Source organism: Rhipicephalus sanguineus, chromosome 10 (genome assembly GCF_013339695.2).
Source record: "Rhipicephalus sanguineus isolate Rsan-2018 chromosome 10, BIME_Rsan_1.4, whole genome shotgun sequence".
Taxonomy (NCBI): domain Eukaryota; kingdom Metazoa; phylum Arthropoda; class Arachnida; order Ixodida; family Ixodidae; genus Rhipicephalus; species Rhipicephalus sanguineus.
In genome coordinates this window covers 125565308-125637396 of record NC_051185.1, presented here as the reverse complement: position 1 = coordinate 125637396, position 72089 = coordinate 125565308, and the positions used below count along the sequence as shown (strand labels likewise).

General features: G+C 48.3%; 1 protein-coding gene across 1 annotated transcript; it reads right to left on the bottom strand.

The window, feature by feature from the left end:
* Positions 1-35931: 35931 nt before the first annotated feature.
* LOC119406726 (uncharacterized) lies at positions 35932-62469 on the bottom strand. The gene is made up of 3 exons (XM_037673458.2): positions 62355-62469; positions 49118-49399; positions 35932-36168 (listed from the first exon to the last, which is right to left on the bottom strand). Exons 1-3 carry the CDS (start codon positions 62433-62435, stop codon positions 35977-35979), a joined length of 555 nt encoding a protein of 184 aa, XP_037529386.2. The 5' UTR covers positions 62436-62469; the 3' UTR covers positions 35932-35976.
* Between the last annotated feature and the right edge of the window lie 9620 nt (positions 62470-72089).

Below are 72089 nucleotides of genomic sequence, written 5' to 3'. Positions count from 1 at the left end.
AACCCTCTAGATCTGCTGGTATTAGTTGGAACAGTGCACCGCTCGGGCACCTTGTGCATTTGCATCGAATACGGAACACTGGGCCGCACTGTTCGTCAGCACTCACGCTTGTCAAGCGCGCCCCGCAAGCATGAATGGGGTGAGGAGAACTTTCTGTGTTCGCCTGTGCGCAGGCATGCAATGTCTTCCTTGTCGCAAAGGTTATTTACGTGTGTCAGGTACTAAACTGCTCGTGAGATAAAGATCAGGCTGTGCATATAGACTATTCGCCACTTTCGTGTGGTGGTTTCAATGGGAACCAACGCGCACGGGTAATTTGTTTCTCCCTTCGGTATCTGCTGGGATAATGCATTTCTTTGTACACTAAAGTACGCCTCGCTTCGTAGTAGGCGCGTTGCTTGTAAATGTACTGTTCTTGTTCTCAGGCAAGCCATTTTAAAAATACTGCTTTATTGTTAATTTCAAAGCTCTGACTTACTAATGTTTGAAGTTTGAAAAACAGCGCGTAGACGAAAACGTGCTCTATTTTCGGAAAAAGACGTAATTTCATTCCCATTCCATTCCGTGCGAAAGACACTTAATTCCATTCCTATTCCATTCCTCTAAGCGTTGTGCCCATTCCATTCCGGGATCGAGAAAATTTGGAATGATTCCGGACAGGGGCGTAGCCAGAAATTTTTTTCGGGGGGGGGGGGTTCAACCATACTTTATGTATGTTCGTGTGTGCGTTTGTATGTGTACGTGTATATATACGCAAGCAAAACTGAAAAATTTCGGGGGGTGTTTGAACCCCCCCAACCCCCCCTTGGCTACGCCCCTGATTCCGGAGTCATTCCAATTCTGATGGGCCAACTCCGCAACACTGGTGGGAAGGATTAAACCACACACTCTTTGCGTTATTCGCACAGTGTGATGACTGGTTGCACTTTTACTCTTCTTCCATGCTATATTACATATGTTAACACGATTCCTTGCGCGACATGACGCCCGTATAGAGTATTCTTGCGAAAGAGCTACAAGCGCCAGCGTAGCACTGTGGTGGAAGAACGGACTGCCACGCAGAGGGCGCGGGTTAAAATCCCATTCTTTCCTAGAAATTTGTTTCTCATTTCATTTTATTGCGATAGCAATTATATGGACAGTCTCGGCTGGAATTTGCCGTCGCCGTCGCCGCCATGTACTGTATATGTATATATATATATATATAAAAGCCCCAAAGAAAAATAATTCAGAAAAATGCTTCCGCAGCGCGGAATCGAACCAGGGACCTCTTGCTCCGCAGCGAGTGGCGCTAACCACTGCGCCACGAAACGCAGATCCTCCACGTAGCTAACGGCGAGCGTTATATACACACCGTTTTACCGCTGGACGGACTCAGAGACGGCCGGCGCTTACAAGCGTTTCTTCATTACCAGCGAGATGGCGCTAGGAGCGCGACGGCCGCATTTAAATGTCGTCGGCGGGCTCGCTCGCTTCTTATATTTGCGCAGGGAGAACCTTGCCCTTCCGCTGTCTGCTCGCGCGGTTTTCTCGTGGTGAGAGGAAGAGGCAACGTTTTTAGATGGAAGAGGGATGTTTCAACCTTTCACCGTGATGTCCGCGCTCATGTTACGAAGCGTACGAAAGTCACTCGAGCTCAAGAGACGCCGCTAAACGAACAAACAGAAGATGAGCGCGAACTATCAAGTGTCACAGCTCGACACTTGAAGCACGCTAGTTTCCTTCGCTGCTCCGGCCGCCTTTGCAACAGGAGCGCTGTTCAAACTGAGAGTATCCATTGGCGAGCCTCACTTCATATAGCATTAGTTTCTTGCTATCGCATTCATTGCTTCGCCCTTGAGGCGAAACTGTGACTTTTTTTTTCTTATATCATGCGATAGCGGTCACGGGCACCGGCGGCGGCGGACAACTATGGCGCCAAAATCAGCTGTTGTGATCTCATAACAGCTTTCGCTGTAACAAACTTCAGCGCCGATAATCTCCATTTTGGCCTGCGTGACAGGCGCGCAAAAGTCCACTTGCGTTAATATAAACATCTCTGGTTGCTACTGTTTTCGTTTTTCGCACAATTTCAACATATCTTTGCTTTGGAATGCCTGCCTGAGGTACGCGCTAATACTGTAGCCTGAGATATGCTAACTGCCAGGGGCGTAGCCAGAAATTTTTTTCGGGGGGGGGGGGGGGTTCAACCATACATTATGGATGTTCGTGCGTGCGTTTGTATGTGTGCGTGTATATATACACAAGCAAAACTGAGAAATTTCGGGGGGGGTTTGAACCCCCCCAACCCCCCCCCCCCCCTTGGCTACGCCCCTGCTAACTGCTCACGTTGCATGAGCTCAGTTGCTCCGGATTGCGAAGTTTTCTCTCGAACGGAAAAACTATTGAAAAAATTTCGGTTTCACTCCGGAACGAAATTGTAGATAACGTTTCGGTTACGTTTTCGTTCCGGTCAAAAATATAGTTTTTTTTTTTTTTCGTTTTAGGTTATCGTTCCGTTCCGACACACTGAATATATACGTGGAAACCTTCCCTGCTAATAAACAGCTTTGAGTAGCGCTTGTCTTCCTCGTCTTTCTTGTTTTCGTCATTTAATTCCTTGCGCTAACATGTCTCAGCCAGTTATTGTGGAAGGAGCTTTTCGCTGAGCCTCCGTCGGCGTATTGACGCCCAGACCCAGGCGCGGTCGCCGGGCTGGTATTCTACGAAGCGTCGTCGAGGATTGTTACGGCGGCTGTCGGGCGTGTGCTTACTGTTGATGCGCAGGCGGGCGACCTGTCGAGCTTGAGGGACAGTAGGATTGGGCGTGTTGGCACAACATAGTAAAGAGTGCTCAACAGCGCAAACGACAGCAGCGGATAGAAGAGAGTAAATAGAGCGCTGAACTGCCAACAATTTATTTCTTGCGAAAGTCTTCGCTTTTATACTGTTCCGCCGGTCATGCCTGAAAGACAATGATATTGCACAAGTACATCACATCGCCAAGCCAAGGAACAACTTTTCTTTATCGGTGAGCGCTACGGAAGGGGTGCCAACACAATAATCTTTTAATGAAAAATTCTTTTCTGCCTCGATGATTTCGCGTGTGGTGCGATCCCTGCATTTTCAACAATGGTGCAATCTGAAAACTTTGGCCTTGCCCCACACGTGCTGCAATGAGCATACAGTCACCCTTGTTTATACCGATCCACATTGTACAGATGTTCCCTCAGCCTCTCATTTAAACAACGACCTGTTTGGCCGACGTAGTATCTTCCACATGACAACGGTAGCTGATACACTTGATTACAAATGCAATCTCTAAATTTATTTGCGTGTTTGGTAGTGCACCCGAGGGTGGGTCTGGACGCTGGAACGGACAGTTTGCACAGGCAACTCAGTTTTTGAGGGGCCGTAAAGACCACGTTCACATTCATTCGCCGCGCCACTTTCTTAAGACTGTGCGCTATCTTGTGCATATACGGAACAACGACGAAATGTTGTCTGGCTGTGACAGGTTGGACTACGTTAGCGTTCTCTTTGCACCGAAGCTCACGCAGCAGGCCTTCGGCCACTGAAACTTGCACATGGTCGGGGTAACCAGCCGACGTCATTCTTGAAGATTGCTCAACAAAGCGTTCAGTTCTCTTGTGGACACAGGATTTTTTCGAAGCATTCATGAAACATAATTTTGCGATACCCCGCTTAACTAGTTTTGAATGCGCGGAGTGAAATGGCAAGACGGGCTTATTTCCACGCGGGCGATACATCCAACAAGAGCGGCCATTATTTAATAGCTTAACGTCAAGGAACCTGATTTCACGATTCTGAGAAAGTTCATGGCTAAGCTCAAAATGTTTGAAACCAGTTCGCATCAGATCTAAAACAGCAAGAGTCTTGTAGGCTGTAACATCGCTGTCCATAACAATTATTTAAAAAGTCATCCACGTATCTGAAAACGTGCGTGTACCTAAATGCGCATTCTCCCGATTGAGACCCATCGCTAGCGCGCCATCACTGATGTAGCTCTATAGGATGGGCAACGAAAGTTGTAGTGACGTCACACCAGATCTGCTGTAGTGACGTGAGTGACCTCCGGAACTCCGCCACCTCTGCAACGTACGTACCGGCAAAGCATCGGTTGCTGCATCACTCGCCGAGTTTCGACCGCTTCCTGGCTAAGTGCGTCACAGCCTTGTGGGTCAGGTGACCAAGCCCCGTACACTGCCACGTCACTGTCCAAGCTCGGCGCCCAGAAACCGAAATCGATGTTGTTCACATAAAAAGGCGATAATAAATAATTTAGCGAGAATACATGAATCTTAGTGCGTGTATCATGCTTTCTGGAGCTATAGGAAACGCTTACAGCATAGAAAGCGCAAGCCAGCAATTTGGTGGCACCACCTCTTTAAAGAGCTTCGCTCTAATCGTCCGACTTTTGATGCGCGCTTCCGTCCGTATTCAACAGCACCTAGATTCATGTGTTGCTGTAATACTCTCTATTGTTGGACTGACGGGTCACAGGTCTGTGTCTCGGACGCTGGGAGCGACCTCGTGCGGCTGCTCAACATCGATGCCTCCGTGCGGGACGAGGCCAGCGCCAGTCCTGCATACAGTGGCACACGCAGCAGCGATCGGCTCGTGCTCAGCGGAGTGCTGCTCACTTATGCTCCCACCCAGGCACCGGACGAGCTGGACGATAAGCAGGTGCCCACGGCACCCGACCAGGACGTCTTCTCCTACATTGCTAGCCGCTTTAGCGAAAAGCAACCGGCACTTGGCAAGGCTGAGTGCGCCACGGCTGGCAATGATTCTGCGAGCAGCCAAATATTGTTCAACAAGAAGGTATTTAAATAGCCTGCTGCTATTGTTTTCTCCAGCTGCTATGTAGTCAGGTACAGAATGTGAGAAGAGCCTGCACCGCTAATGTATCGCAGGTTGCAGTCAGGTACAGTACTAACGTAAGCAATATGAGCGGGAACACGCGAGTGCTTTGCAAATAGCCTCAAACCCAAATTCGACCGGTACCCGAATAGCGCTGTGAGAATGAAGTGGTAAAGGTGACGCTTTTCCGTGAACTATGACCATTCGCACTAGGCTTCTAATTTTACGACACACGGAACTTATGATACAGACAACAGTGTGACATTGTAGGTGAGTCTGTTGTAGAGCGCAGGGGAGAGCCGTACTGTTTCAATTGCGAAGCATTTCTTAGCGAACCAAAGGCTCTTTCTGTCTAGTTATCGATCCATCCAGCCGCCTAAGGTGTTGTCGTGGTCGGCTCCTTAAATTGGTATATACGAAAATTGGCACAGGAGGGTATGACTGTATGAAGAACGTGACTGACAGGTCATGACATGAATAACATGACATGACTGTCCTATGTGTCATGAAGACCTTTCCCACAGTCACGTGTGGCGCAGACCCGCAAAGCACGGCCCGTGTAATGCGGGTTTGAGTTGAGTTGAATAAACTTTATTTGCCCAACGGTTGATATTGTGCCCGGGGCTAGGCTGACAGGGATCCACCAGTCGAGGAACATCTTTCGAGGTCCTCGGCGACGGCCCTGGCCCGCTGGTTTGTGCCACAGGTTATTATTGTCTCTATCAACCCAGGAACAGCGAGATTTTGAAGACGAGATAACTTGCGGGATAGATTTATGTGGACGCACACGCATCATCTACGAAACGTCAACGAATAATACAGCCTAGAACTGATTTCAAATCAATCTTAAAGTGCGTGTCGCGCCACTACTCGCGAAAGGCGCTTTTGGTTTTCGTGTAAACAACCAACCGCCACCTGCGTCACGAGTTTGTGTTGTCTGCCACGATTGTTGCGGGCGCTCCTCCAGACATGTGTGGCACATACCCGTATACCACAAGCAAGGGTAAGCGGGTATGCGCCACAGGTGATTGACAGTTTATATCTTCCCAGGAACAGCGAGGACAGGAATTGGTAATCTAAATGCGAGAGCGTAAAGAAAAACCGACATCGGCAGCGTTGACTCGACGGATTTAAAGAATAAAAATCCGGATCCCAGCAGGAAACGAACCTAAGCATTCTGCCTGAGAGTCAGGTATTCAACCACAGAGCCACACCACTGCTTGAAAGTGCTTTGGAAAAAGGCCCTATGCAGGCCTAATGTAGGTGCAACGTCAATTGTGGTTCTGGTGCTGGTTATCTAATTTTATAAGAAAGCAGCAAACATTGCATATGTACTCCTATATGATACAGGCGTCATGCCGGGTTAACGTCAGTTGTGGTTACAGTGTTGGCTCCGCTTTTATAGCAGTCTAATGAACATTACATTTGCATCCCTATGATTCAGCAAGCTATATTCAAGCGTTGCTCGACCCCGGAGCAATACCCTAACGAAAATTACGTGTGATATTCACATCATCGCACCGTAAAGTGCCCTTCGTTTCGATAGTACTCACGTCTGTGCTCCCTAAGTTACCCTTTAAACGCCAGTGTAATTGACGTGCCTGGTAAGGCCACGATGTGCGCACAACTACTACGCTTACAAAAACACGTGGATCCCCCTCGTAACGCTTGGATCAAAGCCAAAAAATGCTGCATAGACAATTAGTCGCTGATTGCTTCGCATGAAGCCTATTCTTACAAGGCGTAGGATCTGCCGATTTTTTTTTTCTATTTCAAGCGATAGCGGTTACGCACACCGGCGGCGGCGGACAGGTATGGCGCCAAAATCGGCTGTTGTGATCTCATAACAGCTATCGCTGGAACAACCTTCAGCGCCTACAATGCCCTCCCCACGCTGGCCTGCGTGAGAGGCGCGCAAAAGTCCACTTGCGTTAATATAAACATCTCTGGTTGCCACTGTTTTCTTTGTTCGCAGAATTTCAACATATCTTTGCTTTGGAATTCCTGCCTAAGCTGCGCGCTAATACTGTACCCTGAGATATGCATAAATGCTCGCGTTGCATGACCTCAGTTCTTCTGGATTGTCAAGTTTCCTCGTTAACCGAAAAACGATTAAAAAAATTTCGGTTTGACCCCGGAACGAAATAATAGATAACGTTTTGGTTACGTTTTCCTTCCGGTCAAAAAGATCGTTTTTTTTTTTTCGTTTTTCGTTTTTGGTTTTCGTTCCGTTCCGACACACTGGTGCTGACAACACCAAGGCACGCGATTCACGTGTGAAACTGTGTCGGTTCCCTTGCATGTCGCACGACAAATAAAGGCGGCAAGCCTGGATAGCTGACAGCGCTGTCTCGCCTTCTATTTTGGCTGTCTGAGTTCATCGCTTTCGTTTGTTTCGACTACCTTAATCAGTACGTAACGCGTTGCATGCACGCAGCGACTACAGTAATGATTACTCTCTGTCTTCTCGCATTGTGAAAGTCCAGTTACGGTTGTAGGTGAAGCAACTTTGTGTTTTGATTCCCCGTGTTCTTGAGACCTACCCGTCGTTGTTGAACGTTCACTCTCGCGTTATACCGTTAGCGTTGCGCGGTTGGTTGAATTCAACTGAACTCGGCACATTGTCAGATGTTCGGCGCCTGCAATTCACGCGTCGGGAAGGCTGCTTTATCATGGCGGAACGGACGTCTGTGCATTTTCAGCAAGCTTTTACATCGTTCTGTAGGTTTGCTTTGTTTTTGTCACTTTATTAAGGTGATATATATTTAAACCACTAAATATAATTGGCATTTAATACATGCGTTGCAATTAGCAACCTTGAAGCAACCACCTTCTGACTTTGCGCGATTTCCTAGCCACGTCCGTGCAGCAGGTTTTATACGCCTGTCAAGTCGATATCCTCATAAAAAGAGAGTGCAAGCATGGCGCGAGAGCCGAAAAAACGAGGCGAGCAGTTCATCCTGCATCACAGTGGTTAAAGCTCAGCTAGCTGCCTCGCGTCTTAATCGGCGGGTGATTCTCCAGCGGCACGGAGGACTTGACTCTAACCTTCTCAGGAAACAGCGCCATGCCCGTTTAAAAGAATTTCTTTTTTTCGTACGCCGCAAACGTTTGTTCACGAAAGTACACGGCTGCTACCGTAAGCATGCCAAATGAAAACAACATTCATATGATTCGTAGTCCACACCGCAAAACATCGATAACGTCTACAGCTTCATTTCGGAGTGCATGTGGATCATTATTCTTCTTTAACATGACAGAATGACACTTACCTCGAATTAAGGCGAGGTCAAACAGCGCTAAACACGGGACGGAGAAGAGGAACGACAGACACAAGCGCTGATCTCCTTCTTCTCCGTCCCGTGTTTAGCGCTGTTTGCCCTCGCCTTAATCATGTACCAACCAGCCCAGTTAAGCACACTCCTGCACTTACCTTGAAGTATACGTCCTATAAGATGTAATCGCGACTTGGGGAAATGCATTTCGCTTTGAGTCGGGCGTCGTTGTCGTCGATCGTGTGCTCTTCACCGTAAACGTGATTGACGAGCCTTTCTCCTTTTATCAAGGTCTCTTTTCGAAAGTTCCAGTCAAGCTTGAGATCCTTTTGAAGCCGCACTGCAAGCGGTGCATTGTGAGGCGCCGCAAGTGCACAGCGAGAGCTCTGCACGTGCACGGAAGCGAGCGGCAGCGCATTAGAGAGAAGGAAAAACGCGCATTGTTTGCACCCAGTTTGTATTTTTATGCCAGAGACGGCGCTGCCTGTCAAGATCGGCAGCGCCACTAGCGATGCTTGGTTAGTGCCGAAAGGAAAGCCTAAGTGCAAACGCCCTCTCTATCTTTGCATCTACCTCGAATTTTCGCTCACGACCAAGGCTGCTTTTTCGATCAGAATCAGTGATGCCGACACCGGAATTTCTGCGAAAAGAGCTCTTCGACGCTGCCGCGTACAGCGTCGAATGACTGAACCAATGCGAAAATTATTATCACGAGCAGGCCACGTCGTATGTGACTCAATCACGTCTGTTATGATGACGCACATATTTTTATTGCAGGACTAGGGTACCAAGCAAGGCAGAAGTTCTGGTGGAGGCGTGAAGCGATGAGAAAACTGAATACAATGTTTCGGCAAGTTGACTTGGCTTCGTCAGGGAAGCAGCTAGCATTGCCTTGACGAAGAAAAGGCCACTTGTCAAATCGTTGGCTCCAGCGAAATTCCCTGTTAAACGATTTCTCAGAGCACTGAGTCCATAACATGTATTTCAGTGACAGCATTAGATGTAAAGGCCCACAAAGTTTCAAACTGGCTACATGAATTTGCATGAACACGTAGAGCCTATAATTGCTTCACATCGTTTGAGCTACATGACAAAAGTAAAAGATGAACAAACTGTGTAGCCGAACAAACGCGTATTCAAGCCTTTCATTAAACGCATTTTGCCGGCACCAGGTAGGCTGTCGTCATGACGAATTAGTCTTGTGACACTGCGCTTATGTCAGTCAAGTCAGGCTTGTAGAGAACAGGGTTTACTCATGTACTCATGCAAAATGAATACCTGCTCAAATAATAGACCCACATACTTGTGCTCACCAGTTGTCACTAGGAAACCTGAAAAACCTTCGCGGAACTGGAAATACCTTCGTTAACACACCACAGAGCCGTGCAGAACATGTGATGCCCTGATTTAGCCATCTTCGTGTAATGAATGGTTGACCTGCTCGACGTGGCCTAGTGCGGCTTCCGTTCGCTGCACGCCACATCAAATGTCTTATCTTTCCAGTATTCACACTTCGCACGCTACCCGAGCGAGATAAACGAGCGCGATCCAACTTGTGATATTGCTGAGCAAGTGGCAAGGGTGAGCGGAGGCAATTCCTGCGAACACAAAGAAGTCAACCACTTCCCGCGCTTCGCAGGATTTAAAATTCACAAAATGAGAAAGAAAAAAAAGACAAATAAACAAAGAAGAGTTCTTTACAGTTCAATCAAATTTATTTATTCGTAAAAACTCGTGAAATACAATAAATGCGAACATCCACGTCAACACCATTTCGTTCAACCAGATCTCAGGATGCCCGGCAACCACTACGAGCGCGCACGTTCCTTGAAACCGAAACTGGCGCTCAGTTTCCCGGGCCTGGTTATATGCCCTGCCGATCATAGTTTCCTACAATACTTACTAGAGGGAACTCTGGCGCTAGTGTCTATGGGAGCTGCAATGCATCGCGCATCAGCCAGCATGGTAATCATGGGTAGTACACGGATTTGTCTAAACTTCGTTTTTTCGGCTCCGTTTGGCTCCGCGTCGCCTGCATCCGCTTTGTCGCAAAACGAACTTCAGCAAAAATCAGCGTTTCACTTCACCACTTTAACTTCTTTAGGCTCACCGATTCAAATCTGGTCACGAAGTTCACAACGATCCATTCTTTTATTCGAAAGAAAACCAAAACATAGCAATAAACGAAGCCGCAAGTGCGTTCGAAGCCCACAAGCACGAAGACTAGGCAAATCCGTGTACTACCCTTCATTCCCATGGTGGCTGAACGATCGCAGCGCCAGAGTTCCCTCTAGGTCATTTTAGGAAACTCTATGCTGCCGATAACGTCACCGAACCAGGCTGGTTGACGATTGCACGAACCAGAATGACGTCATCATAGGTGATGGCTCGTAGAACACCAGCTGACGAGGTGATGAACAGGCCAGGACTATCTTCAGCGAAGTTGATAGGGCCGTCTATGCCACCAAGAGCCCGAGTTGTCCACGCGCCGAAACTCAGTTGAAGAAGGGTAGTTCATGCCATTGTTATCCAGGTGAAGAAAATCGGACGCACATCTGCTGCACATCTCAAATGAGTTGTATTTTTACGGATCCAAACAATTTCAGAATGGAGCGAACCGGGTCATAATGACAAGGGCGGTTACTTCTCAGCTGATACACTTTATTCTCTGCTATATTTATGTGTCCTTGTATTTCATGAATAATGATTTCGGCAATACCAAATAAAAGTGGCAATGCTATGAGATCACCACTTTCATCATGTCTTAATGGGTCTATATAGTAGGGGTGCGCGAATGTTGGAAAATTTCAAATTAAGAATCGAATAGCGTTCTATTCGATTGGGTACTCGAATCGAATAGGGTATATTAGAAAAACCGAACACTTTTCGAATATTTTTCGAATAATAGCACCGATGCATAGATGTCAACGTAACGAAATGTTCCTTTCAGGCGTTACGTTCCAAACAGGCAGATAGGCGTAACGTTTCTTGTTTTAATCGTAGGATTGCCAAGATGCATGCAGTTCAAGGTTTTCCAAGACTGTCGATACGAAATTGATCACCAGATAAAGATGTTTTTGCTTAAAACTGAAATGTCGCCGAAGCGACAGAGACATCAATGCACTATCTTCATCATGACCTTCATGATGATGTTAAGGCATGACTATTGTTGAATATTTATATATAAGTATTTACTTAAAATCTGTTGATAAAATGCCGCTTTGAATACTGTAGTCACTGCTTTATTATAACCTCCAGTTACAAAATATTGCTAAGGCTCTAGTTGCTGCCGTATACATGCTTGCCTCAGTTTACATAGTTATGGTATTTCATTGTTATCGGTTCAAAGTAATCGTGATGTTCCTTTGCTACAGCTTGGGAATATTCGTTTCAAATAAAAGGTTGTGGAATCCTCGGGCTGTTTCTAAAATGATTACATTACCATTCTAGGGCTGCTTTGAAAATGATTGCCTCACTATTCAGAGACTATTCGAATAGTATTCAATTCATACCCGTATTCGATTCGGTGTCACCGCTATTTGATTTGTATTCGATTCGGTTCTAAAATTCACTATTCGCACACCCCTAGTCTCTAGCGCATTGAACTGATGTCGCGTTTCAGGATCGAACACTGGCGAGTAGGTGCACATTCAGCTTGTGATTTGAGCAGCGCTCATAAAGATGAGATTACGTAGTCATAAGAGCGAGTCACACCGTCCTAATCGTAGATGTAGTAATTCAGCAGTGTAATGCTACATCCGTATGCCGTGATGCGTAGGCAGCTTTCACACGTATTTCTGCAGGTGCAGCCAACCTTGGGCGCGTTAGAAAAGCACGCCTATGCTCATCGCGGCATTCTGCAGTCGTTCCTCGCCATTCCCTGCTGCTCCAACGTTACGAAGATGCGTGCGCTATGGCCAGAAACCAGGAACGCGATAATGGACTTTGTGCTACGGCCCAGTGAAGGCGTTCGCGGATACGTCAAGGTATGCCTGCTGCAACTTAGCGTTTCGTTGAAACATAAATCTTATGTAAAAAAAAGACAGCGCTGCTTGGATCATATATGAGAGATGAAAGTAAATGAAAAAAAAAGAATTCAGCCACTTCCATGCCATGAGAACGATGGGACAGAGAAGCTCTAAGCGCGCGAGTGCGTATATATATATATATATATATATATATATATATTGATGGGGGCGTTCTTGCGACAACTTGGGCGTAACTCAAAGGTGCAGGAGCCGGATGGTGCTGGTGGTACTCGGGCATGACCTCCGCGATTTCCTGCTCAATTGCTCGACGGAGGGGAGGCAGAAGGGTGGTCGACGGCTGTTGAGCGTACCGAGGGCGAGCAAAGTCCAGCAGAGAGAACTGGCGCGCGATTTCCTCGCGCACGAAGGTCTTGAACTCTGCGAGCAACGCGGAGTGGTCGGTTATGGTCGACAAGCCAGCAAGCTCGGTGTCGCGTGATGGAGAGCGACCGGTCACCGAGCGCTGCCGGCGCAGCTCCTCATAGCTTTGGCAGAGCGTTATGACCTCTGCCACTGTGCTGGGGTTCCTGGCGAGCAGCATGGTGAAGGCGTCGTCGTCGATGCCTTTCATGATGTGCCTGATCTTGTCAGAATCGGACATGGTGGCGTCGGCTTTCTTACAGAAATCGAGGACGTCTTCAATGTAACTGGTGAATGATTCACCGGTCTGCTGAGCGCGTTCACGTAAGTGCTGTTCGGCCTGAAGCTTACGAACGGCAGGTCGGCCGAACACGTTGATAATGGCGGTCTTGAAGTCGGATCACGTCGTAAAATCGGATGCGTGGTTGTTGTACCACAGGCCCGCCACACCCGCGACGTAGAAAACCAGGTTAGTCAATTTTCCGGCCTCGTCCCATTTATTGGGGACACTCACGCGCTCGTAAATGGCGAGCCAGTCCTCCACGTCGGTACCATCGGTGCCAGTGAAGACTGGAGGGTCGCGAATACAAGGGACACCAGGACATGTCGGTGCGGGCGGGGTCGTTTGCTGGGAGGCGTCTTGAGAGATGGTAGGCGGCAGGGTATGGGATCGAAGAGCCAGGGGCATCGACTGAGGGCAGAAGTTGTTGTGAAGGCTCAGCACCTCCACCAAATTATAAAGAGGTTTATTAGCGGCGACGATGCTCAACAGCGACAGTAAAGGCGGGGCCGACTCTCAGCGCGAGTTGCGTTCTCTTCGAAAAGAGCCGAAGAGGGTGACCCACTAGAAGGTGTTCGAGAGGACGACCCATTACCAAGTTCGATCGCTTCGCTACAATATATATATATATATATATATATATATATATATATATATATATATTAAATAAGGCGTTTAGGAGTAGCACTGATTTATAAAACAGAGGAACAGTTACGATAAATTACGTGCTAATGGCGGAACCAGCCTAAGCGCCGAGACAACCAAACATCTTCTTCTTTTCCACATGAGTGGTACCCTCTGCCTTTCCGAGTAGCACTCATCTTCTTCACTACATTTTCTTCCCCTCCGGAAAAGAGCCATCCTGGCGACTTAGGGGCAGGAGACGACAGATGGGTCGTAATACGGTTTCAGGCGTTCTATGTGAACAGTCTCACGTCCACGGCGTCGTTGATCAGAGGACTGCGCAAGCGGCTCCACTACGTAATTCACAGGGGATGTTTGTTTGACCACACGGTAAGGGCCGTGATACTTGGAGAGAAGTTTCGTTGACAGACCAGGGCTGGTTGATGGGATCCAAAGCCATACAAGTTGATCAGGGGCATAAGAGGCCGGAGGCGTCGAGCTATCGCGATGGTGTTTCTGGCGTTGCTGGTCAGCAGTAGTGAAGGAGCGGGCAAGCTGGCGACACTCTTCCGCGTATTTAGCAGCTTGTGACACCGTCGTCGACTCAGCCACATCAGGGCGGTAAGGGAGGATGGTGTCTAGCGTGCAGGAGGGCTCGCGTCCGTAAAGGAGGAAGTATGGAGAGAATCCAGTGGTGGTCTGTACTGCAGTATTATGCGCGTACGTCACAAAAGTGAGAACACGGTCCCAGTTGGAGTGGTCAGAAGCGACGTACATTGACAGCATATCCCCTAATGTTCGGTTGAATCGTTCTGTCATGCCGTTTGTTTGAGGGTGGTACGCGGTGGTGGTCCGATGAATGACATGGCATTCCTTTAGAAGTGATTCGACTGCGTCCGACAAAAACACGCGTCCTCGGTCGCTGAGCAGCTCACGCGGTGCACCATGACGTAGAATGATTCGATGCAATAGGAAAGAACCGACGTCACTTGCCGATGCAGATGGCAACGGTGAAGTTTCTGCATACCGCGTAAGGTGATCAATGGCGACGATTATCCAGCGATTTCCAGCAGATGTGATTGGAAGAGGTCCGTAGAGATCTATACCAACACGGTCGAATGGTCTGGCAGGACATGGCAAGGGCTGTAGTGGAGCTGGAGAACGGGAAGCTGGATTCTTCCGGCGCTGGCAAGCAATACAGGAACGGACGTAGCGGCGAACGAAGCGATACATTCCGCGCCAGTAGAAGCGTTGTGATAGGCGGGTGTAAGTTTTTAACACTCCCGCATGCGCGCAATGTGGGTCGGCGTGAAAGGAGGCGCATATGTCCGAGCGGAGATGTGTGGGAATAACCAGGAGCCATCGGCGTCCTTCAGGGAGATAATTTCGTCGGTATAGCAAGCCATCGCGGATAACGAAGTGCTGTATTTGACGGCGCATACCTCTAGGGATGGGTTGCGAGGGAGGCCGACGCAACAAGTTAAGAATTGAAGCAACCCATGGATCCTTCCTTTGCTCCAGAAACATGTCGTTGACACCAAGTGCAGATACGTCGTGTGTAGGCGGAGGCGGCGACTCGTCACTAGATGGTAGGGGTGATCGGGACAGAGCATCTGCGTCGGAATGTCTTCGGCCAGATCGGTAAATGACGTGAATGTCGTACTCCTGGAGCCGAAGTGCCCAACGGGCGAGGCGGCCGGAAGGATCTTTTAAAGAGGAAAGCCAACATAATGCATGGTGGTCTGTAACCACGCTAAATGGGCGCCCGTAAAGATAGGGTCGGAATTTGCCTATTGCCCATATAATGGCCAGACACTCTTTTTCTGTAACGGAATAGTTGGCTTCCGCTTTTGTGAGCGCACGGCTGGCGTAGGAGACGACGTACTCATCAAATCCAGGCTTACGCTGGGCGAGCACAGCACCGAGACCGATGCCGCTAGCGTCCGTGTGGATTTCTGTCGGAGCAAGTGGATCAAAATGTCGCAATATTGGAGGTGATGTAAGAAGGCGACGGAGTGTGGCAAATGCATCATCACACGCCGACGACCATCCCGAAAGATCGCGGTTGCCGCGAAGAAGTTCAGTCAAGGGCGATATGATGGAGGCAAAGTTGCGGATAAAACGACGAAAATAGGAACATAGGCCGAGGAAGCTGCGAAGTTCTTTCATCGTCTTTGGCTTAGGGAACTCTGCAACGGCACGAAGTTTCGTCGGATCCGGACGAACACCATCTCTAGAGACGACATGGCCCAAAATTAGGAGTTGTCGGGCGCCAAAGCAGCACTTCTTTAAATTGAGCTGTAGACCGGCGGAACTGAGGCAAGTCAGCACTGTGTCGAGGCGCTGAAGATGTGTTGAAAAGTCACGGGAAAATATGACAATGTCGTCTAAATAGCACAGGCAGGTTTGCCATTTCAGGCCACGGAGGATGTTGTCGATCATGCGCTCGAAGGTGGCAGGCGCATTGCATAGCCCGAATGGCATGACGTTAAATTCGTATAAACCATCGGGGGTGACGAAAGCCGTTTTTGGGCGATCAGCCTCGGCCATCGGAACCTGCCAATAACCGGAGCGCAGGTCTAGCGACGAGAAGAACTCGGCGCCTTGTAAGCAGTCGAGCGCATCGTCTATGCGAGGTAACGGGTAAACATCTTTGCGTGTGATGTTGTTCAACCGGCGGTAGTCGACGCAAAATCTTATTGAGCCATCTTTTTTCTTTGCTAGAACAACCGGCGAGGCCCATGGGCTGTTAGAGGGCTCAATAACGCCGCGCTTCAGCATGTCGTCAACTTGTTCTGCGATGACACGGCGTTCAGATGCCGACACACGATACGGACGCTGACGTAAAGGTGCGTGAATGCCAGTGTCGATTTGATGACATACAGTGGAAGCACGGCCCAAAGTTGGTTGCTGGTGGTCGAAGCTTGTGCGGAAGCGCTCGAGGAGGGCGATGATGTCGGCGCGCTGCTGGGCCGTAAGGTTGCTGTCGATGCATCGCGTAAGTGCTTCGGTGAACGATGGCTGAGAGGGTAACGTGGAGCAATCAACGGCGTCGATATGAAGCGGATTCGAGTGATCAGGAACGACATGTGCACACAAGGGATCAATGTCATCTGCAAGGCCTAGCCACTCTACGCGCAGTAATTTGGAAGGCGAGGGAAACGGATTAGAGACATAAATTGCACTTGATCCATCGTGAATAGTGAGAACGGCGAAAGGAATCAGGAAGCACTTGCGCCGGACAGCGGTTTCGGAAGGCGTAAAAAGAACAGGTGAGCCAGTAGAGATGTCGCAGGAAAGCGGTACTAGCGCGGATGAGAAAGGGGGTATCGGTGTGTCGGCAGCCACAAAAACTTTTGCAGGTGAAGGTGGCGAGTCGACCGCAGCAGATGCACACAACGGCGAGAACTCGACTTCGGCACGGGCGCAGTCGATGACAGCATGATGAGTGCAGAGAAAGTCCCAGCCCAGTATAATGTCGTGGGAACACGTCGGCAACACAACAAACTCGACAGCATAAATAACGTCTGCAATCGCAACGCGTGCCGTGCACGCAGCGAGAGGGCGAATTCGTTGCTCACTTGCAGTGCTCAAAACGAAGTCGTGAAGAGGAGTCGTTACTTTCTTGAGTCTGCAGCAAAGTTTCTCATTCATTACAGACACTGCGGCGCCAGTGTCAACCAGTGCTAAAACAGGGACACCTTCAACGGAGACAGCAACGACATTAGACGGCGAAAAACAAGGTCTTGTAGAGTTCGAAAGCTGCGCAGTTCTTGCCTCCGGAACTGCGGCTTCTAGTTTTCCTCAGGGACAGAAGGAGGGCGTCGTAGCATAGGGGAAAGGGAACGGCGCCGAGGTGAAGGCGACCGGCGTCTGTTGAAGTTCTGGCGAGTCGAAAATGTGTCCATGGCGGCAGGCGGGCCAGATGGAGCAGTCTGAGGTCTCGGCGGGAAATCGTAACTGTTTGGCCGCACGTCGTCACGTAGGAGAAACTCACGCCGTCGGCAAAACCGTGCTACGTGACCCGCAAAACCACAGGCGTAGCATATGGGGCGGTTGTCTGGAGTGCGCCATGGGTTCTGAAGGCGTGATGGTGTTGGTCGGGAGAACGGACGGGCAGCCTGATGCACAGGTTCAGGCGGTGCGGCAAAGGTGCGCGCGGGAACGTAGGAGTTCGCGACAGGCAAACGTCGGGGTGCGGTCAGTGCTTCAGCATAGGTCAGCGGAGCAGCCACTGGTGGTACATGGGCTGCGGGCAGCACCTCGGATACTTGCTCCTGAACGACACGCTGTATCGATGGCGGCAAAGTAGATGGGGCAGCTTCAAAGGTGTAAGGTACAAGAGACAGCTGGCGCGCGACCTCCTCGCGTACAAACTGCTTGATCTCAAGGAGCAAGGCAGAATGGTCTTCCGCAATGCCAGCCGACGTTAAAGCGGAGATCGTTGCACATGACGCACTGGCGCGACGAGTGGATTCGCGCTGTTTCCAGAGCTCGTCATAGCTCTGACAGAGTTGGATTACGTCAGAGACCGTTTGCGGGTTCTTGGCGACAAGCATCTGAAATGCGTCGTCACTCACACCTTTCAAAATGTGTTTGATCTTCTCGGCTTCCGTCATGGCCGAGTTGACACGCCGGCAAAGGTCGACCACATCTTCGATGTAGCTGGTGTAATTTTCACCATTTTGCTGAGCTCGAGCGCGCAAGCGCTGTTCGGCACGTAGCTTGCGAAGCGCTGGACGGCCGAACAGATCCGCGAACGCCGTTCTGAAGGCCGACCAGGTGGGAAGGTCCCGCTCGTGATTACGGTACCACAGCCTGGCGACGTCGGTTAAATAAAACTGGACGACGGTAAGCTTATGCGCATCGTCCCATTTGTTGTGCTTGCTCACCCGGTCGTACTCGTCAAGCCAATCTTCCACGTCCTTGTCATCGGTACCGCTGAAGGAAGGTGGGTCGCGTTGCCGAATGGGGCCGGAACAGACAACAGGCGGAGTTGTTGAAGCCGAGGCGGCTACCTGCTGATCTTCGTCCGTGGACATGGTAGGAACTGGAGGCAACGTACGGTTTCGAAGTTCCAGGATTATGGAGTACCCCGCACCTCCACCAGTTAAAATAAGGCGTTTAGGAGTAGCACTGATTTATAAAACAGAGGAACAGTTACGATAAATTACGTGCTAATGGCGGAACCAGCCTAAGCGCCGAGACAACCAAACGTCTTCTTCTTTTCCACATGAGTGGTACCCTCTGCCTTTCCGAGTAGCACTCATCTTCTTCACTACAATATATATATATATATATATATATATATATATATATATATATATATATATATATATATATATATATATATATATCTTGCCTGCGGGACGTCCCATCGAAACACGCTGCTGAAAAAGAAACAACCAGGCAGATTTCCGCACGAAACAAAAGCTTGATTCTGGAATTATATGGGGCGGCCTACAGCGGTAAAATTAATATTTTACCGCCTCGAGCAAGAAAAATAGAAATTAAGAAATTAAGGTAAATAAACCCTAACTAATAATGCTTAGTAATGAAAAAATACAGGTGGCATGTACAGACAACTACCACAAAAAATGAGCGATGCTCGCACACTGTCGCGCTAGAAGAGAAAGAAGAACTGTATTGATAAGGGTTTGGGGTAAGGGGTCATGAGCTCGATGGGTGGGGCCCGAAGCCCAGGGCTCCACTGGCTACTGCCGCCTGCCTGACGCGACCCAGGAGCGCAAGCTGTACATCAGGGTCAGAGCTGGCGAACTGCGCCTCCCGTTGCTCGAAAGTATTAGAGAGATTAAAGTGATCTAAAAAGGTATATAAATTTGGCGGTCGGTTTATGCACCACCACGAAATGTGATATAGCGATAGGCTGGGTCACAGTAGAGCTGGTGCACTAGAAGCAGAAGAGGACAAAGATAAAGAAGACAACGTATAGAGCACGTGCTGATTCATGATAGTTTTTATTCGCCACACAGCAAACTATACTTGCTATACTGTACTGTACATGTGTATGCCTTCTCTCTTCTTTTCCATCTTCTTTTTTGTGTACATTGCTTTGTATCTCTGTGTCTCTATCTCTTTTGCTCTCTTTCTTGTTTCTTTCTCTCTCTCTCTGTAGTCGGTCTCCCGCCTCCTATCATTTTCCCTATTTCTCCCCTTTCTTTTTATCTATCTATCTATCTATCTATCTATCTATCTATCTATCTATCTATCTATCTATCTATCTATCTATCTATCTATCTATCTATCTATCTATCTATCTATCTATCTATCTATCTATCTATCTATCTATCTATCTATCTATCTATCTATCTATCTATCTATCTATCTATCTATCTATCTATCTATCTATCTATCTATCTATCTATCTATCTATCTATCTATCTATCTATCTATCTATCTATCTATCTATCTATCTATCTATCTATCTATCTATCTATCTATCTATCTATCTATCTATCTATCTATCTATCTATCTATCTATCTATCTATCTATCTATCTATCTATCTATCTATCTATCTATCTATCTATCTATCTATCTATCTATCTATCTCTACTCGTTCTTCCATCCTCATTTCCCTCCTGCTAACCCTCAAATCTCGCCCTCACTTTGTCCTCTTCTTCAGCAAGACACGCTTCTGAACGGACGTAGCTTTTCGCCCTCTCTCCCATGCGTAGCCTTCAGCACGCTCGCTGGTACGGAATGAGAGAGAAAGAGAGCGCTTAATGCTTGCGACAAATCCTCGTAACTCCGCTCGTACTTGGCGCATTCTAAACAGTTTTGCGGCAGTCGATTCGTGGGGAAATAAATTTCTTTAAAAGCGATTCTAGAATTACTTGAAAAAATGTTGCAGGGCCCCTTTAATGAGCAGCGGCTACGTTGCGTACGCACTACATGCCCCATATGCCCATTTCTTCTTCTTTATTTCGATTAAGATATCCTTAACACCCGTATGTTACCTGAGCCACTCTCCTCACCTCTTCTCCCTTAAGGCTAAATCTATTTTTCTATTCGATGGCTCACTGCATCGTCCTCAGTCTAAGTAGCACCCTCTTTGTAAGCCTCCAGGTTTCTGCTCCGTAGGTGAGTAGGGGTAAGATGGGGCTGTTATATGCCCTTATCTTGAGGGACAGTGGTAAACTGCCATTCTTGATTTGAGAATGTGGTTGTGGGACGTTAAACCCCAGATATTATTATTATTATTATTATTATTATTATTATTATTATTATTATTATTATTATTATTATTATTATTATTATTATTATTATTATTATTATTATTTTTATTTGATTTGAGAATGCCTGCCAAATGTGTTCCGCCCTATCCTTATTCTGCTAGTTACCGAAGCCTCACGGCAAGGCTCCGCGGTCACTACCCGTCCTAAGTAGACGCATTGCTTTACCGCTTCCAGTTCCTTGCTACCCATCGCAAAGCGCTGTTCTCTTCCGACAGTGCTGAACATTAGTTGTCTGCGTATTAATTTTCAGACCTACCTTTCCGATTTCCTTACCCAAATCAGTGACCATGATTTGCAACTCGTCCCGAGTTACTCATCAAGGTACTGTCATCAGCGCGTCGCTAATTATTATGGTACTCTCGATTAACACGTATCCTAAACTGTTCCCCATCTAGGGCCCTGAAAACCTTCTTGAAGCACGTGGTGAACTTCATTGAGGCGATCGTGTATCCAAGCTTTGCATCCTTTCTTGATTAGAATTTTGAAGCGCTCTTTATGGTGGACTATGGTGGCTGTGGAGCTGCTGTAGATTTCTTCCAGTATTTTTATGTATGCTTCGTTGACGCCCTTATTGTGTGGTGCCTGCATGACTGCTGAGATTTCGACCGAATGAAATGCCTTCTCGTAATGTATAAAGGCAATATATAGGGGTGGTTATATTCCGCGCATTTCTAGTGTGAATGTGGTCCATTGTCGAGCGGCCTGTACGAAATCTTGTTTGGTTCTTTGGTAGATTAAATTCTAAGTGGTCTTGTTTGTATGGAATATTAGGTTTGTAAATAGCTTGTCGACAGCGGCAGTAAGTTGATCGACCTGAAATTCTCCAGTAATGGCGTATAGGTAAGTTCATACAACAAATGATAGAAATACTACGAGAACGGATGAAGGAGAAACGTTGTGACTAGAGTGTCACAAATTTACAAAAAAAAAAAACCGTTTTCTCCCATATTGCGGTGCGGCTTCATTTTCACAGTGTAGCGTTCTAAGCAAAGATATGGGTTACGCATATTTGTGTGGCATGTTTTGTTGGTAATTGGCACGGAAAGTTCCTCAAGCAAGAAAAAAATTTCAAACTGAACAACCACAAGGTTGTCTATTTTCCATTTCTTAACCACAAGGTTGTGCGAAGTTTGCCTTTGCCTCGCCTCGCCTCACTGCATATCATTTCAACGCAGGATTACAGCAGATGCCTTTTTGTTAACACTAATGGAATTCGTACAAAGTCGGTCGTCGATTAATATGATCGGCAGTAAAGCCTGTGGGCATTTACACATACGGCATCGACTATTCCAGCGTTATCATTGGTGGTCGGGTTACTTTTAGAACAAACTCCATTGTTCGCGCAGGGCGCACAATCTTCTAGGAAGAATAAACAACAATCGGGAATGTTCCCATGCAATCGGGCGTGGCTTTCGCATGGTAGTGGCTACACATGTGACGGAACCGTTACATAAAATGCAATAAGTACAATGTAGAAAAGCTGTATCTGGTCATTTGGGAATTCACTGTCAGAGGTGTGGTTGCGCCCCAATGTTTCCAAATACCCGTATTCTCGATAGGGCCCGCGGCAGAACCACGCGGGAAATAATTGAAGCCTGCGAAATCGACAAAAGGAAAGAGAAATGTGTGAGTGTGCCTTCTTTGGCTCTGTCAGCTAAAGAAAAAATGTATCTGCAATCTTCGCTTTGACGTTGGCGGGTGCAGATTGTTGTGATTAGTGATGACACGTGCAGGCTTTGTGGTGTAACTTTACATGTTTTTCTCTCGGTTTTATCGATGCACTGTTATTGTATAAAAGGCAAATAATCGCAAATAAAGCCATTAGTTGCAACTTAGCGCTGTGTGTGCGCGTCCCTCTTCTCTGTCCCGGTCGCGGTGCGCTACGCCATACGAATTATGAATCCCAACCAACTAGCCCGGCAACGTGCCTTAGCGTAGAAAAAGGAGTGTGCGTGGCAATATATATATATATATATATATATATATATATATATATATATATATATATATATATATATATATATATATATATATATATATATATATATATATATTTGCTAGATTAGCCAACGTGGATGAATGCCTTTGTATTGGTATGTCCTGTACAGTGCGCTATCTAAACACTACACGAAGGAGGGAGGGGCTGGAATGCATCTAGGCTATCTAGTACGTCACACGAAGTAGGCAGGCTGAGCGCAAGATTTTAAGTTTTGAAGTTTTTTGTATCGACTCGTTGGGTTAGATATGATTGCATGGTAGTATAAATATGTCTTTCCTGAATAAAAATATTTCAGTTGCTAGCAGCGCGTCGTCCTGTGTCCACCTTCTTCCTTGTGTACCGTTTTATCGCGCCCTTCTGTTTATCATGAACTACACGAAGGCATAATTCGTGTTTTCAGCGAGTATTTCGAAAGCACATACATTGATCGCTTACAAGGAAATTTATTCAGCAATTTCTTCTTCAGGGGAGCTATCCAGGATCGCCCGAGTTTGGCCAAACTCGCAATCCATCCGAGCTCTAACGACACCCCCTTTGAACGAGCTAACAGGACGAAAAGGTCAAATCCAGCCCTTAGCGCGCGCTGCGTTCGATTGGTTGCGATGGAACTCAGCGACACGTCAAGGGCGGTCCACAAAGTTTGGTGGTGTCTTCAAACCAGAGGCGCCTTCTTTCATTTGTTTGTCGTTGCACTGAGTGCAAAAGCGCACCCATGCTAGAAAAGTGTCAAACATTTACTAACGATATTTTTTGTAGGCACGCGCTGTTTAAATCCATTTTCAAGGTTTTAATGTCTGCACTAAGTATTCTTTAGAATAATCAGCACCATGGCTTGTGAGATTAGTTCTGACCGAGCGCCTCACAACAACGCGGCCGTAGCTAATCGCCGAGGCCACGTGTACAATCATCATGGTCGACCAGTACATTCTAGGGCGCTGCTCGACCGGCGCGCGCCCTCTTCATCTTATTCATCATGTGCTAGCTCCCGGAGCATGTGCTCCCGGCTGATGAGCTAATTGGCTGGGCGGTACACCTAGGTAATTAAGTCATGACATGCCAAGACCAATTAAGCCAAGTCATGCTAAGAACGAGGTAATTAGGTCACATCTGAATAAGACCATGCTAGTGAAGCCGTGTAAAGCTAAGACTGCTAATTAAGGTCAGAACGCGCTAATTGAAACGAGACCAACTAGGACCTTAGTCACAAAGATCATGCTAATTAGTGTACTTAAGGTTAACAGCTCGAAAATAACACACGGCGGACAGGAAAAAAGATGGATTTTCGCGCTGTTAACCTTTAGTATGCACAACCAACTAGCCCAGTCAGCCCCTTTACTAATTAGTATCGTGCTAATAATTATTGGATTATTTAGCGCCGTACTCATCAAGACCTTGCAAACTACACTCGAGGTAATTATCGCCGTGTTAAGTAAAACATTACCAATCAAGACAACTGTTCAATATCATGTCAATTAGCCATAGCTAACTAGTGCCATCAGAATTGAGGCCGAACTGACGCGGTCTTCGCTCCGAAGCAGAATTAAGGCGCGTTTACACTAGAGCCACACGACACCGATTTCGGTCTGCCGACTGTCGCCGGGAGTGTCTTTTGTCGTGTCGTCGTCCTATTTACACTGCAACGACGCCATCAGTCGGCCGATCGTCCGTGAAAGACGCCGTCTACTACCCCCAAATTTTGGTGAAGTCGGTGTTTTGACCAAAAATAAATAATAAAAGTAGGCGTTTTTCTCAAATAGTCAAGGTTTTCAGCAAGTGCCCCCCCCCCCTCCCCCCCGAAAAAAATTCCTGGCTACGGGCCTGATTGATGCGCTCGCACGCGGCGTTCCCTTGAAAGCCGCCGCAAATGCGGCACATGCATTTGTGACGCCATCCTCGTTGTTGTAGCCGTTTTTATCAACGCTGCTATCGCGATTTCCGCACCGTCTTCGTGTCATGACCGCCGTAGTGGGAGCTCGGAGCAAACTCGTGTGCCTGAGAAGCTCGGGCCATCCTGCATAGCACCCAATGTTCGGGTTTACTTTGAACGTGCTTGTGGGGCCAAGTATCGACCAAGAAGGAAGTGGGAAAGAAGGGCTCAGGCAAGCGTAAAAAAAGAAAGGAAAAGGCAGAATGCGTAGGGTGTCTCCTAGGGTTACAAATGTATCTCTAACGTTGTTTTTGCATGAAATATGCTTTTCGGGAATATAGCTTTGCTTAGGCTTCTGCTGTTCGCATTCTCCATACTGCGCTTGCGTGCAAGCCTCCGTTTCGCATTTGCTCCTACTTTAAACAGTTGGCATCTGGTGTTTCTCTATGTCTATCCTGTTCCCTTTCTTCGATATCCGTGCCTTGTGTTATATATTTCGCAAGGTAAAGCATAACCTTGCTGGCGTTCATACAACAAAAATTTTTTTACGGCGATATTAACTGGATACATACTCTCGCCGGGCTTTGCCGTCGCCGTCATGTTCCACATGATGTCCAAATCGATAACATAGCTCTGCGCGTAGTATGTTATATGTTATATGCGCAAGCAACAGCACGCAAGCGCTGAAGACGAACGCGTATGAAGCACAGGTTAAACGAGCCGGTCATCTCTGTCGCATGAAGGGTGCATGCGATAACACCACGCCGCGTGCGAGGCCTGCAGTCGATGGCTCCTCAAGAAGAGTGCAAACGACCCGGCCGCCTTTCGTCGGGCGATGAAGGTAGATGGGGCTTGGGACGCCAAGGCAAGGGTCGGGGGGGGGGGGGGGCAAGGCCGGGGTGTGGTGTGGTGATGGCTGCGTCGCTCGAGCAGCAACTGTGACTAATTCGCTCATAAGGGCGCGGTGCTGGGCGCTGGCTCACGCGCGCTATCTCGACAAACAGCAGGAGACGGCTCGTAAACTTGCTGTGCTCTCACCGCTTAGTTCATGTTGAGTGAAGAAACTGCACGACAACATCTTCGTTCCTTGGAGCGGCCGTATTCTCTTAAGTTTGATGCATTTTAAGCATGCCATTAAGCAAGTGTTTTGGTGAGTTACGCGAGACCGCACCCAAGAGAGTTAGCTACTAACCTTACTTAGTGCCCCGCCACGGTGGTCTAGTGGTTACGGCGCTCGACTGCTGACCCGAAGGTCGCGGGATCGAATCCCGGTCGCGGCAGCTGCATTTTCGATTTGAGGCGAAAATGTTTGAGGCCCGTGTGCTTAGATTTAGGTGGACGTTAAAGAACCCCAGGTGGTCGAAATTTCCGGAGCCCTCCACTACGGCGTCTCTCATAATCATATCGTGGTTTTGGGACGTTAAACCCCAGATATTATTATTAACCTTACTTAGTATAACATTCTAGTTTGTTGGTGTCGCATTCATTGCTTCGCCCTTGTGGCGAAACTGATTTTTTTTCTCTCCCTCTTTTTCTTGGGTTCCTTCACTCACTTCTTCATAGACACCTCTCAGATACCGTATGGTTTAGGAATAAGTTATAGCATATCATTATGAAACAATATACGCTAGCGACTCCCGTTCTCGGTTCAGATCATTAGGAGGGCGGCCATTCCCCCCTCCCTTTTCCCCTTCGTGCGCACGCCTATGCGTATAAAATCACTCCAGTAAGACACACGCAGAGGGAAAGAAGTTCAGTTGAGATTGACGCGAGCTTTCTAAAATCACTTCAATGAGATGCCTTTGCACAAAAAAGTCTTTCGAGCTCTCCTTCTGCTCTCTCTGCATGTAGGACCGGCTATATCCGCGTAATATTGCTTTAAAAACGCGTGTTTCTCTCTCTTACTTGGATCCTTTCACTGAGCATGCAATACAAGCCGCAAAAATGCAATGCGGGCGAGGTGTGTAAGGGCGCGCCCAGTGGAGCGCCGTGGATTCCAGGCCATGATGACGAAAGAAAACAATCTCGCGCGCAGGACGTTCGTGGCACTCTGGTCAAGCACGCCCTTCTCACTGTCCGCGGCCGACCCGTGGGATTCTGGACGTCGGATCAAGGCGAGTTCTGGCGCATGCTGAGGCCGGGTGACTACATGGTAGTCGCGTCAGCCCCCGGTTACCTTCCAGCTTCGGCTCGCTTCACTGTGGCTGAAGGGCAACGCTGGGCGCCGCCCGTCGTGATTACCCTTCACTTCGCGCCTCGCTCGTTTCCCGTGCTTCAGATCGCAGTCCCCACTATGACATACAGGAGCAAGAATAAGACCAATGACAATCAACGCTTTCCGCCCGAGGGCGCTTCCAAGACCGCTCTGCCGTCCACGTCGACGAAAGTGGCCACGAATAGGCAGCTCTGCCTAATCCTGCTGCTGCTGTTGTACCTCTTTCTGAGCACACCAATCTGCAGCCCGGCCGCAGTGTGTATAGATTCAGTTTTTCCTTGTGGACTCCCGTATCTCGCAAACGTAGATCCCTTGCGAACAAATGCGCCGAGCGTTCAGTGGAAAGCGACCCAGCTAGAAATTAACGAGAACTAATAGCCGTGGCGTCTTTGTAGAATGTGGATGACGTGACGCAGTAATTCGTAGCGACTGGCGGTTTAATTCTGCCACCAAATCAGCGTTCTCTGTATATTGTAGCGCTGGAAATATTGGAAATAAAGTGCTCTTATTGTAAGCTCTATAGGACGTGTTTTTTCCCACAACATGTGCCTATACACGCTCAGGCAGGTGCTGGATAACGAACTGCATAGGGGCGGCACGCTCCTCAGTACTCTATGAAATCCTGTTTAGAGAGAGCCCGACGACAAAAATTGACGAAGCTCGCACTAAGCACTAAGCCGCGCAAGCCTTGAAAGAGCGAAACTGGACGATTATAAAGATGAATCTGGTTGCTTCTAGGTTGTTTCTATGTCTTGGCTATGTGATGAGCGTTGTTTCTAGGATGCTTCTAGGTTGTTGCTGGCGCCAGCTACGTGATGTTAGGTTACTTATACGTTGATTCTCAGCGTTGAGAGGTACAAGAAGCTCGCGCTGAACCAAGCTTTCGCACCTCTCATACAGTCACAGACGCGACGTGGATGGCCACCCAGAGACGAACTCGCGCAGAAACCTAGCGTTTGCACCTCTCATAGATCAACAGGCACGTCGTCGTTGGCGTAGGACTTCCACCGATTCGTGGTCTTTTCGTAGCCGACGTTGCCTTTCCCGTTCCCTAGACTAGGGAACGTGTTGGGCCAACTGTTGCCTTATTTTTTATTGGACCAGTGGCGAGTTGTGGGATTTACGCACTTTCTGTGGCACATACCCGTTTATGATGTGACAATTTTCTGATATGCCGCACAAATTCCTGTGGCACATACCCGTTTGTTGGGCTAACTGTTATCTCCTTCATTTTTAGTGGACCAATGGTGAATAGTGGGATTTACCCACTTTCTACGGCACACGGCAATTTATTTTTCGAGATAGGGTCAGACACATTAGGGCTAGCTTAAACAGCTTTGCTGTTAAATACTGTCCTCAAGCTGCCGCTTTAATTGGGAGCGCTCTCTATAAGCGTCCCAAAGCGGCGACAATAATGACAACCTACAGGCAATGAAAGTATATGGGACTTTATTTATAGTAATTATGATATAAATGTGAAGAAAGTAAAATGAACGAAACGACAACTTGCCGCCGGCAGGGACCGAACCTGCAACCTTCGCGTCCGATACACTACCAATTCGCGATGCCCGTAGACGGTAGCGCCGCACAGCGGATAGACAGAAACGCCACGAGGAGGATTCGCAGACGACGCCGCGCTTTCACGTGGCTAGTGTGGGCCCTGTCAACACCTGCCGTGCAGGCAAAGTGGCTTCTGTTTGCCTTCTTCGCGCTCAGGATTGTCAAGAGTGGCAATATCTAACATAACGGGCGCTAAACTCCAGTGCGCAAATCGGTTTCTCAGCAAAAAGATTCCACTTTCTTCTAGCGAAATGGGCCGATGAAAAATGCAATGGTGACTGGATGCGTGGTAACGTCTAGGCAAGTATGCGCCGCGTCGATACGGCTGATTGTATGCCATTCTACGAATGAGAGGCGAGGCAAACTTTCTAGGAAGAATAATCCAGCACGAACTGGATACAGACAGAAAACACACACTCAAACACTTGCGCGCTACGTTTAAACTTTCCTAATGCAATTGTTCTGCTCTCGGAAAAGCATTAAATTCTATGATTTTCGGAAGTCATGTTGGTCGAGTCAAATTCTGTGGTATTGTTGTTAAGATCAGCCTATATATGTTAGTGTGTGCTAAGCGCTTCATACTTTCTGCCACGCGCCCCACCCCTCAGGCAATGAAAATGTATCTGCCCTAACAAAACTGCAAGAACTTGAAAAAGATCTCTCATACCCTGCACACAGCTTTTTTGTTAGTGAATATTACTAGCGTATAACACAAGGTCTCTCTCGGAGTGGAACTGTGCAGAAGTGACGTACTTTTTTGTAGAATAAATGGTGTGGTAAATGATTTGCGTCACGAGCTGAATGCTCATGATAAACCAAATAAACGCTAACATTATATTCACGTGCTCGAAGAAGTCATTCAAGCTTAAAAACTAACAGAATTCTTTTACCGCATGACAGCTTGAAAGGATTTGTTTTTTGCGAGTGACAAAGCGTCTTGCATGGCATCGACGGTTCGTTTATACCCAGGCCTTTCATTTTTTAAAAATATCTATAACACTTTTCAAGACACCACTTGCGCGAGCTACATGACATTACACGAAATAATACAGCGGCTGTTTAATTGTTCAGGAACGGCGTGACAGCAGCCGACGGTGTGCGTCGTCGCCACATTAATTTATGGGAAAACTGAAGCAGTGCCTTAGGACACGAGCGGGTGAAAGCAGCGGAGAACGCAGAGGCGCTCGATGCTCACAAATCATGCTGACCCAGCTTCTTCGCCTTCAAATTTGTACTCATTTCCCCCTGATTATTTGCATAATCGTAATCCATTTCATTGTGGTTCACGATGTCGCGTAGTGAAAGCGGCATGCTGTAGCACATTTGTCAAAATGTGCTCTACAACACGCGCCCTCCTACTCGCTCGCTTTGCTCCACCGGACCGCCATGTAGGTTTATTTCGCGCGCCACCTATAGGCCGCGGACACTGCGAAATGTGCAACGTCGGCGGTCGTCCTCCCGCACACTTTATCGGGTGTATCTGCGCAATTAAAAGCGGGAGGGTTAGCGCCACTCGTAGCCATGACGGCGAGTTTGAACACCCTTCTTTTTGAGTTACGAGCTGGTAGCTGACAAATAATCCCTCGCATACTACCTGAAGGCATAATTCTGCCAGAACGAGACCCTCACTGCCCCTTTAGTTCACATTTATATAATAATTACTACAAGTAACGTCCCCTATACTTTCCCTGGCGTTACGGCGCATGTGCGGCATGCGCGAGCGAGAAAAGAAAGAAAAAGAAAAGTCACAGATTCGCCACAATGGCGAAGCAATGGATGCGATAGCAACAAATTGGAATGTCACGCGGAGAACGGCAAGCAACTCGAAATTTGTGGCGCGCTGCTCAAGCACAAAGGACGCACGCAAAGAAGACACACAGGTCGAGCGCGAACTAACAACTGTCACAGATCGACACTAGCAGCGTGCTGCTCAAACACAAAACGGCCGCACGAAAAGAAGCTGCACAGGTATACACAGGAGGAGCGCGAACTAACAATCGTCACAGTTGTTGCTTCAACAGGCCCTTACTTTGGCTCTTCTAGCTAGCAGCGCACTCTTTTCTCAAACGTGGCCGCTGCCGCGAGCGAAGTGACCTTCGTGCGGTCTATAGATTCAACGCAAACTTTGAGACGAGCGGGGCGACGACCTTTAAAGCTAAGGTGCCTTGATGCAGGCGTTCCTTCGCACAGGTTGGTGACACCCAATGTCCGCTGCCATATTGATTCAAACAGTGCAGCTATCGCGTTTGTGGTGTTGCCATATTGGTACGAAGGAATGCTGGCATCAAGGCACCCTGTAGTATCTAAGCAAGGGAGTCCGACTCCAGTCGTATCGACGTATGAAACAAAAACTGCTTTATTGACTATGTACATGTCTATATATCAACGAATAAATGCGCCCCATGGGGATGCAAGAACAAAAGCGAAACCTATAGTGTGTACAACATACTCCCCCCTTATTTTTAGTGGCTAGTTGTTAGTCCGTATTAGTAACAAAAAGCCAAGTATGCACTCTACTAATTTACATATTACAGAATATACACAATTTCAGACCGTGAACTAATAATTGGCCTGGCAGTCCTGAAGCCAGGCCGGTGGCCAACGCCTTCGGGTCGGGCGCTCTGGTTGTTGCACTGCTGAGGTTGGCTGCTGCAGTACCCCAGGAGATAGCGACTGCGTATCAGAAGGCGGCTGCAGCACAGGAGGCTGCACTACGCCAGGGGGTAGCGGCTGTGGCCCGGCAGGTTGTAAACCGGCGGACTGTGGCACCGGTACTGGAAACTGCGGCACAGGTAGCTGCGGCTGGTGACACGCACCCCCTTCTGGAACCCTGGAAAGCTTGGAGGCATTCCATGCACGGCTGTCTTCAAGCCTCTAAGACGCAGGTCCCTTCCTTTCCAACACTTTAGTTGGTGAGGAGAAGAAGCAGTCTTCCTTAAAGCGAACGGGTGGTTTCTTGACACGAACAATGTCGTCTGCAGCTATCCCTGGTTCCTTGGCAACTCTCCTCTTGTCGGTGTACAAATTGGTGCTCTGCTGTTGACGCCGGACCCTATGACGTAGTCGCGCCGATTCATTAGCCGGTTCTTCAAAAAAAAAAAGGCTGGTGCTGAGAAGCCAACGACATCCAGCCTAGTTCGAGGCATTCTACCATGCAGCAGAACTGCAGGGGCAACCCCAGTGGTTCCCCGTGGAGTAACCCTGTATGGCCTATGACTGCTTGTCGGAGGGGTCGTCCTTCGAAGGGTGAAACTTGAATAAAGTTTTTGAATGTCCGATTGAGCCGTTCTATTTGTCCATTCGCCTGGGGGTAGTATACCGACGAATGCAGAAGATGGATGGCTCTGTCTTGCAGAAGGGTAACGAATTCACGTGGAGTGAATTGAGGACAGTTGTCGCAAACGATTTCCTCAGATTAGCCTTCTCGGGCAAAAACACTTTTAAAAAAGTCTTTCATTGTGCTCGTGGAGACCTCACTGCAAAAATATACCTTGCTAAAACGGGTGCTTGGGCGAGTTGGTTCATGATTAAGATATAAAAATAAGTATATAAAAATATACCTCCGGTCACTGCGAGTGGTAATCTACAAGCGTCCTAGGAAATGTGCTCTTGGGAGGTGCGTGCTTCAAAGGACCAACAATGTCTAATGCAAGCTTTTGCCATGGTCTTTCAGACCATTCAACAGGTTGCAATGGTGCTGGTGATGACTTGGCAGACTTAATCTGCCTCCAGGCAGATGTGGCAGTCTTTCACTGCCGTTTCCACTTCCTTGTTCATTCGTGGACACCAGAACCGCTCACTAAGTCGCGCCTTAGTGCGCGTGATACCAGGATGTGTCTCGTGTGCCGTGGCCATGATCTGAGCAGTGAGGGTGGACGGAACGACGAGGCGCTCTGCACGCAGCAGAAGATGAGCAACAACAGAAAGTTCCTCTCTAAATAAGGTAGAACGGTTTCACCTCTTCTGGCAAGGACTTGTGTGGCGGCCAGGAGCTCAGCACAAATGACTTGACGGTTTCTAAACAATCATCGTCGAGGACGGCCTGCCTGAGCTCCTCTTTTGTCACACAGGCTGGCTCAACGAACGACACAATTTCTTCCTCCTTTGCATGCTGTGCTTCTGAGGTAGGTGCTAGCAGCAGATAAAGTGCATCTGCTACAGTGTTTGTAGGACATACATGCAGACGCTCATGCATGCAGAAGCAACGTCGGTCGCCGCGAACCCGTGGGATCGCTGGCTTGAGGCTTCTTTCTGTTATGCTATATTTGGTTATACAGGCAGTCTACTCTAAGAAGATATTGTACACAGTTTGCGCTCAGCGAATGACTACCTTTCACGCAAGAAGCCGGTTCAGCGGTCTCCATCGCGGTGACCGCGGGAAGTGGCCGCTCCGTTTTCTGCTAAGAGACAGCGAATGTAAACTATCTCGGGGTATCTGTTTGTCGAAAATTATTTGACAGTAAAGAGCATAGTTCGTTTCGAAAGAGAAATGTGCCGGAGGGCTTGAGCGAGGTGTTTTTTGTAGAGCGCCGACAGCAAAACCTAGGGAAGCGCGCCGGCGGTATCCTGCCTAGCACGCAATCGATGAGCGTCCGATAGAGGGCGACTCCGTAACTCCTCGACCCAAATATAAATGAAAGCCACAAGGAAAAATAAATCACAAGAAAAAAAATCTTCGAAAACAGTCACCGGGAGTCGAACCTGCGACACCTCGCTCCGAAGCGCGCCGGTTTAAACAACTAGGCCACGCGCCACCTATTGTTTAGGACACTAACGGTGCGCTATTTATATCATCACTTAACGCTGGCGGCACGCAGAGCTCGGAGGTGCTTCAGCGTGTGCAGTATCACCCGCGAGATTGCCCGAAGGGCCCGCTTTAAAGCAACGCTCCTACATTTTACTTCAGCTTGAAAACTGCGCTTGAGACGTGCAATAAAAAGGCGGCCCATTTTTGTACCCACTCGCGATGTTGAACGCGGGGTAAACAATGCGTCAAACGCCACCACGCTGCAGGAGACGCGGAGGGGTGACTCCACGCGCCTAAGTTCTCAAAACAAAATATGGCTGACCCCTCTGTCATAGGAATCGGTATAACACGAAAGTGAAACGTGTCTTGACAGTCGTAGTTGTGCGTTTGTTGTGCATTGTTTCAGCGCAAGGGTGAAGGAATGAATGCTATAGCAAAAAATTGTAATGTCACGCGAAGAGCGGCAAGTAGCTCGAAACTCGCAACGCACTGCTCGAACAGAAAGGACGCACGGAAAGACATACACAGGATGAGCGCGAACTAACAACTGTCACAGCTCGACAGTTAAAGCGCGCCACTCACACACAAAGGAGGACGCACGAAAGGAACGCACAAGTATACACAGAATGAGCGCGAACCCATTTGTGTGTGAGCAGCCCGCTCCTTTCGCCAAAGCGGCCGCTGCAGTGAGCGAAGTGACCTTCGTGCTCTCTGTAACTTCAACGCAAACTTGCGTTGAGAGCACAAGACGTAGAAACCACCACCCCCATCACGAGATAAGCGCGCGTGTACGAGTGGCCACGCCGTGTGGAGGTGCGCGTGCGTCGCAACGCGCGGGGCGACGACCCTTAAGGCCCGACCACACGTACGCGTTGCAGCGCGTCAACGCGCGACTTTTTGACGCGGCGCCGCGCCCTCTCCCTATGGAGAGAGAAGGCGCGCGGCTACGCGAAGCTGCGCGCCTTCTCTCCACATAGGGAGAGGGCGCGGCGCCGCGTCAAAAAGTCACGCGTTGACGCGCTGCAACGCGTACGTGTGGTCGGGCCTTTAGAGCGTGCCCTTCGAGCCCTTCGCGCCATCTCGCTAGTGATAACGGAAACACGCTGAAGTGCCACCGATCTCCGAGTACTGCCAACGGTAAGTGGTGTATATAAATAGCTCGCCGTTAGTATGCCGAAGAACATGCCGTCTGTGACAGAGTCGGTTCGCTCCGCGCGCTGCGGAGCGAGGGGTCGTAGGTTCGAGTGTGGGCGACGGAACTTTTTCTTCGTTTTTTCTTTGCCATCCGTTAGTGTATATTTTACAACGTCATATCCGTGACGCAAATACATCGTGGAGCCGTGGTGGACACCGGCATAAAACACTTTCGTGTTAAAAACATCTAAGAGCGTTGGGTTGTAGCGCGCTGCTCAAACAGGAAGAAGAGACAAGTGTGACACTTGTTAGTTCGCGCTGGTCCTGAATATACCTGTGCGTTGTTTGCGAGCGTCCTGCCTACGCTCTCACTGTAGTCAACCGGGGCAAACTTGTGAACTCCGCGACCCTACTTACCTCATCCTCCTTGGCAGCCGAGGCAACTGCTATCGCCCTCGTCATTCGAATAGCAGACCAACAGGGTATCTCTGCCTACGTGGCCTCATACTCGCAGTCAGCTTGTCGCATGTACCGCAAGGGCATATTACCTTGGAGTATGGGTAAATGAGAGCGATAGATATGCGTTGGTACAGGAAAAAGCCTCGGCAGCAAAAGGAAATAGGAATGCTGCAATAATGAAGCACAGAGCGTTGTGGGGATACAATAGGTACGAGGTGCTTCGAGGTCTGTGGAAAGGTTCCGGGGCTTACTTTCGGGAACTCAGTGGTGTGCATGAGGGCAGAGGTGCAATGGGGAAGACGACAAACGAGGCTGTAAAGGGCGATATGGGATGGGCAGGCTTTCAGGCGAGGGAAGCTCAGAGCAAAGTAAGGTTCGAAGAAAGGCTAAGAAATATGAAGTCGAGTAGATGGGCAGAGAAGGCGTTCCGTTATTTGTGTAGGAAGACATATATAGGAGAAAACGAACTAAGAGGCTCACTAGCAAATATACGGCTGGTAATGTAAGCAATATGTCAACAAAGAGCGTTAAGCGGAAAGTCAGAGAGGCGGAGAGGATTTACTGGACGGCAGCTATGGAGAAAAAACTGGCTTTGAGTAACTACCGAAAGGGCAAAAATGAAATAAGGAGGGAGGCATTTTTTTTTTAAAGCGAGATTGGGTTGCCTTAGAACGCGTAGTTATAAAGCGGGATTCAGTAAAGAAGAAGATCAATGCAAATGCTGCGGGGAAGATAAGGAAACGACGGAGCATGTTCTGATTGAATGTGGAGACATCCACCCAGGTGTACATTTGGGCACGAGCCTACAAGAAGCCTTGGGTTTTAGGGACGACAATGGAAAGCTGAACACACCCGCGATTGAAATAAGTAAGAGACGGTAGAATATTGGTGGCAGAAAATTAGAAAGGGCAAAAATAAATATTGGGAAAAAGTAAGGACACTCTGCCGTAAAGGGCAGAGAACTGGGATAGGAATTTACGTCTTTTTTCCCAGTAGTAAGATAAATTTTATCGAAGGAAAGACATTAGGCCAACATAAAAAAAAAAGAAAAAAGGAAAGATTTTTTTGTCGCGCCAGATGGCACACTTGTCACCGCCCCGTTATAAAGGGGACGCTCATAGCATCCATCCACCCATCCATCCATTACGGCGAACATCAAGTATGTTGCACAGGAAACGTCGTAACGAGAAAAAAACCCAACAACATTGAGGTTTAATGGAACCGAATGAATGAGACGACTTGCAAATTTTCATTTACGTAATATTAGGGGCAGGCGATCTAAGAATGCCTGCTATTGCATTTTTATTCTATCTCCTAAACTTTCGGTTGCGATTCTCGTCAAGGACAGCCTTGGCGGCATACAGCCGCGGATAGTTGCTAGTGATGGCACTGCCAGCGGCGCAGAAAGTTGTGTTGTAGATTTCGTAAGCGAGGTCGAAGAAGGCCCATCCAACGCGCCTGTAAACCTTGTCATCGAGGTCCAGTACGAATCGGCGCATCTGAAAGAAATCAGCCGCGTCACTTATATGTCCAAATAATTCGGTTAGAACGAGTGTTGTATGCGCTACCGAAAAAAAGAAGTAACTAAATAAGTTAGTCGTTACGCAAAGAAAAAGGAACGCGTTAACGCCCTGCGTTACCCAAAAAAAACGATAACGCATTACCGTTACCGTCACCGAAAAAAAGTAACGGACGTTACGTCTGCGGTTGCTCCATGCTCAGAAATTTTATTTAGTGCATCTTGGCTGCAGGAACGCAAAGTAACAATTTTATAAAACTCCTATTTATATTTCACATAAGAAGTCTCACCCAAACAATTATTTTTCCTGAAATACTGAGTGAGAGAGAATACTTTACACAAATATGCCGCACCTTTGCAATAGCACAGTGACACAGAATTGCCTGTACAGTTACACGTGATGGCTTGTAACTCTCTGCCACATGGTGAAGCTATTTTTCTCAACAGCAAATTGAACAAAAAATGGTCGATTTCATCATCAACGCTCTCCGAAAAGAAATCCTCTTTGAACTCTCGGCAAACTTGCAGTAATTATGACGACGTGTTTCTACTAATAAAATAAAATGCCAAAGTTTGTACCACTGAGGAGATGCTTAAAAGGCGTAATTCCAAAAAAAAGTATTTGCGCAAGTAAACAATTCTATGTCACTTTAATCTGCATAATTGCCGTAACAAATTGCGAGTGTGTACGTTAAAGTGTGCAAGCTCAGCCTCGCTCGCTCAGGAATTATTAGACATGAACGTAGTCGCAGTTGCAGATGGGACGAAGGAAAGCTAATTGTGAAAACGAAGTTTACAAACAGTACTACAGTACTGCACGAACAATTTTCAAATGTAACTACAATTTGCTGAACGTGAGCAACATCTGCATTTCAAAGCAGTTATCGGACAGCTTGCGTGAGTCCTTAGTGAATACGTCCGCACGTACGCTAAATAGACCCTCGAAGGACGCGCTAGATGGTATTCTTATATTGATTCAGTAAGAGGGGGTGAACGCGCGGAAAGCTTTACTTGGGCCCGCACAGTGCCATGTCATGCGGCACCAAAGGTACCGAGGCAGTTGCGCATCATCAGTTGGTGATGATGTCCAGAAGGCATTTCCGAAGAAGTCATTCTCCCTTGGGCAGGAACTCAGGCTGGTAACTATACCACGAGTCATAATGTCCGTAATTCAATCAAATCTCGGCAGCTCGCTTTTGACGGTTTCGAGAACAGCACTTTGCTTCGTTTCATCAACAATTCACGACAACTTGAACCTCAACAGCGAGGTAGTGGAAACCAGGAGATCCATTTAAAAAATTTTGGCAATTCGCTCCCCATTGCAATTTACCCCGTGCAACGAAGGACCTCGCGCGAGATCGCTTTGTCAATTCCTGGTCAGCCGACAGCATGCAGTCCGCCGCTGCGATAAAATAACGGCGAGGCGTGCTCTGGGACAGTGGCTCCCACGAGACGTAGAAGTTTGTGTAAAACTCCCGGGATAATTAGAATAAAAAGTAACGAGCAACGCGACAACTCACGTTACCGAAAAATGTTAACCTAAGTACGTTACCCGTCACAGCTCCCAAATTGTAACGAGTACGTTACTAAGTTACTTAAAATAGTAACGCGTTATCGGTAACACCGTTACTTGTAACGCGTTACTACCAACACTGGTTAGAACACGCTACGCTAGGATGTCATAGACATCGTACTGGTGCGCTCCAATAACGCCTTCTATATACAGGTGCTTTTCATTCAGCTTCATTATCCTGCGGAAGGTTTTACAATGGGCAGTCAGCGTGGTGTATTAATGATATAATATTCGAGTATGCCTCAACGATGGCACAGGCAGCAACTTGGCGTTACACGTTCGGCAGTGCGCTTGCACCCCTGATTTCAAAGCTATGACCTTTGCAAGGAGAGGTACGAGAAAGCACAAGCGAAACCTGCTGGGAGCTTTCCTGATAAGGAAACAAGGAGACGAATGCGTGAGTGAAAAAATAAATGGCGTTTCTTAGTGCCCAACAAGGGCCGGTACACATGTTAGAGTGATAGGATATTATGTGCTCATGTGCGGAAAGAGTGTGAGGAGCTGGTATGCGATCTGCGCATGTGTCGGTTGCAAAAAGAAAGACACGGTTTATCTAGAGCGGGCTTCAAGGAAAGAACCGTTGAGACCAGTGTCCGTCCGTGTGGTTTCTTCCACTGGTTGCGTTCCTTCCTCTGGTTCCATGTTCCAAACATCAGGAATCAACTGCCTCAGCAGTCTACGTTAGTCAGCTTATGTGCCTTATGAAAACCTGACCTTGAGCGAAGAGCCGTCGTGTCGTACAAAAAGCCCCGTGATTACCCGCGCGCTTCGTGGATCTAGGTGCAGGGAAGTGCTCGGAACGGCCGCAGCACCAATGTACACAAAGTGAAGCCCAAACAGGGTCAATTCGCTTGTGGCGCGGCGATCGGTTGTCTGCAATGTGTCGTCGTTTATGAGTTGCGCGCGGCTCCGCCAAAGTGGTGCAGGGGTAGAATGCCCGCTTCCCACTTAAAAGGCCCGGGTTCAAATCGCAGCTGTAGATGGTGGGTTTTTATTCTTAGTGTCACCTTTTGTAGCTGTATTGGTTTTCCTTTGTTTCTTAATTCTGTTGCTACGTATTGCGACAAAAAGTATGGCGACAAAATATCGTTTCGAGTCTCGTATTCGCAAAAATGTCGAAGGCCATACTTTACATTCTTGCTGAATTCCGGGCGGGGGCGCTGCAAATAATTACGCTCACAGTCAAATTTCTTCTATTTTGCTTCACATTTTGCGTTACTTTTTGTAGCAATACGCAGCAACGGAAGCTAGCTTTAAGAAACAAAGGAAAACCAATACAGCTAGAAAAGGTGACACAAAGAATAAAAACCCACCATCTACTGCTGCGATTCAAACCCGGGCCTTTTTAGTGGGAAGCGGGCACTCTACCCCAGCACCACTTTTGCGGAGCCGTGCGAAACTCTTATACGACGGCACATTGCAGACTACCGATCGCAGAGCCACAAGCGGATTGACCCTGCTTGGGCTTCACTTTTCGAAGCTCGTTCCGAGCACTCCCCTGTTCTGGTACACTCTAATCTAGGCGCGCAACCTGCGCGTTCGTTTAATCGTTGCTGCTTTCGCGTCAGAATATGCATGTTTAAGAGCCACACCGGCCGGCTGTTGATTCGACTAGTCTTAGGCGACCCTGTGAGTTTTATTTTAACAGGAAAGTGTTTTATGCCGGGGTCCACCAAGACTTCAGTGACGTATTTCCGTCGCGAAAATGGCGTCGAAAAAATATACACGATCAGATGGCAAAGAAATATTTCCGTCAACGGGCATCGAACCCAAGACCGCTCGGTCCGCAACAACAGATGCCCGACACCCTAGCCACTGCGCCACGGTCACAGACTCTAGAGACTTTACAATTGCGCCTTTTATATCTACCACTCTCCCGGTCGGTGGGGTGGTGTTGCCCTCTGGGAGCGGTAAAGTAAGGAAATTCGTCATTACTGTGGCCTCCGCGATTAGCACCTGCAACGCGCTACACGTGCGTCCCATTCGGCGCGTTTTTATTAATGTTCAATTTTGTCAATGAATTAACACACCGCGAGGTGGCAACCTTAGCCCTAGCGTCGTAAAAGCGTCGGCTTCGCTCATGTCATCACGCTAATCCAAACCAAAATTAGCTCTGCGACGCGCGCCTGCCTCACCTGGCTGTAACACCGCGTTCCCCGCTGTTGGGTAACAGGTGTCTCAGCTTGCGACTGCTTCTGCGCAGAGCTGATAGACGGAGCGATCAAGGCGACGGTGAGTTAAGGCAAATTTATATACATATATACAGGGGCTTTACATATTCGGCGCTGGGGCCGACAGCTTATTGGGCTCGCACAGCGATGCGACGACGACCCGGGATTTCTTCGTTCTTTCTCTCTCTCTCTCCGCGCAGCTTGGTTCTTTTATAGCCCTGGGCGATCGTTGCATCAGCCAGGAGCTCGAAGCCTCCAATCAGGAACCGCCGTTGGTCGCTGGCTCGAACCGGATCCGCGGATGAGAGGGCTTGCCGCACGTTGCGGGAGAGATTTCCTTCGGTTGCGTCAGACGCAGCGCCGGAGTTGCCGGGGATTGCGTAAGGCTCCCGCCTCGTTGCATCAGCTGGTGTTGACGCTGGTTGCGCCAGACGTTTACCAGCTTGAATGCCTTGTCGAAGCAATGAAGTTTGGGTTGGGAGCCCTGGCATAACACCGCTCACGCGCTCGCCGCGAGAAAAATCGCGGCCGGGATACCGAGGCGGCATGACGCTGTTTGCTAGGGTGCCTTGATGCGCGTTTTGTTGCGCGTTTTGGGCGCACACATCGAGGCACACTACTGTTTGCGTTTCCCTCTAGTCCGGCCGTGGTGTTCAATCATATTTTACATGCCGCGGGATGACGACCAAGTTCTGCGTTCAATATGCGGCGCTCTTCTGGCTAAGACACCTCGTTCTCTGATTACGCTTTCACCGTTAACTACTACAGCTACCACAAGGGATTGTTTAATCATTTAGCATGGACGTTAGTCGTCGGGATGGAGATGTGCCACTAATCATCAAAGTGGGTACATACACGTTAAAAGGTGCATTGTGCAAACTATCTTATATCAATGTACAGTAAACATTCTGTTACTTCTGTAAGGGCACGCTGTACTTTCGTGTTATTCCGATTCCTATAACGGAGGGATCAACCATGTTTTTTCCTATACCCGCAAGAAGAGCTACGGCTTTCATAGCGTTAAAAAACAATGAAATAATAAATAACTGATGAAATGAGCAATTAAAACAGCTCCACTAACTTGAAACCTGGGGAGGTGCGAAGCAGCGCTGTTTCCCGTAGGGACACGCCAACAGCAATGAGATGACGCTGTCCTCTCATTGCTGTTGTAGCAATTCTGTAGCGTCCTCTCATCGCTGTTTGTAGCAATGAGAGGACGCTGTCCTCTCATTGCTACAAACAGCGTCGCAGAGAGCGCCCATCGCAGAAACAGAGCGTTTCCTGAGCCATCGCGTCGTCTTATTGCCACTCGTAGAAACGCATGTGGCGTTGTCTCTCGCGAGCTTTTCCTGAGCGAACGCGCCCTCTTATTTGCCACTGGCTTTACCGCATTACCCTGACGGGCGACGACAGGAGACAGCGTGACGGGCTACGATGACAGGAGACGCCGACAGCCCGAGCGCATACTCTACGAGTCTCCTATGCAGTCGCCTACGACGACTCGAAGGCGAAAGCCATGTTCTTCTCACTCGAGTTGTTTATCCTTTCCCTCACTCAGAAAGCTTTCTGCATTGCGACAAGCCGACTCGTAGCACTGCTTAAGCTTTCTGCACTTCAGCTAGTTTTGCGCTGGCTCCGGGGTTTGACCATGCGATGATTTCGTGAGAACACGTCATCATGGGACGTGACATCATTATGACGTCACATTAAACGACAGAAATGTACCTAGAGTTACTCTGGTTTGATGGCAATGTCGAAAGCAGCCGGGCTCGGCGCATGTCGCGCTGTGGTTTAAAGATGGATAGTCACTCACTCGCCCAAAGTTCCGTTTTATTTGAATAATTAGAGAATAGTGACGTCATCACGCTGTCATCTCTGATTGAGTTTTTTGCATCGTTAGTGTTGACGCTGTGGACGGTCAGTTTTTACGTTCGCCTTAATAAGTATATGCAGGTGCTGGCTTAATAATACCTGGGATTTAACGTCCCAAAACCACGATTTTGATAATGAGAGGCGGCGTCGTGGAGGGCTCCGGAAATTTCGACCATCTGGTGTTCTTAACGTGCATCTAAACCTAAGTACACGGGCCTCAAGCATTTTTGCGTCCATCGAAAATGCGGCCGTCGCGGCCGGGATTCGATCCCGCGACCTGCGGGCCAGCCGTCGAAGATGCTGGCCTACGATCGCCAGGTATTTATGCCTGTTCATCTGTCACAAACTCGAAGAACTTGTTCCGTGTGTGGTAAAGAATATGCGTACAACTTTGTCGGTGCTGCCATCGGCCTGGTGCGACGCTACAGCTAGAGATGCCAAGACCTATGACTGACTCCACAGCCTTTTGGAACTGCTGAAGAGCCTTATTAAATCACCCAGTTGGATTAGTGTAGCTGCTGGGTAATGCTGCATGACTTGTAGAAACTGCTTGGCTATGTGCATGAACTATTTTTGTGCGTGATCACTCCGCTTACTATGCTGCGGTGATACTCGAATGGCCACTTAGATTTCAACGATATGAATGCGTCGTATCAACGATGCAATACCAATGTAAAGAAAGACAATGTTTTCTATGAATGCCTCTTCGAATTTCGTGGTGTTGGCATAAAACCCTTTGGCAAGACGATTATAAAACCGAAATGGAAAATTGTGCCCATCAGGTAAATTGCTCCTTTGAGGAAATCTCGTACCAACCATGCATTTCTCTGTACGCCTTTTAGTGGGCTGCTCAAGATGCTGACGGACGCTACAAAAATGCCGACGCCATCTGAAAACAGAGTTCTGGGGAACGCCGCTGCCTACCAGGAAACTCTGCGCTTACGCATCCCTTAGACCACTCTTACATCAGTTCTGAACCCGTTGGCTCCACTGGTCACCCAACTGCACACAGTGGAATGGTACTAAGTTTTTCAATGCACAAGCACTTATATGCCGACTCAACGAGGAAGCTGTCCGTCCTTCTGCCTCTCACACAAGACAGTCGCCGCTATAGAGAAATCAGTAAATGAAACTCACAGAGTCCCAAGACGACCCCAAGGCAAATGCATCTCCAAATTTTTCTTCTCAGTCAATGTATCTTTCCTGCACCCCCTCCCCATCTACACCTCCCAAAGCTTTAAGCACCTAACTTGTGGCATCTGCGGCTGAGTCCCACTGGCACCGTGGCGGTGGAATGGAAATTAAGTCAAACACTGCACGAGTTTCAGGCTCCGCTACAGGCCACACGAAAGTGCGAGCCACGAAACTCGAATCTGCGACGGCAGCGCGTCTGCAAGAGGCACACAGCAGTCGAAATTCAGCAGACGACAATTTGCAACTGCCGATTTGCACTGGGAATAGGAGCGCAAACGAGGGAAAACCAGACGATTAGAAACACTTGCGAGACGCTGTGCGTCCAGTGTGAGCTCGTCTGTTTTCCAGGCGCTTCCATGAGTTTTGCATGAATTCGACGAAGGTCGTGGTAATTTGCGCATCGCCTTCGCTGTCCGGTGAAATCCCGCAGCAAAAGTAGCCTTGGGCGAGCACTGCCGGACTATGTACAGTTCACGCACGTTTTCTATCCAGTCAAGCCGTGTACTGACGCAGTGTCAGCTGTAAATTACGCCTGCACTGATGGGATGTCGCGGCATCGTCTGACAGCACGCGCTGAACGACGGGATTGTACCGCGCTCCACCGTCAATATGCATGGTGGCACAGTGGCGTACATTCGTGTCGTGGCCGGCCCAGACGGACGTGCGGCACCACACGTGTGGTGCCCAGACGAACTTATTGCACCGCACGAGAGCGCAGAAAACGCCACCAGTGCCGCTAGCCGAAGATGAAATTGGTTTTGCACAGCCTCCAGGATCCGAGGCGTTGTAAGCTTTGTGCACCACACCTGGTATTTGCATTGCCTGCGTGATCGGCCGACCTTTGACGAAACGACGACGTCATATGATGTCGTCATAGTGACTTCACGAATACTGGAGATCAGTGATGTTACGATGACGTCATCGCGAGATGATTTTTCATCACTCGTATGTGGTTGTCTAGCGAGATCACGTGGTGTCGTAAATCCGCCACTAGACTTGAAGTACGCGAGCTTACACTCGATTGGGCAAAGCGAGATCACGTGACCTGAGGGCTCGGGCAATGGCGTTTCAGCGAACGCCTCGCGTCACTTCATTTTCACCCGCAGCATCCGGACTCCTGCAAAGTGGGCGCTCCCTGTTATGACCCCCTTATGCGTCAAGGGGCCTTGCCTTGGTTTATTAAGATTAGTGAAAGGCTTTAATTAATCTAATTATTGAAAGTGTGAGTTGCTTTGGAGGTATTTTTTAAGAGAAGTCATCATCATCGTCATTTTAAATAATACTACGACGATGACGGCACTGGACATAATAAGAGAGCTTCGCTGCATGAAATAAGTCGATCCACACCTCATGTTAAACTTTCGTCTTTACGAAGGCAATGGCAAGAAGGGCCCGCCAAACATCTCCGTGGTCGATGTCGTTGGACGAAAGGATAACAAGTCGTCGTCGGCCTGGGGTATTTCGGTATCTCCCGCGGGGATGAGGAGAAATGCCCCCTAGATCTCTTTGCTAAACATGTAATCGGTCTCTGCAAGGCGTGTGACAACTTGGCCACGACTGATGTCCGTTGAAGTAGAAGAGACCAAGTCCCTTCCCAAAATGAGTCGGTGAGAGCGTGGACACAGTACAGTAAACGATATACGGTAGATGATATCACCGATTACTAAACAGGCAGTACAGAGAGCATAATATCGAATAATGCTCCCTCGAGATTCAGCCAGCGCTCCTCCGTCGTGAGGAGTCGTTACCTTCTTCATACCGGAACACAGATAAACAAAAAAAATGCCTCGCGGGTTGCCACGAAAGCATTGACGCGAACGCCTTAGTCAATCGCATAAAGCACAACGGAAGACCATGCAGCAGGAATTGCAGTCCTGTTTGTCGATGCAGTTTTCTTTTCTCCACAAACTGCATCGCTTATCCTTCTAGACAAAAGTGAACGGGAAGTTAGGCAGGTCGAAGCGCAAGAGCGGTGCAAGGGCGATGCTGAACGATGTGTGGCTAACGGCTGCTCTTTCATGCTTATTTCAGTGCAGGTAGAGATGGAGACAATGACGAGGTGAAGAGCAGCGCGAGACTTGGTTAGAAGTGCCGCTGAAAAACATCGTGTTCATAGGAGTATGCTTGACGCCTAAGGACAATGCGTAGGCTGTTCTGTGATATGGCGTGAACCACCCCACAGAGCAGCCTAAGCATTGTCTCTAGAAGAACCTGTGCCCTGGTTCCTCTCCTGCGATTGACATGGTCACAAAATTTCCTTAAGTGTCTCGTTGCGCGGCGTCTGGAGCGAAATACACTAGCCGAATAAAGTAGTACAAAAACCCACGTGATAAACGTCACTAATGACGCCATGTTGTGTCGCTATTACAACTTACACTAAAAAGCACCACAGGACACAAGGGACCACACGAAGAGAAACGACCCGTACACAGGGCGCTGTGTGCGCGTCGTTTCGCTTCGTCTGGTTCTTTGTGTTCTCTGGCGCGTTTTACTGGAAGTATGAACCCCCAGAAAATCCGTTCTGGCCATAATGAGGTCACGTATTCATGCGACATCATCAGTTGACATCGCCAATTGGTCAAAGGCGGGCCGTTTCCCGGATAGGGTGCGATGCCAAGTGAGGTGCGGAAGGCGTCAGACGGGAAAAGGGCAAGCAGTGCAATCGAGTGAGAGCGTCAGGGTAACTTAATGCGTTTTCCTCCCACTGCGGCTCGTTATGAACCGCAAGAAGCCCAGTCCCTATATAACTATAAATTAATGCTATACCAAGTGTCAAGCAGCCTTCAAGTGTTCGACCGAGTGTAACATGCTGTGGAAGCTTTTTCGAAGCCCACCATTTTGCATACAGATACCGGTGGAAGCGTGTGGAATTGGAAGCTATAGCAGTCAAACTGCGCCGTTGACAGCTGAAGGCGACCACACCGATTTCTGGACTGTCACGCTACGCGGCAAACCGCGATGACGTGATGCCTCTCGCCGCTCCCATTTCCCGCGCGCAACACATCTGTACGTTAATGAGTTTCTGAATCTCTGCAGTGCCGTGTGACGCATCGTCGAGTGAAACTTTACTAGCTGCATAATGCCGTGATGAAACGCGCATGCTATGATGTTGAGTTTTCACCACCGTGTGAAGCACCAATGCTTCTTCATTAGAAGCCTAAGCAGACGGTCCACGAGGGCACCTACATCCGATCTAGCAATTTTGCCATTGTCCAAGACTTTTCACTTTGCCGTCACCGAGGTTAGTCTTCATGATAAAAATGCCGTTCCACTACATCTTGCAACGCTTGACACCGCCGCCGGCTTCAGCAATATACTGTCCTGGAACACCAGTGGCGTAGCCGGGGTGGGCTTGTGTTGTTCAAACCACCCACCCCCCTTTCAGTTTTGCATGTGTGTATAGACACGCACACATAAAACAAACGCACGCACGAACACACATAAGGTATGGTTGAACCCCCGCCCCGATGAACATTTCTGGCTAGACTGCTGTGCAACACCCATTGTGCGTCTTTGAGGTTTCTCGCCGGTGTATGTCTCGGCTGCCAAACCTGTGAAGCTATTGAGTAAGCGTAAACTTGCTGCAAGTAGAAGTGGCCGAAAGAAAAGTGCGAAATTTACTTTGTCATGTAATACTTCGCTATCGCTACCAGTCCTTCGTCTTTCAGGAGTAAATGGGATAGGAGTGAACAGTGTTCGGAGAGATGACACGCAGCCTTGTTAAGAGAATGTGAAAAGTTTACCATGCGCAATAGGTGGCAAAAGTGTGCCTACATTCAGTGAATGATATAACAAATTGGACCTTATGCACCATTAAAAATTCAAGCGTAAACGGGGCCAGGGACAAGAAAGGAAACGAAACCAGCGCCTCCCACCAACTGAGAAGTTTATAACTTTACAGCGCGACAAGAACGAGGAAAGAGGCCAAGGCACACACACGACAGGACACAGCGCTAACTATCAAATGAAACTTTTTATTCAAGAAACGCGTTTATATAGGGAAGGCCAAACTTGCACGCAGTTGATAGTCAGCGCTGTGTTCTGTCGTCCGTGTGCCTTAGCTTTTTTCCGCGTTCATGTCGCGCTGTAACATAATAAACTAGTAACAGCTAGCCCACTGTACTCCTGAAAAGGTTATTAAACCAGAACGAACAAAAGCCCAACCAAGGCACGTGTACCCGCCGCACGCGCGCACCTTTCCTAGGTGCTGACAGAGGCGTATATTAGAGATGTGCACGGGCTCTGGGTAACCCGAAAGCCCGAGCCCGACGCGGGCTCGGGCGGGCCGACGTATTTTCACCTCGGGCCCGGGCCGGGCTCGGGCTAGTTGGAGTTTTATCGGGCAAGGCTCGGGCCCGGCGCAAAGCCCGACTCAAGCCCGAAATATAGAGAATGAGCGGGAATTGTTTTCCAGCACGCATACAGCGCCTTTTCCGCGACGGCCCTTTGCCGCTTTTCCTTTCCATTCGCTACTTTAAACAAAAGGGGAGCATGTAAAGCACTACCTCTGTTGCACTCCGGCAAACAGAGAAGTAACACAACCTGAGCTAGTGACGGCGCCACGCGACTGTTCGCGTTAGATTTAAGGCCAAATCCCTTATGAGTGAAAATGCACGCGACAGCGACGAGCGATCCGACGTAGATCGCCTTCGTGGAAGCTGAAGCTTGCACGGGCAAAAGCACTGCACTTACTTGAAGCCTAAATCGTTGGACTGCTTGCTGTTTTTGCACGACAATTTGTAATCTGTGTAACAGAGACTTTTCGTCGTGTGTCGTTTGATCACCTTTGATATGCTCAATAAAATGCCAAATTACCGAAAAACGATGTTTTGTTTTCGCAGCGAACCTTCAAAAAGCCGGGCCGGGCCGGGCCGGGCCGGGCCCGGGATTGTGTTTTCGTACGTCGGGCCAGGCCGGGCGGGCTCGCAGCCCTTTGCCGTCGGGCTCGGGCGGGCCTTCGACAAAGTCAGCGGGCCCGGGCTGGGCTCGGGCTCGGAAATACGGCCCGTGCACAGCTCTAGCGTATATCACAGCGCATCTTTTCCTAACTGACTAATACATGTTGACCCGCTTATTTGAATATCAAATGCTTCAACAAGTTTCCGCCTGGTACGATCGGGGGGGTTTGAACAGAAGAACCGTATCAGAAAAGCGCGCTTCACAGCCACACTGCTCACGATCCAAATGCGTAAGCTGTCTCCCTTGCTAAGCGCTGGTGTCGTTCCCTTCCTTGTCCCTGTCGCGCTTGAATTTTCAATCACGCATTTGTGCCAATAGCTCGCCTTTCCGTCGTACTTCAATTTGACCGAAGTTCGCAGTAGATTCGACAAGCAATAACGTGCGAAAAAGAAAGGCAGCATTCGAGAGACGTCCTTTTGTATATCAAGAGCCCTTCTAGAAGGTCGCTGGCAGGTACAGTTTGGAGGTCGCTGGTAAAAGGAGCTCACTATTTTTCTTTTTACATTGGTTATGTGGAAGACACTGCAGTCACATTTTAGAACTTTATTTTGTTAATCTGCTGCTTGTGAGATGCCTGGGAACTGCAAAATCAGGCAGTTTCACATTTTTTTAGATGGAACTAAATGAATGCAAAAAAAGTACGCAGTCTCCATCGAGGGAGAAAGATTGATATCTCATAAGTCGTGTTGAAGTAAAAAATAATTGCGGTGGCACTTGCACTAATCCTTTACTCTTAAGGAAAAGTAAATAGTTAGGCAACGCGTCTATTTACTTGACTAACAGACCTTTTCCTACCTTGGCTGCATCTTTCCATTAGCCAGCAGCTAGTAAAGCTTGTAAATACTGCCTTTACTGACCATGAAAGACCTTAATGTTTTTAAATAGGTAACTCGACCCTTTCTATGTTGCCAGGTGTTTCGTAGGTGGCTGTACCTCAGTAGTAACGAAATAAGTTTACGATCAGTGTGCCAATTTTTTTTCTGCGATAGACTCAGAGAAGTGCGGACATTAAAATTTGTGCAAATATTTCCCAATTACTAATATTGCCCAAATATTGCCCAAATGTTAAATAAATGTTCAGTAATTATTTTCTGCTTATCATGCAATCTATTATGCGCGCGACAATTGAGCAATTAAGTCATATTGTGCCACGTGCTCACCTTTTTAGTGACGCTATCTGCCGTCTCGAAACTGAACAGCACAGTTCCATCTAAGGCCACCGCTGTCATGCTGTCAGCATGCTCCTCCACGTCAGGCAACTTCGTGAGGCAGTAACCGTAGAACGGCTGAGGGTGGTTTCCTAAGCAAGACCCTCCAAAATTCACCGGTTTGGTCGCCGCTTTTTTCATGGTGTAGCCCATGAACACGAGCGTCGAGGAGAGCGCCACCTCGAGCTCCTTCTCCTCTTTGAGGACAAACTCCAAGAACTTGAGCATGTGCTCCTGCAGGGAGTAATACGCGCTTCTTGCGTAACAGTGCATCCTGTCGCCCTACTCTTTTAATTCACCACGAATCTGAAACACATATTAGCAAGCGCGCCAGACAAACAGAAGAAAGAGACACACAAACACGACGGGCGCTAGTGTCTGCTCTTCTGTGTTTGTTCTGTTGCGCTTGCTAAGAAGCACAAGTTCTACACCCACCGACTAGCCCAAATTTCTGCGCTGAAGCACAAGGCACAATGTCTCCCATGCTGATTATCTTTTACTGAGGCGAAAGCTTTAGATGTCTTATGAAACCTGGAAAGTCATCATCATCGGCGTCGGCATCGACACGAACTGTGCAAGAATTCACCTGGTCATAGATGGCATCATGATGACGTTATTTGTCACGTCATCGTGAAGTCACTATGCCACCACAAAGCATGGCGCCACATGATGACGTCATCACATAGCATCGTCGCTTGGTCAACGGTAGGCCGACCCCGGAGGAAATGCAACAGTACGTGAGATGCAGAAAGCTTCGCGGCGGTGGGATCAGTGCAATCCACTGAAGAAAATTGTATACAGTTGCACTCATTGTGCTAGCTGTCGGAAGTGCGAAGCAGTGATTCGCCTGCCCTACAGCGACGCTCGCGATCACGGGCCAGTGCGCGCAGGCGTTTGAAACGCGCATCCTGCAAGGAGTTTATGGCGCGAAAGCAGGAAAGTAAACCCTCATTGGTGATGCAGTGGCGCCCTTTCCACCCCTCCTTCTCACCCTCGCTCTCAATTCTGCTTTCCACCGTTTTGCTATACTGTACGCGGCTATGCTATGCCCTACCCCCCTTTCTCCTCTCCCTCTCCCTCACCCTCACTTGCCTGTTCTTCCCCCTTGCTATACTGTGCTACACACGGCCATTCAATGCTCTACCCTTCCCTTTCTTCTTTACCTCCTCTTCACGCTCACTTCCCTTTCCCACTTCTCGGTGCACTGTACTACATATGGGTATGCTATACCCTCCTCTTCTCCTTTCCTTCGTCATAACCCTCACCTCCTTTTTCCAACCTCTTGCTATACTATACTGCACTATACTATACACGGCTATACTAGGTATACCCTCCTCTCCACTTCACCCTCACATCTCTCGTCGAAACTGTCACTTCTCTTTTCCACCCCCTTGCTATAGTGTACTATACACGGCTACGCTAGCTATACACTCCCCTTCTTCACCCTCACGGCTGGTCATATAGGCTCCCTAGATGTATTTATCCTGCCCTGCCCCCCTCTGAAAACTTTGTGCACATAACCTGGTTTCGCACTGCGTCCAGGATCTTGGTTTTGCACTGCCTTGGTTTTGCACTGCCTCCGTGATCAGCCCACTTTTGACCAAGCAGTGATGCGATGACGTAGTAGGCTTATGCCGCTGGAGAGAAGGAACGAGACGGCTGAACCAGAATCGAGGCCAGCAGGGAACACGAGCTGTGGCTTCACGTGGCAATTTGAAGCGCCGTCTTAATTTTCTTCTGTTGAGGTCGCGCGCTCTCCGGTGTTGTTCGCCGCCCAAAGGAGCGCGCTTCAACGGCACTATGTGGCGTTACGTCACATGATGTCACGCCAGAATTTGTGATGTCGTGATGAAGTCACAAATTTTTGTGATCTGTGCCGTCAAGATGACGTCATATGGTGACGTAGTAACTTGATGATTTTTTGCACCAGTCGTAGCTGACGACGCAGGATGCAGACGCCGTCGACGACGCGGGACGCCAACGGTCAAATTTTGTAAGAATGGCAGACTGGGCTTGTAGGTTTAACATATTTGAAGTTTAAGGCGCGGATAAGACACGGACGACGATAAGGGACACACACACGGAGCGCTCCGTGTGTGTGTCCCTTATCTTCGTCCGTGTCTTATTCGCGCCATAAACTTCAAATATGTCAAATTTTGCGTTTAGTGAGGAATATAAGGCTTTCGCCTTGAAACGTAACAACTATTTATTATTGCGATAGCAATTATATGGACAGTCTCGACGGATTTCTGCCGTCGCCGTTGCCGTCATGTCCTTCCGGTATAAAGTTCAAATTCATAAGATGCCCCCGCACATTGTATGTTCTACCGCGGGTAAGAGCGCGCGAGCGGGGCCGACGAACGCGGCCGAATCAGAGATCAAACGAGCCGGCTCATTTCCGTAACTCGGAGGGTGCATGCGATAACATCACGCCACTCGGGAGGCCTGCCGCAGAAGCAGACAGGAAACGCCCCACCCGTCTTTAACGACCATAAAAAGACGCGAGCTGGGGGGGGGGGGGCTGTCGCGCGAGCAGCCACTGTGAACTTTGAATCTAAAAGGACAGACTGGTGGGCTAGTTGGTATTGCATGACTCGGAACAGTAGCGCAAAAATCACACAGACAACAGGGCAAGCCGCGACACAGCGCTAGCTAACAACTCAGCGCTAGCTAACAACTCAGCCTGGAAAGGGCGAAAAATGTTGTCATGGCGATCGAAACCACAAGAAGAGACTCGCACATGCTAGGCGCCCCGTCCGTTCCTACGGATATGGTACAGTCGCAAACTTTGTAGAGCAGCCAACAAGGGAGATGCTTAAGTTCGCCCGGTGCAGTAGCGAACACCAGACGACGCGCTGCCGACACACCACCTGCTTCAAGTGCGGTCAGCAGGGCCACCTCGCAAGGGTTTGCGAGACAGCTGCGTCTAACGGAGGGAATGGGACGGGCTCCCGCTCCGCGCGCAACATGAATGACCTTCCCGAAACAGAGCCGGGACAAGGTGAGGAATACACCGTGTGGTCTCCTCGTGCTACCGGACCGGAACCCATGAAAATTGAAGATCGTGTCAATAACGTGCCGCTAGTAATAGAACTAGACACTGGGGCCAGTGTTTCGATAATAAGTACTGCGAAAATTAACGCCCTTTTCCCAGGAGAGCCATTGGGAAAAATGTCGGCCACAGTAAAATTGGGCACGCGGGAGGCAACAGTGCCGTTATTAGTTGTAAGCGGAGCAGCCCGACACTTTTCGGAAGGGACTGGATGGAAGCCTTCGGTATCACCATCTTGAAGCTTGTTAGGCGTGGAGAGAATCAGCATCGCTGAAGGCACAATTCAGCACAATCAGCACAATTCAGCACAATTCAGCGACGTCTTTTCAGTAGAGATGTGCGAATATTCGAGTTGCGAATTCGAATCGAATATTACCTAATCGAGTAACTCGATTCGACTTTCGAATAGCTAGTATTCGATGTTTCGAATAATTCGACATGACGAATATCTAAAACGTGACAAAGACCAAAGGTGCAACTTGGTTCGGGTGAGGCGGGCAAAGCCAACGCTAACGTCGTTACAGTACGTCTTTCGTTAAAACTTTCACCGATATGCTGGTTCAAAGCAAGTGCATGTTTATTTTGAAGAAGAATATGTCATTTTCGCACGTGAAAAAACCCACGAGAAAGCTTTCAAGCCCTTCACAACTTAGCTTCCGAAACGAAGGCACGGACTTCTTGCGTAGTTCGGTCGCGTATGCCGCAAGCGCCACAAAACGTCCCGACTTTGGCCCGCGAAACCCTCTCCGATTGGCTTCACATGTGAAATTTTGTTCACGCTCTGCAGTCGCCACTGCCACGCCGCACCACTCGTTCAGAAACTTCCATCGTTCCGGCGCGCAGTTAAAACGCTGCTGTGAACGCGCTCCCGAAAATTTTTGGGCCAGGAGCACTCATGACGATAAAGCATAACACTACTGTTGTTCTTTCTTTGAGTTTTCAATAAAATCATTTGTATTCGATATTCAATTCAATATTCGATATTTTTGGCCCCTATTCGGCACTATTTGATTCGAATTCGATTCGAGATGAAATATCGCTATTCGCACACCCTTACTTTTCAGACAACCTTGGTAGGATGAAGGGAGTCCTGGCCAGGATAACGCAACAAGGAGCAAGGCCAAAATTCTTCAAGGCGAGACCAGTGCCGTTCGCGCTTGTTGACAGGTATGTCAGAGAGTTGCAGCGGTTATAGGGCGAAGGCATCATACGCCCTGTAAAGACGTCCAAGTGGACCGCGCCAGTAGTTCCAGTGGTGAAGCAAGATGATCGACTACGCGTGTGTTGTGATTTTAAAGTCGCTATCAACCCACTCACGGTCACTGAAAGCTACCCGATTCCCAGAATGGAAGAGCTGTTCGCCAAACGGCGGAAAGAAGTTTACAACGAAATTTACAAAGAAGTATACAAATAGAGGAAAGAAGTGTGTGGCGGAAAGAAGTTTAGAAAACTTGATTTGAAGCATGCCTACCAGCACTTAAAGCTAGATGCGCAGTCGCAGGAGCTAGTTACTATCAATACAGTGAAAGCCTTGTGTAAGTTTACAAGGCTTCCGTTCGGCGTCGTTTCGGCGCCCGCGTTGTTCCAGCGGGAAATGGAAAACTTGCTGAGCAACCTTCCGCACGTCGTTGTCTATTTTGACGATATTCTGGTGACAGGAAACACTGACCAGTACCATTGGATGAACGTAAGGCAAGTTCTCAAGCGCCTAGAAGATGCCGGCTTGCGCCTGAAGCTAGCAAAGTGCGAATTTATGAAAGACCACGTTGAGTACTTAGGACACGTCATCACCGCCGAAGGCTTGCATCCCAGCCCGAGGAACGTTGAAGCCACCCTTTCGACATCAAGGCCACAAGACGTGAAAACTCTGCAAGGCTTTATGGGGTTGATCAACTTCTACCGGAAGTTCATCCCTCGCTTGTCGGCGGCACTCAATCCATTGAATGGTCTATTGGTACCAGGTACACCGTGGGTCTGGGCACCACTTCAAGAGGAAGCCCTCGGCGAAAGAACGCAGCTCTTGGCATCTGCGAGGGCACTGGCGCACTTTGACCCCGAAGAAAACTACAGTGCATGTCACAGATGCGTCGCCATATGGTGTCGGCGCAGTTCTAGCCCAGTGGGAAGCGTCGGGGAAGAGAGGCCAATCGCTTTCGCGTCCAGAAGCTTGGCCATAGCTGAGCGAAACTAGAGCCAGTTCGATAAGGAGGCCTTAGCGGTTGTTCGAAGTAACACGTTTGAAGCAGTCCCTTGGGGACGGCGATTCGAGATACCAACCGATCACAAGACACTTTTGGGGCTTCTCGCGGCAAATAAGCCGATTCCAGAGTCTTGCACACCTCTACTACTCCACTACTCCGCTCTTCCTGTCGGGCTATGATTACGTGTTGAAGTACAGACCTGGTGGTCACTGTCCGCACGTCGATGCACTGAGCCGACTTCCGCTTCCAACAGCTGATATTCAAATTGAGAACCCGCCGGAGATTTTTATGCTTCAAGTGTGCTACCACAGAGTGTTGTCAGCGCAAGCTATTGCTGCCGCTACGTGCAAAGACCCGCTGCTGTCACGTCTTCGCGAAGCGCTTTGGGCTGGTAGGAGAGTTCTCTAGAAGCTCCATGGAAAGAGTACGCCACTCGCCTTTATGAAATGAGTGTGCAGAGTGATTGCATTCTGCTAGGAAGCAGGGTGGTAGCGCCCGCGTCTATGCAGGTCGACGTGCTGCGACTGATACATGAAGGACATACAGGAATGGCGAAAATGAAAGCGGTGCCCCGCAGCCATGTCCGGTGGCCAGCCATGGATGATGACGTCACGGCAGCGGTGTAAACATGCCGCACCTGTCAAGAAAATCCTTGAACACGGGTTGCCGCTGGAGCCAGCGTTTCGGCAAGTGGTCTTGTCCTTTCGCAGCAATCAAGGATTTCTCATTTCTTCAAGATTTCATCTGAAGTGTTCTATGGCGGGTCGTTCGTTGAGTTAGGAGAGGCAGGGTGCACAAATCACGGTGCAAATGTACGCGTGGAAGACCGCTGTGTGCAGTGAGCATTTGCAATGCGCGGTCATTGGTGGTGTAATGCGCTCCCTTCACACGGTTTCATCACACATAACGGTCTCGCTACCTTTCACGAATAATTACACCCGCTCATGCATATATAAACACTCAGTATTTATGCAAGTCAACATTATTTAGCCAGTCACACTATCTTGTGATATGCTCAGGAAAAGTCTCATTGAGTATACCTTGAACAAATTGGTAGTTGTTGCCACTCTATTGCTTCAAGAAGTCTTCAATTGTATTTCAAGCACAAGTCAACAGAGGTGTTTATAAGTGGAAGCCTTTAAAGCATTAACTCAAAAACAAACTGAAAAATGTGGTAATCTCAAAGCACGACGTAACAAGGCGCGCCAAAGACAACGTCTAGAATAAAGCCAACTGGCGTAACTTTCTATTGTGCTGCCTTCTAAAATATTTTTTTAATTAGAAACGCTGGTATGTAAGGAAACGTACTGTTGCACAAAAATATACTACTATTATCGCTCTCAGCGAACCTAGAGACATGGTCGCCAAGGGCATGACGTTTGAGTCGACGTCGCACTGTGGCCGCAGGAAGAAAAAATTGCAGCATATCCCTTTCAGTCACGATGTGTACATTTGTACACATCAACTCCGGAGTCGCATCACGCACCGCGTGTTTCTTCAAATGGCCTGAAACTTAGTGTGCACATTCGCGCAGGCTTCCTGAGTGGACAACTAGCGCTTATTTAACAACATTATGCTGCTTATTGCTGTAGATGATCACTTTGCTAGAGAGACTACCATGTTCGACGATTGTTCGACGTGCGACGTTCCAGGACCAACGTCAAGAGCATATTTTTTCTTCGCTCGAAATACATACAACCAAAAAACAAACTGTGCATGCATTTTGGGCCTAATAGTTGATTCCTTTTATGCAAGGATTGAAGCTGACTGATTGCAGAATAATTATATATTTAATTTCACACTAATTAACATTTTTACTGTAGCTCACGCAAAACAACACATTCCTTCATTTTATTTCTTGGAATATAATACTGAGTGCATTGAAATCGTGCCATGCAAATTTGATGCATTTGCAGACAGTGCATCATAATTCGTGGCTGAAAGGGATATCCACGGGTGAATGATGAAGAGCTTGGGCGAAGCTCCTGAAGCAATCATGGTTACACCGTGAAATGTTCAGTGGTTTCGCCCAGTAGTAAACAAAGCGATACGCGGCTTTGATTATTTTTCGTTTTTCCTTTTTTTAATTTTTGATCTCTGTATAAATTTTTATTTTTTATTTTTCTTTTTTGTTTTATTTTTTACTTTATTTTTATTTTTTTATCTCTATGGGACAGCGCCATCTATTATATCGTCACCCAACTGCAGTTTGCATGCATCTCTATGGGACAGCGCCATCTATTGAATGATACGGGAGACGCGACGGCGGGGCACGCCGGATGGATCGACGACCGACAAGGTGATGCTATAAGGAGCACCGCTCCTAAAAAAAGGATATACACAATGGCGCTCTTCTTGTTCATCGAAATAGTGGTTAAGCGGGCTTGTTGGTATCTATAGATAGATTTTCAAACAGTGCAGAAACTGAACACCCAGAATAGATCACACAACACAGGCGTTGACTTCCAACAGGGTTTTATTGCGCTAACGCAATTTATATAGTCAGAGAAAGAGAAGACACATGATAAAGATGATAAAAGGAACGAAATTTGGCGGAGGGGCTCGCCCTTCCTGTCCCCACGTTGGTGCGGCCCGCAGCCGACCATCCCTCTTGATGGAATCGGCTCCTCAGGACAATTTATAAATAAACTTCATTGACCGACTGATTGACTGACAAGGGGTTACAGGCTTTTGAGGGTGTTAATCTTGCAGATATGCGATTTCCTTTTCAAATAACTGGATGGATGGTGAACAAACGCATGAAGGCCCCGCTTGATAATTGTGAATGCTTCGCGCGTGCGGTGGTCCGCGCGTGCGCTCATGATCTCTCGCGTGCGCTGGTTCGAATGCTTTTCGATGACGGTGACTTGGTTAAATCTCGGTGTGCAATTGCATGACCTGCAATGTAGCGCCAAGTTGCTGCCACGTGTTTGCTTCATGTTGTTGGCGTGCTCCCTGAGGCGATCATTAAGGCCGCCTCCACTTTGCCCTACGTAGGAGCGGCCACAGCTCGGAGGGATGTCATATACGACAGCCTTGATGCAGCTGGTAACGAAGTAATATTGAAAGACGAGCTAGTTGGTATTAGTGCATCGTAACTTATTTTTAGCGCACACTGACACACGGAGACAGAAAAGAAGGGTACACCACAAGCGCTACTATCAACTGAAGGTTTTATTCAGAAAAGGAACATGTTATATATCAAAGTAGTCACCCTCTGCCCATGCGCACCGTCGTAATTTCAAATCCATGTCATCGTACCGTCTCTCATGTGTTCATTATCCGCTTTAGCAGTGACACTTCTTTTTCGAAAATTGTCACTGACGGGTGGCTGATACAGGATGATTGCCTAATGTTGATGTGAAATGCCTCCACGATCTCTCGTGCGGTGCGATCATGGTGCTTAAACAAAATTATTGTATTTGAGAAGCGCGCCTCGCATCCACACTTTGCACAGTGTAAGGCCAAATGATGATGATGATGAAAAACATTTATTATAAAAGAAAAAAGAAAGAGAGTTTGGGGGCCAAAGCATGACCCCGCTACATGGTCGGCGTCCCTAGTCCGGGACACCGCATGACGAGGCCCCGTCTCGCGCCCGTCGCACCAGAGCCCGTTGCGACTCCAGTGAGGAGCAGTTGAGGAGGGCAGTCTCCCATGCCTCTCGTGAAGGGGTAGGGGAAGGGGGCAGGTGGGGATTTTTAGTACATGCGCACACCATGTGGAAGATATCACAGGTCTCCCCACAGTGTGGGCACCGCCCATCCGTGTTCGGATCATAGTGTTTTAATATTGCAGGACAGAGTAGAGTACCTGTCTGCAGGCGCCTTAGAGTTCGCTCATCCGCCTTACTCAGCCCCTTTGCAGGAGCCGGGAAAAGGCGGTGAGTGTCGCGATAATACGCGAGAATTTCTTTGAACCGCAGCAGCGGCGTATTGGCCTCCGAGTCATAAGAGCCAGGGTGAGGAGCCCGGTGGGTAAGCGCTCGGGCGGCCGCGTCATCATTACCTCGTAAGCCCTGATGGCCTGGAGCCCATATAATTCGTTTTGGGGTCGGATCAATGGCAGCCCGTTTTAGAATTTGGCCGGCTAAGGGGGATATCTCTCCTGCCAAGTAGTGAGCACATGCTTTACGGGAGTCCGTGATGATTACTTTCGAATTGGGATCCGCGGCAGCAAGCGCTATCGCTACTTCCTCAGCTCGCTCTGAATTTTGTGCTCGGAAGGAGAGCCCATTGACGTGTTTTTCCTGGTGAATTACAGAGGCCGTGTAAAATCCCTTGGGCGAAGGCCCTGCTATGTCCACGTAGAATACACAAGGTCGGGAGCCGTGTTGTCTTTCAAGCGTCCGAGCCCGCGCTTGTCGTCTGCTTTCGTGCGTGTGCATATCCATGTTACTGGGGAGCGGAGAGACCGAGAGCATATGGCGCCACAGTTCCGGAATACGCTCCGCCTCCTCTGCAGGGCAAACGTGTTGGATCTGTAATCGGTTTAGCAGGCGGCGCCCGGGGGCCGTCTGCATGAGCCGCGTATATTGATTCACAAGGTGGGCCTCCCGCAACTCCTGGTAGGAGTTGAGCACACCTAACGCTCTGAGTTTGGCGTTGGAGGTGGCCACAGGGAGATCCAGAGCTCGCTTAGTCGCCTTACGGATGATGGCATCTATTCTTTCGTCTTCGTGCTTGTTAGTGCGAAGGTATGGGACGGCATAGAGTATCCGGCTAGTCACGAAGGCATGGGCGAGCCGAAGCGCGTCCCTGCCCCGCAGACCGCCCCGCTTGTTGGAAACGCGGTGGATCATGCGCCCTACCTGTTCGCCTACTCTCCGAAGTTTCGCAATAGTGGAGTCCGGTCTGAGTCTGTGGTGAATGAACAGGCCCAGAATCCGAAGCTCCTCCACCTCTCTGATGGGAACCCCGGACAGAGAGACGTGTATGGCTGATTTATCTCTTGGTTTCGCTCTAACATGCAGAAGCTCTGATTTGGTTGGAGCACACTGGAGTCCACAATCGTTGGCATACGCCTCGACTATGGATGCGGCCCGCTGAAGGCGTTCCTGCATTTCGCCAATGCTCCCTTCGGTGGTCCAGATTGTAATGTCATCGGCATATACTGCGTGTTGAATGCCTTCCACCCGGGCCAATTCATTTGGGAGGCGCATCATAGCAATGTTGAACAGGAGCAGTGATAACACAGCTCCCTGAGGGGTACCCTGTGTTCAAATGAGTTAGCGGCCTGCCCTTTAAAGATGACTGGTGCTCCCTTAGGCGAATATTTATGCAGCGACCAACATTAGGCAATCATCCTGTATCAGCCACCCGTCAGTGACAATTTTCGAAAAAGAAGTGTCACTGCTAAAGCGGATAATGAACACATGAGATACGGCACGATAACATGGATTTGAAATTACGACGGTGTGCATGGGAGAGGGTGACTACTTTGATATATAAAATGTTTCTTTTCTGAATAAAACCTTCAGTTGATAGCAGCGGTTGTGGTGTACCCTTCTTTTCTGTGTCCGTGTGTCAGTGTGCGCTAAAAATAAGTTACGATGCAGCTGATAACGGGCATCTGGTGATTCTTCTCGCATGTCGGAGGTTAATCTCGGTCGACCTTCCTGCATAAGGAGTAGAGCTTTCCTGGGGCCTAGATGACAAATGAAACTCCCGCCCTGCGTACCGCCTTTTTAACACGAAGGTGTCTTATGTCGGGGTCCACCAAGACTTCAGTGACGTATTTCCGTCACGGAAATGACGTCGAAAAAATGTACAGAATCAAATCGCAAAGAAAAATACTTTCGTCAACGGGCATCGAACCCACGACCGCTCGGTCCGCAACAACAGATGCTGGGCGCGCTATCCACTGCGCCACGGTCACATACACCAGAGGCTTTACAAACGCGCCTTTTATATCTACCACTCGTCGGCGGGTTGGTGTTGCCCTCTGGGAGCGGCAAAGCAGAGTAATTCATCGTTACTGTGGCTTCCGCGATTAGTACCTGCAACGCTTTACACGTTCGTCGTATTCGGCGCGTTTTCAATAGAAGTGCAATTTTGTCACTGCCTTCACGTACCGCGAGGTGGCGACCTTAACGCAAGCGTCGTAAAAGAGTCGGCCTCGCTCATAGCATCACCCTAATCAAACTAAAAATAGCTCTGCGACGCGCGCCTGCTTCACCTGGCTGTGACACCGCGTTCCCCGCCTACGCGCTCGCCCCGAGAAAAATTGCGGCTGGGCTACCAGGGCGGCACGACGCGCTTAGCGTTTCCCTCTAGTGCGGCCGTCGTGTTCAATCACATTTTAACATGCCGCAGGATGGCGACCAAGTTCTGCGTCCAATATGCAACGCTCTTCTGTCTATCACAACGTTCTCTGATCACACTTTCACCGTTAACTACTACAGCTGCCACAGGGGTTTGTTTAATCATTTAACATGGACGTTAGTCGTCGGCATGGAAATGTACCACCAAGCATCAAAATGGGTGCATCCACGTTAAACAGTACTATAGCTGCCAGACATCAATATACATTGTGCGAACTCTCTTATATTAATGCACAGTAAACATTCAATTACTTCTGTAAGGGCACGCTTTACGTTCGTGTTATTCCGATTCCTATGACGGAGGGATCAACCATGCTTTTTTAATCGGTGGGACACTCGATGCACATACGGAGTGACAGCCAGCATCGATTTGTCCATCTGAGTGGTTTTGATGTGTCCTTTTCCTTTTCAAATCTCGATGAGCATGTCCTCTGCTAGCGCAACCAGGCGACACCCCGGGAAATATGCTCGCACCAGCCGACTTTTTCAGTGCATTGCGGAGGAATGGGCACGAGATTGAGATGACTATCGGATGACACGAGATTTGGGTCGCGTACTGAGATTTATATTGTGCACTTTCTGCACTTCGATTTAGGTGCACGTTAAAAAACAACAGATCGTCAAAAATTTCGAAGCCCTCCACTACGGCGTGCCTCATAACATTATGGTGGTTTTGGGACGTAAAAACTGAACAAGTATTGTAATATTGATCTTGCAGTAATTGCTACCTCGCACTACAACCTTCGTGAAAGTGTGAACCAACACAACGGAGTATTCTGGTAGACCAAACTGTTTAGGCCGCACTGTAACAGCTCTGGCTTATTTGGCCGCAGCTTAGTTTATTCTGAATGACTGTTTTTACCTATGCGTAGAATTTAGCAGGCGCTATTCAACTACTCCTTCATTGTCTACGAATACGCGGTGTTGCCGATATTTTGGCCGGGGCTATTTGTGGCTGTTCTCCGGACAGACCCCTACCCTAGCCCGAAGCGCCTATTACTGAACCGGGCCTATGCTGACGTAAGCAGTTTCTTAGCCGGCCGGATCTCTGCCCATCCCACGGGCTCGCACTTCCGGCTGTGCAGTGCTGTACTATCAGGTACAACATCTGTTGCTGAATACATTACTTTATGATAATCCGCTTACGTGCAATAGTTGCATGAAATTCGAAAATAGGGAGATTAGATCGAAAGGATAGTATACTATAACCTCGCAGCGTTCTTGGAGTTGGATTACTATGCTGTCAATGAGGGTTGTTCTTGTTTTCCAATGAAGCATTTTGGAAAAGCTCAGGCTACATTAACATAAAAAAGCGCGAATATCGATCAGATGCAATTCATCTGCTAGAATTTAATATCTTTAACAAAAACTCTGATCATCTCATATCTTGTACCTGTATCCTGATAATATTTGAAACTATCGTTGCCCGGAGCTGATTGTGGCGTATTTATCAAACACTACCCCCCCCCCCCCTCACGCCCCCGCCCTCCGTTACAGAGACTCATAAACCGAGTACGAAGTGTTTTTCCCATGGTGAGAATATCTCAAGTACTTGATACCTACCTATCTGGTTTTTCTCTGGAAGCGCTACTGCAAAATAAACAAACTACATACCAGAGCAGGTTTAGTAGGATCGTGGTAGGCACTGGCTTTCCAAGAACTAATAGGAGTGGAGATGCATGAGGTGCTGCCCATGTTCTCCACATTGTGCGTCACCAACACCAAGAGGGTCACCCTGCAGCAAGTCAGTGTGTACAGTGAACGCTTCTTAATGAAAGCCTCCCCGCCCTTGAATAATGACCTAAGAGAAAGAATAGCACATCTAGAACTAGTTAGTTGATCACAACAAGGCAAAAAACAACGCGCACTTTACGAGGACGGGCAGAACGACAAGCCGGCGAACGTTGTATGCAGGAACACGACATATAGTTGCACTTTGCCTCAGTTTCGCGCTCTCTTGGTTTGAAACTGGTCGTACCGTGGTAAACACACATGCCACAAACATCTTCAGTTTCTGTAAACATCTTCAGTTCTATAAACTGTGGTGTGAATGACTTTTATTTCAGTAAAATAAAAAAATTGGTCTTGACTAATTTGTGCTCATTGCATGTAACGTGTAATGAGGTACTGCGTAGAAATATCTAATAGCTCGCACTTTCCAGATGTTCTCACGACGCCACATCGGCGATTTAGTCGTACGGCAGTTGTAACGGCAGGTTACAAGGGATGATATAGCACGATTTTATTTAAAATAGCAGTAGCATATACATTTAAGAATGTTCCTTTCAGCGCCTTCAACGAGACCGTAGCGGGGCCGTCGAAATTCTCATTATTTATAAATGACCCGGAATATCCAATCACAGCCGCGGTTTAGTGTCATTTTTTGCTAGTGATTATTTTCTTATGGACGACAAGAACCTGCTTACTGCTGATAAACTCGACAGTAATTTCATCAAGTTACTTGTAAGCTGCACGTTAAGAATGTGTTATAGGGAGCGCAGACAAGGTTGTTCTTCAGTGCAACCTTGCGGCCATAGGCATGCGCACGAGGGGGACTTGGGGGGGGGGGGGGGCAGCTCCCCTAATCACATTGGAAGGGGCGCAGCGTCTGCCCCATACTCAGTTGTTGCCACACAGGTTTTTCACGATGACGGCGGCCGAAGGCCCCTGATGTTGCATTCACTATGAACTGTTTACATCTTTACTTCAGGAAAGCCGCGGACCAAAGGCAGGTCATTATGAGAACCTTGTCATCGCTTCATATTAACACTTTTTTCTTTCACTGAGAAGCATGTTGTCGTTCTGACTATACAAACGGGGAGGGGGGCGCTGCGATGAAACTTTGCTCCTCCTAATGTGGAACCCTGCGCACGCGTATGCTTGCGGCACTGAAGCACAGCGATTAAATTTGCAGTTCACAAACTTTTGATCGCGCCTGTTCTCTAGGACGCCGACGTAAATGGGAATCCTGCGATTGGAAGTATCATCAATGGAATGGAAAAGTTCTGAAGAAATTCGCTATGAGTTATTTTCAGTAATTATGACGAGCTGTCGTACATTTAAAAGCTTTGTCGCTTATTGTCACTTCCAACGCTAGCCGCTCGAAGAGAGGTTGGTAGACTTATGGCGTCCCTTAGGCTTGCTCGTGGCAAAATTTGTCTCAGCGCTAATGATTACACCTATGCAAATAATTGGATATGGAAAATGCGCCAAGTAATGCATATATTGACTGTACTGTTCGCAGAGGGCGAGAAACGTACAACCGACACGTATGGCGCTCAGTATGAGAGTGTCTTTCTTTTCTAGTTTCCCTCCCCGACTCGCGCCCCCGTAAGTCTTTCGTCGGGCCGGCCGGGCCCGCGTGCCGCCGTCCGCTCAGGTTTCTCTTCGGTCTAGCCGTAAACAAGCACAGCACATCTTCCCCTCATAGCTTTCTCTTTGTGACATCTGGACAGGCTTGACTACGCGACCACTCCACGTCTTGTAGCCCTGTCGATAAGATGAGTCACAATTTCGCGGGACTAAGGCCATTGGCAAGCGGCGGGGGCTCACCTGAAGAGTAGCGTAACTGTCACCAGTTTTCTGTAGGCTCTTCTTTACGATCCGCACGGCCGCCTCAACGAAACCCTTGCTTTGCGGAAATCCGGCGCTCGATGCTAAGTGCTCGAAGCCCCCTTTTTTCGCGAACTGGCGGAAATCAGAGCCGTAAAGTTTCTTGAGTTGAGGGCTATCATTGCTAAAAACTGTTTCAGGCAGATCGCGCTTTGCGAAAACACACTTTACGTGTTTTGTGACATCTTGTACTGTCATACTCGTAAGGAAGGTGATCTCCGGACACCTTTTATAATAATAGGTCACAAGCAAGTAGTTCTTTCCTCCACAGTGGAACATATCCATGACAACTTTCTGCCACGGTCGATCAGGAAAATCAGATGGCATCAACGGCTCATGGCACAGCGCCAAACGTGTGGCTGTTGGCACAGCACCGAACGAGCTCTTCGATTTCTGTCGGTACATCCGGCCACCATACCGATTCCCGGGCTCTTGAAATTCCTTGATGACCCTGGCGTATATTTGCGAGTATTTCTTTACGCATGGTCCCAGGAATTACTATTCGTGACCCTTTCGTCAGAAGGCCATCCTCAACATCAATGTCTGATCTGTGCTGCCGATAACCTCTGCATTCGAACGGAAGCTCCTTGCGGTTTGGCCATCCATCATTGCAGTAGTTGCTCATCTTGGAGCAAATGGGATCTTCCGCTTGCTTTTCTCGAATTTCCGCAAGTCTCTTTTCCGTTTACGGAAGATTGACAATCACGCTTCTAACGTAGCATGTAACTTCTTCAAGCGCAGTGCTATCTCGGTGAGGTAGCGGCTGTCGAGACACAGCGTCAGCAGCAACAACTTCTTTGTCTGGTACATCTATCATGTTATACGAGAAACGCATCATGCGCATCTTGAGTCTTTGCGTGTGAGTAATTTGTCGGGTGGGACGGGCACGTGCGCCGCCGCCGGCTCTTCGCCGTCGGCCCAGGTTTCTCTTCGGTCTACCAGTAAACAAACACAGCACATTGACGACATGACTGGTGGTCACCTGGGCTTCCAGAAAACGTATGAACGCATCAGATGTCGCTATTACTGGCCGGGCTTGTCCGCTAGTGTAGCGAAGTACGTTGCTTCAGGCGCCCCTTGTCTGCGTCGAAAGCTCCCTACATCAGCTCAAAGCGGACAACTGCAACCATTAGTGTGTTCCCTGGAACAATTTGAGGAACTATTTGAGGAACGTCTTCGTCGATAGCTCTGTCTGGTTGAGTTGGCCTCTCTGTGTTGGTTAACTCAACCAAACAGAGCTATCGACGAAGAAAATTGTTGCGCAAAGAAACACCGAGCGCCTTTTCAAGACTGTGCAGTAGGTGTAGTTTATTCTATACCGCTAAGTTGTGGTAAACATTACATCGGCAAAACGGGCCGATGTACCAATGAAAGGTTTCGAGAGCATGCAAGCAATGTCACTAAAGGACAGGGAGGCCTTCTCGCTCTGCACTGTAATGTCTGCACGTGCAAACCTGTCTTTCAGGAAGCTGACGTGGTTTGTAAACATAGAAATAATTATGTCCGAGAAATTATTGAAACAGAGATGATTCAAAGGTTGGGTGACAAATATATTAGTTCGGCGTCGATCTTTTTATCAAATAAGAAATTGCAATTTCTGCGTTCTGCTTTTCAAAGTTGATCAGGAGGTTATCTGCTATGACAAGCGCAGTGGTTAGCTGATCCCCTGTATATATGTGAAATGGTGCTTCAATAAAATTGGTAAGTCAGCGCTGTGTCTGTTCCCTTCCTGGGTCCCCGTTGTTTACTTGCGCTGTGTGTTTCATCAATCTCATACGAAAGGATATGCGAGAGCTAGCTCCCTGCTTATCCCACATACCGGCTCATACAATTCACTCACGATCTCTATACCCGTCCTCTGCACCATTCTCAGCCCTGACGTCCCGAGGAAAATTAAGCGCCCTTTTTCGCCATCACGACCAGGACTGCCAAATGGACACATTTTGACTGGGACTCCGTCTATACGGCGGGGGGCCCTGTCGCGTGCTTGCGTGCCGACGCAGCGGCGACAACGAAGTCAACGTAGGCGCGAGGAGGCGAGCGCGCGGGCCATATAATAAACAGGTTGGTTTTTGTAACTCCATGTAGCAGCATCGTTCATCTTCAGCTTCCCCCTACAAACCATCTCCATGGACAAGTGAAGGATACGTGTCTCGCCTGCTGCATTGTCACCAGCTCGCCCACATCAACGCCGAAGCAAAGCAACAGGACCGCAGGCTTGACTATGGTGCATCTCATCGCGTCGTGTCCGTCAGCCCTGGCGATGAAGTACTGCTTAGTACACCCATGCGCACTCCTGGCTTATGCAACAGCATAATGATAATATTGCGCACGCAAGACAAAGACAGAGACGAAAAGTTCACAAGGACCAGCGCTGGTCCAGCGCTGGACCAGACTGCGCTGGTCCTTGTGAACTTTTCGTCTGTGTCTTTGTGTTGCGTGCGCAATATTACCATTAAGCAACCAAACCAACTAGCCCGCCTTTCCGTTTTATGCAACAGGTTTCAATTCCGCGTCATTAGTGCCTACACTGTATTGGAGCAGACATCTCCCGTCAGTTATAGCGTGGTCCCTGTTCTTCTTCCAACGGAGCGCCGCTGCCTCTCAGCTGATATTGTTCAAGTATCTCAAAAGAAGCCTTTCAGAAGACGTTCTTCTTAGCTTTAGGCTGTGGTTTGAATGACCGCTCTCGCATTGGATGGGGGCGGGGGGGGGGATTCGTTTGGGCGTTCATTAGACACATCTTCGTTCTCCATACATGTTCATCATCATGTGTGTTCTTCATCATCGGTTGTGGGAACTAGGCTGGACTGTGATCTGTGCCTAGGGTGTGGTCCCGGGGCGTAGCCAGAAATTTTTTTCGGGGGGGGGGGGTTCAACCATACTTTATGTACGTTCGTGCGTGTGTTTGTATGCGTGCGTGTATATATGCACAAGCAAAATTAAAAAAGATGTGGGGGGGGGTGTTAACACCCCCCGCCCCCCCTTGGCTACGTCCCTTGCGTGGTCACATCGCCGTGCCATTGTCGCCTACTTAAAGTCGCATTAACTGCTGCATCACAATATGTTGATTATGCAATGCGACAATGAGTTGTTTCCTCGTACTATCCAAACAGGAACAAACTCCCAGTAGACATCGCTTCAGCACCTGCTAAATACACGCTCTAATCTACAGTTAAATCGCTTTTCACTTCGTGTTTTGCCGGGAACATTTTTCTTCACTGACATACGTAAATTGTTGTCCTTCTCCCGAACTCAGCCTACCATCTTTTTGTACTTAGTTATATCTTACACATGACTTTTTTCATTGATGAGAGCTCACCACTTTGGTAGCACCAGTTTATCCGAATCTCCATGTGATAGAGTTGCACACGAATCAATGTTATTCTCGTTTCTGTCCCCACATTCACCTCTTTCCTTACAGTGGTTTAGGAATAGATAGTGTTTCTGATCTGTTAAGGGGGGACGCAGGGATCGTTTGTAACTTTAGCTTCTTGGCCTAGGTTAATGAAATTTGTCACGCGCACTACAAATCATCTTAAGAAAACAAATTTAAATTTTGATAAAAATATCTTCATTACTTTTCATTTCATAAACATTCACAAGTTTCTTGCTCGTGGAAAGCCTGGCACAGTGACGAAACATGCTAGGAGGCTGGAATTACTTTGTATGTTTGCTCACATACTGTTTGTAATAGAAGACTGTTTTAGATTTTTTGTTCACAGCATTAGTAATGTTCTGCTGGACAGTACATTGAAATGCCTGTGTCTCAGCTAATCGTGTCATGCAGTAATTATGAAATAAAAAAAAAGAATGAGAGCCTAAACAAAAATTCGAAGACTGTGCTGAAGTACAGCACAGTCTATGGATTACAATAAAGCAAACAGCATAAAAATCAGTCTAGCCATAGTTGTGCTATGCTTTCCACAAGCGAATACTCTTTGAGAAAATGAACAACGAAGTTTTGGTTGCAGTTTACCCTATGCTAAAGTGTGACAGGACTGAAATAATTGGCGTCCTTACCAGGAGGCAATCTTTTGGGCCTCTGCTTCTTAATTTGGCCTGATTTAGGAAGTTTATTACCCTCTATCACTTACCGCCGACGATTTTGTGCAGCCCCCTGGAACACAAGTGCACCAAGTTGCATGTAAACATTGGGCATGTTGGAACGTGTCATCAGGCGGCCTAAATAGTGTTGTATTGGATGGAGCTTTGCAATCACCCTTGTCAACTACCAACGCCTAAAGATTCATTTTGTTGTACGATAAGCCGCACCCGCGCCGTAGAGCCGACGCTCTCTCGGCAGTCCGAAGGAGACGAATTTTCTCACATTATTAACTATTCTAAGTGAAACGAGAACGCTCTTCCACTAGTGGGGACATTAGACGCCCGTTTTATCGAAACGGGGCCAGGAACGCGCGCGCACGAAGCTCGGGTCTCAGCGGCGCGGCGCGAGAGCAAGCGTTGGCAGAACGTCTCTGAAGTAAAGCCGGTAAAGAGGCACTCGCGCGTCATCTGATAAGAAGTAAGCGTTTTGATGATAAAGCGCTATGGTTCACATCGCTGTCGCTTTATTACGTCACGGCAAGGGATGACACGCCGTGCCGACAACCCAGCCGGTACGCCACAATCTAATCACTGGCTTACCCGATCTATGCGATACCGTCCCCCGTTTTCCTCCGTACGAAACTAAAGAGGCTTGCACTTTGCCTCCCATACACGCGTCACCTTTCGAACGGCGGCGATTCACATGCTTACGGCCGCAGAGTGATCAAGCAGCGAGCACTCCACTCGTAAACACAGCGGCCGTCGCCGTGGCAACAACCAATAGAAAAGCGTCCCCTCAACGGTGTCGCGCGCTACACCAATAGGAGCGCCGCGTACATTGCAAGGTTCGAGAGAATGCCCTTGATTTTTTTTATTGCGCTTTTTCTATGCGGTACTCGTAAGCGAGAAGGGCGGGAAGGGAAAGGCAGAACTTTGAGCGTTGAAAGAACGCCAAGATGGCGGCGCTCGGTGGCAGGAAGGACGAGATACGACGCCGTGAATTGCGCGGTTTTAGCGCTATTTCGGGCTTCTTTTTCACCTGGCTCACTTACAAAATTATTTTTTTTCGGGCACTGAGAGTGCGTTTTCAGTGTAATCGTATAGATACTGCGTAAATAAGAGACCACAGATGCCAAAACTTGTGTTTTTGCAAAAATTATTTTTTTGGCTATTTTCGCGATTTCATCCCCGCGTCCCCGCCTAATTGTTCAAACTGTATTTTTGGTGCCGATCGCATTAATATGCTGTTCCTTCGGACGCCAGCTCTCTTGTCCCCTGTATAGATGCTGCTTACACGTTATGTATTAAAGGATAAGTGAAAGGTAAAAGCGTTTCCAAGTGACGGCACGATGAGGCCACCTAATCCAGCCTTAGGGAACCCGCCACTGTGGTCTAATGGTTAAGGTACTCGACTGCTGACCCGAAGGTCGCGGCATCGAATCCCGGCCACGGCGGCCGCATATTCGACTGAGGCGAAAATGCTAGAAGCCCGTGTAGTTAGATTTAGGTGCACACTAAAGAACCCCAGGTCGTCGAAATTTCTGGAGCCCTCCATTAGGGCGTCTCTCATAATCATATGGTGGTTTTGAGCTGTTAAACCCCAACAATTATTATTATATCCAGCCATGCTGTCACGTATCTGTGGCGGAGAGTTGTGTTATTGAAATATGGACATTGCGATATTCAATTTGAACGATTCAGGGGATCTGAGAAAAGACGGCAATACAGGCATCGCACTATGCACTTACACTTTCAGTACATTGAAAAATGTCCCAAGAAAAATCACGTTGCAACATAGCGAAGTTCAAAGCGTGAGATATACGCTGCACAATGACTCTAATTCATTTGCTTGCTCTTGGTCTTTGGTTATAGCGGAAGAATGTATTAGACCTGGAATTAAGAACACTCACTTCATATCTTTTGCGGCGCGGAAAACGTCTACGGCCAGGTGCTTTTTCGTGGACAGGTCAGCGCCTTTCTCCTTCAGCTTGAGACCCAAGAAGATCGTGACTTTCGGATGACTGGTCACAGACGCCGCCAAATTCTGCATGAGAAAACCAGTGCCGGCACACGTTAAGCAATAGTGCAGGTTTTAAGACGAAAGTGTTTTATGCCGGAGTTCACCAAGAGTTTAATGACGTATTTCCATCACGGAAATGCTTCAGTAGAAGGAACACGACGAGATGGCAAAGAAAAAAACTATAAGAAAAAGTCAGGAGTCGAACCCGCGACATATCGCTCCGTGACGATGGCTGGCGGGCGTTTAGCCCACTTAGCGACCGCGAAACACATAACGGCGGCTACATGAATGCGCCTTTTATCTTTTACACTTTCCTGTCCCAGTGCAATTGGACGGATGGATGGATGCTATGAGCGTCCCATTTATGACGAGGCGGTGACATTTGTGCCACCAGGGTAGAAAAAAAACTTCGTTGCCTCCGCCATTAGCTCCTGCAACGCACCGCTGCTACGACCGTCCCATTCGGCGCGTTTCCAACACAAGTTTATTTCGTCAACGCTTTAACACACCGTCAGGTGGCGTCTTTAGTCCAAGCCTCGCTCATAGCATCCATCCATATCGAAAAATAGCTCGCCGACGTTCGCCTGGCTGTCGCACCGCGTTCCCCGCTCGCCATGTGAGAATGAACGGCCAGGCCAGAGGGCCGGAAACGCTCGTCGCGTTTCCCTTCGCGTTTCCCAACACTTTAAAGGAGGAGTGCATATCGAGTATGAGTGTTTACTATGTGCTTGTTGGTGCCATCTTTGCGCGGGATTCACATATGCGGTGTGCAGGCATATCTGGAAAACTTCAGCTATCGCAAAGGTTAAGTCATGATCATGGCGTTAGCCATCGGTACGGAGACATGGCACTAGGCGTCAACGTGGGTGCGTCCATATCAAGCGGTGCTATACCTGCCAAAAACATAGACATTGTACAAGCTCTCATATACCATTGCACTACAAACAATCTACTTCTGTGACGACACGTTTCATTTTCGTGTTATACCGATTCCTATGAAGGAGGGATCAGCCATCATTTTGAATCAATATATCGCTTCGCAGCATTATCAAATGCAGCAAATCATTCGCCGGCAATTGGACTCTGTGAAGGTGGCTGACCAGCGAAGCTGTGTAGAACACGACCAGTGGCGTACCAACGTGTTCGCGAGTGTGGAGGGGGCCAGCCTCCCTCACTCGGTCCGCCGTATATATATATATATATATATATATATATATATATATATATATATATATATATATATATATATATATAGTTAAAAAAAATCAAGCACGTAGGACAAATTCTTCTGTAAAGGACTGACGTTTCGGCCGCGGGACCGGCCTCCGACGAAGGCCGGTCCCGCGGCCGAAACGTCAGTCCTTCACAGAAGAATTTTTCCTACGTGCTTGATTTTTTTGAACTTTTACTTCCGGGTCCTTTGTTAGCACTTCATTGTTTATATATATATATATATATATATATATATATATATATATATATATATATATATATATATATATATATATATATATATATATATATATATATATATATATATATATATGTATACATATTAATATTATTATTATTATTAGAGAGAGAGAGAGAGAAAGAAAAGAACTTAATTCGCGCTCAGTGTGATGTGATTGTTCCTATATATACAGAGAAAGAATTTGGTTTGCAGTGTT

Coding starts and splice junctions, on each gene's coding strand:
- LOC119406726 (XM_037673458.2), bottom strand. CDS start 62,435: ATGGGCAGCACCTCATGCATCTCCACTCCTATTAGTTCTTGGAAAGCC. Junction 49,400..62,354: donor ATCCTACTAAACCTGCTCTG/GTATGTAGTTTG, acceptor TACTCCCTGCAG/GAGCACATGCTCAAGTTCTT. Junction 36,169..49,117: donor CAGATAGCGTCACTAAAAAG/GTGAGCACGTGG, acceptor GATTTCTTTCAG/ATGCGCCGATTCGTACTGGA.